The sequence below is a fragment of the Musca autumnalis genome, unplaced genomic scaffold (assembly GCF_047663935.1).
Source record: "Musca autumnalis isolate F117 unplaced genomic scaffold, ASM4766393v1 scaffold_3, whole genome shotgun sequence".
Lineage (NCBI taxonomy): Eukaryota > Metazoa > Arthropoda > Insecta > Diptera > Muscidae > Musca > Musca autumnalis.
Genome location: NW_027411866.1, coordinates 72,281,864 through 72,353,952, shown reverse-complemented (window position 1 = coordinate 72,353,952; position 72,089 = coordinate 72,281,864).

Here is a 72,089-nt window from a genome sequence, read left to right as displayed (position 1 = left end):
TAATTGGGTTGATGAGGATATATGTCAAAGCTTCTGAAATTGAAATAGAGGTCAAATAACCCATTTTTATTTTTATGCATTTTAAAATACGTGTAAATCGCGTAGTTATCCAAATCATTTTGTCCGCATGTGATTTTCATGTACAGCAAGACCATATCTGTTAATTTGTATATATTTTTCGAAATTTAATTTGGAGGCTAAGATGTAGCATCAGCTGCATCTTAGCATTACAATACCTATAAAATATCGCTAATTTGCGCGAAGTGCATACAATTTTTGTCCGCATCCGATTTCAATGTCCACCATGAAAATCTACATCGATATATATCTATTTCAAGGCGATCAATTAAGAACCGTGGATGTAGCATCACACACTATTTTTTTGGGATAAAATGAAGGTAGTTCCCTTATCAGTGAAGTTTTCAAAACTCTGTTTCCGCTAAAACGAAGATGCTGTATTAGTTGTTTCATTGCAGTGGAAACGAACCGCAGAAAACGCGATAAAATACGCGATATTTCAAACAACAATTTTAGGTGATTTTTCTACTTTCGACTTTCTTGTAACTCGCGTTTTAGTGGACGGATTTTCATGGGGAACGATTTATTAGATCCGGAACGTAAAATAAAATGTGCAATCAAGTACGAGGAAATCGAATGACAATTGTAAAAATTAGGCCCGAAAAATATGATTTTTAGAAAAATGTTCGCACAAAATTTCCGTATTTGGATGCAGATTTCTATGAAGCTGTGTAGACTACATTCACGGCACATATATCAAATAACTCAGAATCGCGAGTTCTACAATCCTATATACGATTTTTTGTAAAACCTGTTTGCGGAATGAAATTAGAAGAAAATGTCAAAAAACACTGTAAAACTGGCTTCAAAATGTCAGCATCATTTAATGGTAGAAGCAGTTTAAATTTTGAAAAGTTATATATTACTGAGATGATCCTTATTTAGTTTGCTTCTACTTTTACTTTGGCAGGAAAATCGAGAGAAGTGTGGTTTACTCACAAATCGAGAGAAAACAAAAAAAGACATGGTGGCTTCAACCCATTTTTACCCATTTTTTAACATAAATATAGCCACAGCGTCCACACAAATTATCTTTTAAGGCCAATATTTTTTGCCACGTCCAACAACTTTTTATCCAAAAATATTTAATTTGTTTAATATAGAACCACAAGTCGCGTATTCGTAAAGGTTAAACCTTGGCTTCAGCTATGTTAAATTTTCAAAAATATTGGTGATATACTTTATAGGATGAATATTTCGATGTGTTATAAACGGAATGACAAATTTAATTATACTCTCCATATTATGGTGGAGGGTATAAAAATAAATAGAAAGAAAGAGTACAACAACTATAGCTAAGTAAATAGTGTAAATCAAGACTAAGCGATAATTTCATAATTGCAGTGAACTTCTTACAGTTGTTGTTGCAAAAATAAATTGAGAATTGAAAGCATACAAGAAGGACAAAAAACATAGAAAAGTCGTGATTGAAATTCTATAGAATAATTGTTACAAAATGTTGCAAACATATATTTGTTTGCAACCAGCCCAAACATATATTTGTTTGGATCCAAGCATATTTCTACCATATATTTTTCTGCGTGTATTGATATAGCCCTCATAGAACTGTACCTTCCGATTTTCGGTATTTTGAAAAAATTTCAAATTTCCTTTACAATTCCATCGAAAAAAATTTTTTACATGCACATTCACGATTTTTGGTACATGGGTTAAGAAAAAAATGGTGGTTTCAAATCTGTTCGCGTTCACAAAATTGGATGCTGTGCCCAAAAGTTATGGGGAGTTTTATTCCCTTATAAAGAAAAAATAATTAAAAATTCCCTTTGTGTTGCAATACCAAAATGTATATATAAATCGGTAACAACATTTAATATCTATCCGTAGACGCCTAAATATTTGCTAAATTTATTTTCATTTTCGCGGAAAATCAAAAAATAATGAGAAATTTTGGAGTAAATTTTATTTATTTTGACTCAGAGTCCATAAAAATCTCTAAAAAATAAATTAATAATACATACAGAATCTAGACAATATCCAGAAAAATGTGAGACCAAAATTGTATAGATTAGGATTTTAAATTACATATTGCAGTTACAAAAAAAGACAAAAGTTTATTGTTGGAACATTATTTCAAGAATATATTTTTTGGTTTAATACGAAAAATTTGAGAACATTTTTTGGGAGTTATTCTACTATTTCGCTAAATTTCCAAACAAAACCTGAATTATTTTGCTAAAACCTCTTCAAGGAAAATAGTTTATCATCGTGAAAGTATATTTGCTTAGTGTGATAAGCAATAGAATTAGGAAATAAAGAGTGATATTGATATTACAATCAAAGAAAAAACCTAAAAAATTAAAAACCGTATAACGCGCGAAATAGTTAAAATCAGTTGAGGCGCATGTGCTTTTCGCATAGAGCGAGTGCATCTCTGTCAATATGTTTGCATTTTTCCATGTCTCATTCAGCGACCAAAGTGTGCCATCAGTTGCATCTTACTACACCAAAATGCTTCATGTGGGTAAAAATAACGCGATGTTCATATGATTATAAGGCGCATCCGATTTCAGTGACGCCTGTTAAAAATACGTCAATAAGACAAATTTTATACAGATTCGTCAAGAACCGCGGATGTGCTACCTGATTCTATTTTTGGTTAAATACGAATACTACTCCCGAATCTCCGTAATAGCGTATAAAGGATTCCATTTATGTAAAAAAATGTAAGGGAAATCGCGGTTTAGTATGCGGATTAGTCAAAATAAAATGTAGCTTATTTTCCTATTTTCAGGGTATTTAGTGGATGGATGCGATCGTGATAAGGCTCATTAAATCCGGCGCGGAAAAAAACTAAAATCACGCGGGGTTCAAGGGTACCTGGGCCACAGTTGTAAATTTTGAAGCAAAAAAATAGGTTTTTAAAGAAAATTTACGCACCAAAAATTCGACTTTGGATTCCTATTACTAGGGATCTGTACGGATATACATCAAACGACGTGGAATCACGAGTTCTACAATCCAATAAATAGTTTTTGTGCCCTTCAATTATACGACAAATTCAAAAAACCCCGATTTCAAAACTTCAAAATGTCAGCATCGATTTACATTAAATTTACATTCAATTCTTTCTTTCTTTTACATTCAATTCTTTCTTTGAGCTCAGGTCTGAATTTTCCCTGGTTTGACCAGAAATCAAGAAAAAACACAAAAAACTTGCTAACTTCAACACATTTTTACCCATTTTTTTATATTACCACCAACACAGCTTCCACGTAATTTATTTATTATGGTCTATATTATGAGGCCCCGGCTAAAAGACTTCAATTAATATAAATATATTCATATTATATAAAATATATTGACAGTTCGTGACTTATTAAATGGTGAACCTCAACTTCAACGATTGTAAAACATAGAAAGGCACCTCCCGATTTTCGGTATTTTGAAAGTTGTGGCCAAAATATCTCACCGAAATGGTAAAAATGTATTTTTTGGTCTGCGTTGGGGGCATAAATCTATCCACCTGAAATTTGTCGCTAGCCTCAGTAGAGTGGTACCTACCAATTGTCTGTAATTTGAATGTTGTGACCTTAATATGCCAACGATATAGCTGAAATTTGATATTCATACCTCGGTATTTTGAAGGTTGTGGCCAATATCAAACCGAAATTGCTGAAATTTTGTATTTAGTCTTTGTTCGGGGTATACAACTTGTCACCTAAAATTTGTCGGTATAAATCGACGCCTTCAAATAGCCTCCATAGAACGGTATCTCCCGATTTTCGGTATTTTGAAGGTTGTGACCTCAATATAACACTGAAATAACTGATATTTGGTATTTTGTATTCCATGTGTGTATTAAAATTACCAGAAGAAAATTATCAGTATAGGTACACGTCTTCATATAGCCTCAATAGAATCGTACCTCCCGATTTCGGTGTTTTAAAGATTGTACCCTCAATATCACATCGAAACGACTGATATTTGCTGTTTAGTCTTCGTTGGGGTATACAACTTTCCACCTGAAATTTGTCGGTATTGCTCCTCGTCTTCATATATCCCCCATAGAACGGTACCTCTCAAATTTCGGTATTTTGAACGTTTTAGCCACATTGTTTAACCGGAATGACTAAAATTTGGTATGTAATCATCGCTAGGGGTACAAAACATTTTTGTAGGTACAAAACACCCCATGCAAAAATCAGGTATACATATGTCCACATTTTCCTGCCGAGTCAGTTGTTAATTGCAACTTTGTGGTCCCAGAAGATAGAAAACTAACTTGCAAAAAACTATCCATGCATATCCGCCTTTAGTCTTGGCAGTATTTACAATTTTATGTGTTTCGAGTTTTTTTTTTTCAAAGAACAACGGTGACACCCCATATAAGCTTAGTGTTATCAGTTAAGATATTTTGCTGCTACAAGGAGTACGAGGAAGACCTTATAGTCCAGTCAAAATAGACATGCGTATGAGGGGGGAATAGAAAAAAAATTGTCACAATACTGAATTTTGGTGGAAAGCTAAGGTTTGCCAATTGAAGTAACGTCCTAAAAGTCCCCATCGATCCCATGTGTGCAAACAAAGTTATTCAGAGTCAAAGGTAATTTTTTGGTGGCCTTATTCAGTTTTTTTGAATTTTCTCAGAAACGGTAAGACCTATCAGAAATCGACTAAAGTAAAAGTTGTAGGCTTAAAAATTGTCTTCAAGGGTGATCTTCACGACTTTTCATTATAAGTCACCATTACTGAGATATCGTGATATAAGTGACAAATTACATATGTGAAGAAGTAAGCTGCGTAAGAACATCATGTGGTGGACCGATTAAAATAACAACATAAGCTTTCAAACCCATTTCAAACCCTTTCATACCCACATTGCAGTAATCCCTTTAGTAGAACCGGATCTAACCCGATTTTAAATCTGGCCTCTCGGGTCAAATAACGGGCGAACAGGATCTACCGCCCATGAAAATTATACATTTCCATAATCAGCGTAGCAAACCCTATCTTTTGAGACAAATTTAAAAAAATCGAAGAGTTTTCGTTGGGGTCGTTCCCTTTGGGCTTTCGATTACACATGTGGGTTAAATGGGCTATTTTTGCATAATATTATCCTAACACGCTGCGATTTTGTTGTATTTTTGTTAAATAGGTATCATTTCGCTCTTCAAGGAAACATATATATTTTTGGGGGACAGACACGGTTACTCCGGTTATTTGCGTATTTCCCGATATATCTCCAGAATGGTTCCTTCTAGGAAAAATTTATAAAGATCAAACTTGTAGAGATTTTTTCTGTCTACAATATGTGCTCTTTATGATTAGACCTACCGTTTTCAAGAAAAAATCTGAAAACATAAAAATCCCTAAATTTTGACCTTTGTCCCCGAATAATTTTTTTTGCACACATGGGATTGATAGGGACTTTAAGGACATTGCTTCTAATGGCAAGCTCTAGCTCTCCACCAAAATTCAGATTTGTGGGAATTTTTGCTATTTCAATGTCTAATTTGACTGGACTATTAGTACTTTCATAAACGATAGGATGCTAATTGTTCCTATACACTTCAATACAGTTCCTGGTGGAGGGTATAAAAAGTTCGGCCCGGCCATGGCCCAATTATAAAGGTCCTCTCTCAAAAACAAATGATTTTGATTTGAGCTGTCAAAATTCATATTTATCATTTGAATTCGCAGTGAGGTAGAGAAATGTCAAACTGTAGAGGAACAGGTAGATGTATATCGAAAAAAGAAAACAAATCAACTTTATGTTGTACATATAAAATGTCAACATTTGTTGTGTTTTGTATTAGAATTTAATTTACAATAACTTATTTTGGCAGTTAAAGATCGATCAGCTGGTATTTTCTGTTACGCCAAACAAAAATAACTGCGTCAAAAAATTTTTCTCGGAAAATGTTATGTATGCATCTACCTTAATTGAGAAAACAAATTTTTCGCATTTGTTTATGAAGTTTGACATTTCAAATCTTTGTTTTTGTTTGAATTCGCTTGAGAGAGGACCTGTATAATTGGGCCATTTAACGCCGTTCTTACGTCTTTTGTTTTGCCTTGTAATGTTTTAAAAACTATAAATAATATTCAGCCTAATGAAGAATGTACATAGCTTTTTACATTACTTTGTAATGATAATGTAATAATATTGTTCAGAAACCATTGCAATTAGTAGTATATAGGATTCAGAACCATAATTTCTTCTTCTGACTAATTTCTCATGGTTAATATGTACATATGTGTTTTGCAATCAGTGTTATGTTCTGCTTCATTGAAACGGATACATAACACATTGATAGCAACAAATGAGTAGACAAACATCGATCTGAAGTACATATTTGACAAATATACGTAGTCACTTGTATGGGGTGTTTGTGTACAATGTTGTTTCAGTGTCAAGTATTGTGAGACATACTCTTTTTTTCTATCCCCATCATCACACCATTTCATGTACACACTTTTGCAATTTGTCATTTTGCCCTTTATCTGGCTGCATTGCATTGTTATTACGTTTTCATATTGGACAGGGGGTGTAGGGGGGTGTTGTGGGTGGATAGATATTCATTTATTTGTACGAGTTCTTTTCTTATTGACATGTAGGACAGTGAAACCGGATTTGTGGTCATCGTAAATTAGCCTAAAAGTGTGCTTTAAATTAAATGAAACATTTTATTTGAAGGGGTTTGTTTTCTGAAGTTATCATTTTGTATTTGATTGTTGGTAGGATGAAGTGCTTTACTTGCTCATCGCTTTGTGTTCGATTGTTTAATACACGTGCCGGAATGAAAATTGTTGCTACTTTTGCTACTATGATATCATATTCCAATTGTCCGTATAATGTTTATAAAAGGGTTAATGTTTGCTAACATTTAATGTTCTATTTCCATTAAAAATATTTCCGGAATATAGTGATTTGTTGAACAAATTGCAATATTAATGTTATCGATATTCGGAAATCATCAGCAATCGTAAATAATAACAAATAATACGCAGTAAATATTATTTGAGAACTAGACCTTTTTATATTTTTAAGGGGGAACATTCTATTGAACCTTACGAATTGTGATTTGGGGTTTTTAACGACAAGTTTTGAATTATTAATTCACATTTTAATTCATATTATATACCAAAGACAAAGTGTCTGGAGCAAACACTGATACAAACCCCATACATATTCTTTTATGAAATCACTCACCCGAAGCAAGTAGCTATTAACTTATTATGGAATTATAATACTCAACAATTTTAAGTTCTCTTTGTTAAATGTTGAATATATCCCTATAATTTTGTAAAAGTCTCAATAAAATATATGTATCTTGAATCTTGAATACCAAATTCTTGGAATATTTTTATTTAGCGAATAAATATATTTGTTTTGCTTAGTTGAGTTAATTAAGATGCCGACTTAAGGACAACACCCATTGCCCAATTCTCGGCATGCCATAACCGGCTCACTTGATACCATAATTTTTTTATTCAACGATTTTTAGTAAGTATACCTTAGTATACTTTTTTAAATTTTTCTAAATTTTGTGGAATAAATCGACCTTTCCTTTGAAGTCTTTAAATACAACCTGATGGTTGCCGTGGAATAGGTTAAAGTAGAGACTAAGTTGTTCGATCCAGTAGTGGAAGATGTTTTTATAAACGATTATGTATGCCCTATTTTGACTCTAGCAAGGTGCATCGTGGTTACAAGGTCAATGGATGAGTTATCAACGGGATTCTTGGAACAATGCATAGTTAAAATCAGCGATCCCAAAGAGACGCAGTGCACCAACGTAGCCAGATCGTTCTCATAGCATATTAGCTTATGGGGTAAGTGCACCAGTAGTCGGCACTTTAAGGATTCTCGTATCTTCAGCCGTATGTCATTCCGAGTCTAAATATCCAATCAAATTAAATTTAAGTTGTTATGATTCGTTATTTTGTGTAGTTTTAGATTATATAAACAATTTTTTTGATTATTTCTGTTCAACATTCAAAAAATACAATTTTAGTGAAATAGTGCTTTTTCACCAGTAGTCGGCACCATTCCCCAATGGTCGGCATGATATGATCCAGTAGTCGGCATGTTATATTTAAATAAAGAAAAAAAGCATACTTTACATTTTTTCTTAAATATTTGAAAGAACTATAGCTTAAGCATTAGTTATTTATACATTTCTAGTTCATTTGTATACATTTCTATTGATTTTACTTCAAAAAAATAAGGGAATTTAAACATATTGTTTAAATAAATTAGTTCGTACCAGTAGTCGGCATCTATTACCCAGTTGTCGGCACCCCACAACGTACGTACTTCAAATCATGGCTAATATTGCTTAAAATCACTAAAGTTCCTTTCAAATTGAAACTATTTTTTTATTAATTAGCCTTTAAAGTATTTCTTTAGTATTTTTATAATTTTTAGCTAAAAGTAATCGATAAAAATCAATGTTTATAACCCCATGCCGACTTCAGGCAAATTTTATATTTTTTGTCCCTAAAGTCGGCATCAGCAAAAATTGCACAATTATAAATATTTTTTAAAAATTTCTTTTTCTGAAGTGTTCTTTTAACTGTTCTCTACCTATATAACAAAAATGTTGTGGAAAATTTCTTCATTTTAAAATAATTACAGAGCTTATAAGGTTAACATCTCCACAATTTTTTTCTTAAGAAACATGCATTTTCGGTTGTGTTGAAAAACACTCACTGACAAAAACTTAAATTTCGATATAATAATTGGTCCTAGCTCAATGAAATTTTATATAAAGTTAGCTGACAATATTGTTGAAGAATTTTTAAGATTATTTTCCTATTTTGTTTTCTTTATTTTTAGTTTTTTGAGTTCAAATTCAAAAGGTGCCGACTACTGGTACATGCCGACATTAGGTGCACTTACCCTGTTACATATTTTTTTAACGTTTGAGTAACATTTTAAACTGTTTTAAAATTTTCAAGAAATATGTAAAGTATTTGGAGGAAGTATTACAGAGAATTATTTTACTACATTGCACTATAGGCCCAATGGCAGGTTTCTGAGGCAAAAAGTCAATTTTTGAAGTCACATATTTGGATAAAATAGTAACGGGATTAGATTCTTAACACTTTGAGCCATTTAGATACAAAATCATTTCAACCTCGCAATGTTTCATGACCCCATACCGGGCTGTCAAAGATATTGCATCTTACATTCTACAATTTTATAAAAATCTATCAAACGGAGAACAAATTTGTTTCGCTCGACAATTAAAAACCGCTAACATAATAAACAGCATTTTTAACGATATTGCATGAAATGGAAAAGCAAAACACAAACTTTGAAAATTTAAAAAATATTTGTCACGATAAAGTAAGATGGAATTCTCTTGTAGGAGCCCTATGTTCCCAAGCGGAACAAATAAAGGAATAAAAAAAATACAATGCCATCCTCAGGTACGTTTTTGGTTTCAGGCGGCAAGATAGCCTAGTCTTGTATTCACATAAATTATATGGTGTAACATTTGATAACCTCCTAAAAATTAAAGTCCTGACATACCTGCACAAGATTATATACACAAAGGAACCAAAATATCTTTACGACAATTTACGTTTCGCCCAATCAAACAGAGGAAAAAAGCTCATCATCCAACGTCATCGAAGTAAATTTTCGGAATGGCACTTCTTTATATATGCAATCAAACTTTGGAACCAACTCCCATACAATAACCAACTCCAAGGCAATGCTAAAATATTCAAGTCTTCTCTTTTCCAAATGTTTGGGCAAATATAATCCATCGAGCTGCTACCATTGGATTCATTATATTTATATATTGTATTAATATTTGTGAATATCGTTTATACTATTTGTAGGATTAAACTCAATCTTCTGTCTCTATTTCTTTTCATTTTATTAATTATGTATTCCCAATCTAACTATATTGTACACATATAAAGATTATGTTTTTCATTATACGTTTTGTAATATCAATAACCCACACTCTCATTTATAACACTCAGTTGTTTTCGTGTGGGATATCAAATAAATAAATAAAAATAAATAAAATAAATAAAATAAATAAAATAAATAAAATAAATAAAATAAATAAAATAAATAAAATAAATAAAATAAATAAAATAAATAAATAAATAATCGAGTTATACCAAGCATTAAAATCTTTTATGTTCAAGATCTCTTAATTTAGAAATTGGGACTACAAAAACCTACTAAATTTAAAAATCTTGATCTGTAATTATAAAGTATTCAAAAATTGAACGCGATCGCGATATTCTACTTCCAAATCATCAATTAATGATGGAGATCACAATTACTATTGTATCCCAATACGTTAAATGATTTCTGAGATTTCGCGTTTGGCTAAAACCCGTTGTGGGGGAGGTCCCCCGCCCCCTCCGTTTTCGGTATAAAAACTACCTTACGATCTAATTGCATAATTTTCTATATACATGTAGATATACATATATACCTGAACCGATTAGAACCAAATTTTCTGGGCGTGATTCTTAATTGATCAGGATGTACCATAGCAAATTTTAAAGTCATCGGATGCAAATTGTGACCTTAGTGCGGCTTAAATATAAAATCGGATAAAATCGGTTGAAACATATATACGAAAGCTATATCTATATCTGAACCGATTCCTTCCAAATTTTGCAGATATATTTTATCCAGCACCTTCCAGTGACTTGTTGCCTCAAAAACCGTCATTGGGCCCATAGTGCATTAGTATACAGTATAGTCTCGATAATCCGGACACCACATGTTTCGGCCATGTCCGGATTATCGAATTGTCCGGATTACCGAGTAGTCATAAAAACGCATAATTTTGTAAGTTCAAATCATTAATATCGAACGTTTACCAGATAATAACCCGACACCTAAGGTAAACGAATTCATATTAAGCAAATATCACCGGTTGCGACCATTTTAAGCAGATTTCCTGGCTACCAAATTTACTCCTTATTATTACTCTCCAGCGTAATTTAGGTGACATTGTATTTTTATAGCCTGGTATATTTATTAATATTTTATTCAAGGATGTAAACATTGTTGTCCATGTACACATTAGGGTTATGACTTTTTGACATTTTTCCTCAAAAATGATTTCCTGTAGCAGGGATGAATGAACTTTTTCCTATTAATCACTATGCTATCGTTTATTCCATTGAATTATAAAAAAAGTTCACGCACAAATCGATTTTAAAAAAATATTTTTTTGAAAAAATATATGAAATGAAAAAAAAATTTTTTTTCAAAAAATTATTTTTTGTTGCACGAATGAATAAATATAAGCCTACTAATAACTATAATAACGTTTATTTCATTCAAATATTAAAAAAGTCGCGAAAAAAGTCACTTCGAAAAAATTTTAAATTTTTTGTTTTTTGTTAAAAAATTATATTTTTGAATAAAAGCGTTTACGACATTTTTACGATTCTCAGAATTGAAGAAAAATAGTGATAAATAAATTTTATGTCATTTTAATTATCTCATGTGGCTCTAAAGTTTATTTTCGATTATATATCTGTTTTCAGTGACTTCAAAAAATTGTCCATAATTTTGATAAATTCAAATTTTAAAATCATTTTGTGCGTGAGGTTTTTTCACCGAATCACCTTATAATTAAGATTTTATGTAATCTTATGGCAAAACTCATCACGCTATGATACAGGGATATGAGGTTGTAAAAAAGTCATAACCCTAGTACACATATTCATTTTCAGAGACCATGGGACCTGAGCCTCTTACGACTTGAGATATAACTTCAGAATAAAAATGCACTTATCTCATTATGGTGAATATATTTTAGCCATTTTGTATAAACATCAGCAACTGACTTTACCTTCTCGTAGAAACCAAAAAAAAGGTTTTATATAAATGTTATAGTCTTGGAATAAGACAATGGAATGTAGATCTATTGGCTGTATAACACTGTGTGCAATTTTTTGAGTCATGTTTTATTAAACATATTCTGACTCTACAGTGTGATAGAACACCAAAAAAGAGAAGACACGTGTCTCGCCGTGTTTCCCTATCTCATTAACTTTCGCGGCCAGAACCAGAGAAAACAGGATACAAATCACATTTGCTTTGCTATTTTGACCTTTAAGAACCGTCTATACAGAGTTCGTATATTCAAGAAAGCTGTTTATTGAGATCTGAGGTGCATTTTGATCGGTTTGATAGCTGTAGACCAAAACCGGAGAAAAAATTTTAAAAGAAATTTGAACTTGGCGATTTTGACCTTGATGATGGAGTTTGATGGATTATATGTGTTCACAATTTTTGTTCTATAAGACAAGAGCTACAACTTTGCCTCTAAGATAAATTCAAATGTCCTAAATGTCCCGGCTAAATGGCCCTTTTTACATCAAATCCTCAAACCTTTGGAGGCCTATAACCGCGAAAGTTGATGAGATAAGAAAAAAAAAAACGGCGAGACACGTGTCCTCTCTTTTTTGTTTTCAATCACGCTGCGGTGTCAGAATATGGTTAATAATTTTCGTGTTGCACAGTGTAATTACAAGAATACAATATAACAATCCGTAGTTGCCGGAGATTTGGTATATCAAAGAATGAAACTAAAAGGAGTCATATATTTCAAGTAATTTATTGGCATATCTAAATCCATACAAGAAGTACGATTCTCCAAATCACTTTTTTGCGTTGCCGAAAAATCGATAAACTTAAATTGCTTATAATTTCGGTAATTAACGATATTTTTCAGTGATCCCAACGCTTTAAATGTTTTAAAACTTTCTAGGTACAGTTCCAAGGGACATTCTCATTAATCGGAGCCTAACGAACTAATTACTGTAGAGGAAAGGAACACCGAACATCGATTTGGCTACCCGACACTGGGTTTAAAAAATTGTTTTTTTATCATAGTCTGCTGTCGATGGTTGAGGGGTAGAAACATCATTCGACAGATTCAAATTGTTAATTCCATATTGACTGTATAACTTAGTCAACAATGGCTAGCCAGAAAGGCGATATGTGGACCGAACACTTCGAAAAACTTATTTTTTCATATTTATACACCAGTTGTAATTGCTAATTTATACACCAGTTGAAATAAATAAGAATCTAATGCTCAAGATAGGAAAAAATATTGATGTCCGGACTATGGAGGTACGAAAAATGTGAGATGTCCGGATTACCGAGTCTACAATGTAAAAAATTCTAGTGTCCGGATTACCGCGTTGTCAGGATTAACGAGTGTCCGGATTATCGAGACTATACTGTACTTATTGTCCAACATATTTGAAAATGTAAAAATAATGAACAAGTTAGACTTTTTGAGCAATTGTCTGCATAGTTGTTGTTAAGCTTTAAGTTGTTTTTAAGCGTTTAATCGTAATTTTAGGCTAACTGTAAGTATTACTGTGAATAATACTTTTTTTTTGTATTTGTTGAACGTTTGTAGCATATTACGTCCAATACTTTGGCTTATAAACGACATCTAGAAAAAACATTCTTGCGATCTTTTGTTTTTAAAAATTTTTATAAGAGCTATTCAACAATAAAATATGAAATCGTTGCTTAATCTTTGTAGTTTTAAATTTTTGTATATTTTCTGTTATACGTTTTTGTAATGAATTATTTTGAACATCATTACAATTACAAATTCTTTATTATCCTTGAAATTTGCAACGGCAAAAAAACTATATCAACCATTTTTTACGATATAATTTCTGTTCCACCGCAGGGTCGTCCATTGAGAATATTTGAAACTGATCTCTTGCTGCAAATTAGTAAATATCTATGGGACAAAAAAAATTGTGTCGTATTTTAATTTTTTTCGACCTTTCGAATGTTAATAAAATCAAGATTATTGAGCTTGAGTTCAATGTTTACATTTTATTTATTGCATATTATTTCCAATATTTCGACATTACATTAAACTTCATCTTATGGGATTTCTCTGTCGATTACTCTTTGAATAAAACTAGAAGAAAATGTTATAGAAACCCACAACAATTGTATTTTGGGAAGTGCTTTTAATGCACTTTTCTAGGAATATTCCGTTTCCTTCTTCGGTCGGAAACAGATTCTTCTTCGTCAAAATCTCAACAATTTTAATCCTTTAACCCAAAAACTATGTATTATGAGTTTTTCAGAATTTTATATCCATTTTCGGACCAATGAACTTGCCAACCAAATATGGGTTTGTATCATTGATCACAAGTGTTCTAAGTAGATCTAATTTTGGGAGTCATTCCTTTTAGAAGATATTTCAGTTCGTCACAGTATAATTTTCAGATTTTGGATCATTATGTCAGGAAATATGGACTTGCAAACTTTGGGCCAAATCTGTCGCTCCGTTCAAGAAAAATCTCGCATACCGCTTTAGATAAAATTCTTGAAATTTGGGCGAAATACCAGAGGGAGCAGACCGAAAAACACCATCTTCGAACTTTATATAAGGCTCGCAGAAATATTGCGATATACAAAGTTTGGAGCAATGCAGTATACGGTTCGAAAGTTGTCGTGCGCATCAGCCACTACACATGGTGGCCGTAGGTGTTCTTTATAGCTTTCGGGCCATTTTCTCTGGAAGTATGTACTTGCCTCTGAAAAAACTTGTACTGTAGTAATAGGGGTCCGAAAACACTTTTTGCAAAAAAGCAAAGTGTTTCCAGAGGGTCTTTTTATTTATTAATTTATTTATTTCATAGTTTTACTTATAACTAAATTATTAGCATGAAGGAAGTGAAGCCATAACTATTAAGGTCATAAGCTTACACAGGTATAATTACTAATTATCCAGAGAGGTCTTAAACTGGACATCTCTAAAAATTTTCGAAATACTTTGTGGAAGGTTACAGAAAGTGTGGTATCACGAAGGCCAAATTTTGGACCAAATCGGTTGATCTGTTCGAGAGCTACCGTGCTCTACAGGCAGCCACCCAGACGAACGGACATAGCTTAATCGACTCCAAGTTTTCTGAAAGAGATTTATTCCAAACACACTTTGGTCCTTAAACCATTATTTCGATGAGGCACATTTTGGCTAAAGGCTGAAAGTATAAAAAATGTAGATTGGGAAAAATTGTGTTTATGGATTTTTGCTAAAAGAATTCATACATGTATAGTAGGGTGGGGCGATTTGTGTGGAAGCAAAAAAACCTTAATGAGCCCTTCGCGTTTCTGATTCCTGGGATTGAACTGCGCAAAAAAGTCCACTGGACCATATATCTACCGTGAAAATCGAGCCTCCCGATTTTGACTTTAAGTTTTTTATTGATGTTTTTTGAATATTTTGGCATATAACAGCCAAACCGTTGGGATTTTCGATCCAACACAAAGACAAACATTGTAGCCAAGACGGTAATTGAAAACTCTCTAATATATCGCAAAAGCATTGGAACGCTCCTTCAGGCAGTTTTAGCCTTAAGAATGTGCAAACTTTTCGGAAAATGTCGATAAATGACATTGTGCTACAAAATTTGACCCGAAAAATATTCAAGTGTTCTGATGCAAAATTATATCGTATTGGGATCCACGGACAACGACAATGCCTTTATTTCGTTTGGGTCACTTCGTTTTATTTATTTATAACGGTAAAAGTAGGGAAAATCGGGGTTTCTTAAGTTATAGTGGTTTATGTCTGAAAACCCCCACAAAAAACCTATAAAGGAATTTCTCATAATTTTCAAAATAAATATTGAACAAAACAAAAAAACATTATATTTTTGAAAATTATGAGAAATTCCTTTATAGGTTTTTTGTGGGGGTTTTCAGACATAAACCACTATAACTTAGCCATTTGTTAACAGATTTAAAACAATAATAGCTTATTCAAAAGACATTATTCACCCCTTTAAAAGGAAGAAGGATCAAAAGAAATCCGTTGTGGACAAAATAAGATATGCCCGTTTAAATTTGAAAATGTAAGAAACCCAGATTTTCACTACTTTTACCGTTATAAATAAATAAAACGAAGTGACCCAAACGAAATAAAGGCATTGTCGTTGTCCGTGGATCCCAATACGATATAATTTTGCATCAGAACACTTGAATATTTTTCGGGTCAAATTTTGTAGCACAATGTCATTTATCGACATTTTCCGAAAAGTTTGCACATTCTTAAGGCTAAAACTGCCTGAAGGAGCGTTCCAATGCTTTTGCGATATATTAGAGAGTTTTCAATTACTGTCTTGGCTACAATGTTTGTCTTTGTGTTGGATCGAAAATCCCAATGGTTTGGCTGTTATATGCCAAAATATTCAAAAAACGGCAATAAAAAACTTAAAGTCAAAATCGGGAGGCTCGATTTTCACGGTAGATATATGGTCCAGTGGACTTTTTTGCTCAGTTCAATCCCAGGAATCAGAAACGCGAAGGGCTCATTAAGGTTTTCAAATCGCCCCAGCCTAATGTATAGACCTTGGATTGAGCGCCAGAATTTCATTTTAAAAGAATTCAATACTGGTTGTCAGAGTTTTCCTTGTAGCTGATCAATTTATGAGAAGATTCACGATAGAAGACCAGATTTTCTATAAGAGAAGTCCGACGATTGGAAGCCAAAATTAGTCTATTGACAGATGGAGTCGCACAATCGACAGCATTTGTCTTTTATATACCCGCCATTGGGTGCTAGAATTTCATGATGGATAGACGCACTATTGCTCAGCATTAGTTCTCTATCAAGAAAACCACTATCGGCCTTTAGAAATTCTTTGTGATAAGATCCACGATTGGGCACCCAAATATATTCAGGGAAACAACTACAATTGGTTTCTTTATGATAATAACAATTTCCGAAAATGAAATATTGACCATTTTCTGACACCGTAGCGTGATAAAAGACAAAGAATAGACGTGTGTCGGCGTTTTTTTATTTATATAACTCCTAAATTCTACCAGTAAATATAAAAAATACAAACTTTCACTCCGCATAAATCAATTATCTACTAATACCATCTTCTTTGCATAAATTACTCAATAAAGTCGGAGTGAAAAATTGAAGCCGTGATTTTAAAACATGTAAAAAAATTAAATGTTAAGATATTTCTTAGGTTTTCCTATTGTATTCTCTTTCTTTTGGTCATACCGAAGTGATATCACTGAATTACATAACATTCACTGTAGTTGTGAGTTATTTTATAAATGATACGCCCAAAAATATGTGCGATTATTAATACAGTATTATCTCTGTCTATGGACAGATCGAATGTATTTAGGGTCTTTTCAGAATTTTGTGGCCCTTTTTGGATATTTGATTAGGATTAAAGGATTAAAGTTCAAAAGTGTTGCGGAGGAGGTTTAAAATAACTTATTATGTGTATCATATATTCATTCATTATACCCTACACCACTATGTGGGGAGGGTATTATAAGTTGGTTTTGGCCAAAATGTTTGTAACGCATCGAAATAATGGTCGTAGACCCATACTTATATATACCAAAATGAATGTCTCGACGAGCTGAGTCGATCTGGCTATGTGTGTCCGTCCGTCAGTCCGTCCGTCCGTCCGTCTGTCAGTCTGTCCATCTAAACCTTGTAATCACGCTACAGGTCGCAATTTTGTTAAGATTGTCACGAAATTTTGGATGTGGATGGGGGTCCCGGAGGGGAAGAAGCCTATTGATTTTGGTGATGGTCGGATAATATTTAGGGGTCGAAATGGGCAAAAAACTTATGTGGATAAAAAGACAACGTTTTTTCCAAAGCGAATATTTCAGCTTCTATACGGGGCATACCAAAAGCAAAGCCTGACAATAAAAGTAGAAAATATCACCTTTCTAATGATGTAAAGTAGGTTCTCGTAGGTGATCAAACAACGAAGATATCACAATAGTCGCAAATAAAACCCAAATTTTCATTTTTGCGATTTTAATTATAATGACGAATATCAAAGCTTTGGTTGGGGACTTTCCAAAAGCAAAGCAAAGCTATGAAAGTAGAAGATCCCATCTTTACAATGATGTAAAATTGGTCGGCGTAGGTGACCAAATAACGGAGATATCGCATTTTTGTGAATCACACTACGAAATTTTGATCGGATCCTCACGAAATTTTGGGGGTTGTTGGGGGTCTAACAGAGAAAGAAGCCTATTGATGGTTGGCATACATCCCAATTTTCCAGTTTTTATTTGGGTTGTACTGTCGATGCACTTAAATGCGTTTCAAAAAATTGACCTGTGTTAATGAAGACATTCAGAGCAAAGGCGCTAAGCTATCCCAATTTTAATATTTTGAATTTTATTAGTCAAAAGCTTATGAACATGGGTAGTGGTGTAGGGTATCACATAGTCGGCCCCGACCCGACTATAGCCTTGGCTCACTTGTTTTAAGTTTGTCATCGTTGTTTACCTATTTCTCTATGACTTTTCTTTCTGTCAGTTCAAATGTAACTTAATAAAAATTGGCCTCTTTTACTCACGGCCATCGAGGGAACCACATCTACTACTACCACAACTCTAATTAAAACTTACTTGGTGTCTCTTTATTTACCCCGCTAGGGCAATCATCAGCTATTTGGGCTTTTGTAGGAATTGTCCTATTTGGGGACATTGCGTGCCTACTCTCTTTACACCATGGTTTAAAGATTTTCCTACCAGAAAATGCCCTGTAACTTCAACTACATTTCCAAAGGATCTGCAAACAGACCCTAACCTGCACATAGACACAAATGTTGAACTTTTGTGGGGGAGGTACCGTAAGGAGAGGGCCGATATGAACCATTTTAGAAGTTAAACTAAATTTGGACAAAATATTAGGAGACATAAAGTTTGGTATTGCTCATCTTCGAACTGAAACTAAGTTTGGACAAAATATGACGAAGACCAAATTTTGCACCAAATCGGTTGACCAGTTCGACAGTTATCGTGCTCTCCAGCCACTACATATGGCGCCATAGGGGTTTTTTGTACATTTCGGGCTGTTTTCTCGAGAAGTATGGACTTGCCCCTGAAAAAAACGTTTACGTATGTAATTGAGGCAGCGAATGCAAGCTGCTTCAACAAAAAATCAAAGTGATTCGAGAGCAGGTAGTAAAGTGAAATTTTGTGTGGGAGGTACCCGAAGGAGTGGACAAATATAGTGCATATTTAAACTTGATGTATATCTGGTAGATATATTAGGATGTGTAAAGTATGGACCAAATGGGTCACTCCCTTCTAGAGCTATCGAACATTTTTGAACTTTTGTGGGGCAGGTACCTGAAGGAGTAGACCGATATAGCTTGGCTTGAACAAAATATTACGAAGGCCATATTTTGAACCGACTATGTGGACCACTACACACGGTGTCATGGGGTTTTTGGCACCTTTCAAGCTATTTTCTCATGAAGTATGGACTTCCCCCTGACGAAACTTGTACCGTCGTATAGGGGACAATGAATACAAGTTGTTACAACAAAAATCAAAGCGATTCGAGAGCAGTTCTTAACTGAACTATACCGAAAATTTGTGTGGGAGGTAAACGAAGGAGTGGACCGATTGAGTCCATATTGGAACCTCTTCTAAGTCTGGTAGAAATTTCACGATTTTCAAAGTATGGACTAAATCGGTTACACCCTTCAAGAGTTATCGTGCGCACAAATTTTGCGAACTTTTGTGGGGGGAGGTACCGGAAGGTGTTGACCGATATAAACCATCTTCGAACTTAAACTAAGTTTGGACAAAATATTACTAAAACCAGATTTTGGACCGAATCGGTTGATCCGTTCGAGAGTTATCGTGCGCTCCAGCCGGACAGACAGACAGACGGACGGACATGGCTTAATCAACTCTAAATTATCCGAAACGGATTTCGTCCAAACATACTTGTGGTCTAAAACCATTATTTCGATGAGGCACATTTTGCATAAATGCTGACGATATAATGATATAATTCATATGAAAAATGATATTTTACAAAATATTGAAGATTTTTACATGGAATTTGGATCAGTTGCATATGTTTTGATCATTAAATTTTAAGGCGTGTTATGTATATTCATATTTTTTTTTTTCAAAACTTTTGTTTTTGAAGCAATGAACTATAAATAACTGCAAAATATACTTAATTTTACGTTATAAAAAATACTTAAAATACAATTTACTAAAACGTGAAATTTTTTGCAAATGTATTGTCCACCTCTGTATGTCTATAAATTTTGGGACATAAGCATCGTGTCAAGTAGGAATCCTTAATGGCAAATTATAGCTAAATCCGTTTGAAAATTTAACTAAATCGTCACCAAACATGGACCTATGTATGTCCACAATTTTTGGTAGATAAGTTTCGTGGTCACTATGAACCCTAAATACCAAACTATAGCTACCAGAGTCTGAAAATGTGGCTAAAAACGCCAAACTACCAAAAAATCGGGCGGAACCGTTATATATGGGGGACTATACCAAAACATGGACCTATTTACATAATTTTTGGTAGATAAGTTTCGTGGCCACTAGGAACCCTAAATACCAAATTCAGTGTAAAACAAGTAAGAGAGGTCTATAGTAGGACGGGCCGACCATTTGATACTCCACGGTGATCTTGAATCAAATTTAAATGGAAGGTGCTTACACCTGGGAAGTTTTTGCGGATTCTGAAACTACAATGTTCATAGATGAGAAAAATCAAAAAACAAAAAAAAAATCGCCGGAGCGCTTTTTAAATAAATCGCGATTCAAGTTGACATTTTTAAGGGTTGTTTAGGTTTTTACGATTATGCTGCGAAACCGCAAGTCCTATCAAAATGAGACTGAAGAAAATGTTGTAGCTATAAAAATTCTCTACAGTATTTTCGTAGGTTTTACCATTTTTGAGATATTGAAGTTCAAATCGGGACAATGCACTGACTGTATCGCCCCCTTATAAAACAATGTCATGAAGGGAGCGCTTTAACCAACTTTTAATGAAAACCGCTTACACAGGGGAAGTTTTTGTGAATTCTGAAACAGCAATGTTCATAGATGAGAAAAATCCAAAAACAAGAAAAAATCGCTATAGGGATTTTTAAATAAATCACGGTCAAAATTCACATTTTTAGGTGTTTTTTAGGTTTTCACGATTTTGCTTGGAAACCGCAAGTCCAATCGAAATGGAGCTGAAGAAAATGTTGTAGCTGTGAAAATTCTCTACAGGATTGACGTTTATGATTTGTTCTCAGGCTGTACCATTTTTGAGATAAATAAGCTCAGTTTACATTTTTAGGTTTTTTTGTTAGGGTTTCGCGATCTTGCTTGAATACGGCAAGTCTTATCGGCATGGGACCTGAGATAACCTTATAGCTGTGAAAATTCGCTACAAGACTGGCTTATGTAATTTTTCCTAGGTTGTACCATTTTTTTAGATATATAAGTTTAAGTTGGGAAATTGCAGTCATGACATTGTTTTATAAGGAGAGAGATACAGAATTGAATTGAATTTGAATTGTCCCAATTTCAATTTCTATATCTCAAAAGTTGTAAAACCTACGAAAATATCATTGAGGTCAATCTTGTAGAGAATTTTGATAGCTACAACATTTTCTTTATTCCCCATTTGGTAGGACTTGCGGTTTCCAAGCAAAATCGCAAAAACCAAAACAACCCCTAAAAATGTCAACTTGAATCGCGATTTATTTAAAAAGCGCTCCGGCGATTTTTTTTGTTTTTTGATTTTTCTCATCTATGAACATTGTAGTTTCAGAATCCGCAAAAACTTCCCAGGTGTAAGCACCTTCCATTTAAATTTAATTCAAGAGCACCGTGACTCTACACTACTTCCTACAAGATTTCCTTTATGATATTTTGGTAGGTTTTACCATTTGTGAGATATAGAAATTAACATTTGGACAATGCATTGACAGTATCGTCTCCCTACAAAACAATGTCATGTACGGTGCGCCTTAACTAACTTTAAATAAAAAACCGCTTACACCTGGGAAGTTTTTGCAGATTCTAAAACAGCAATGTTTATAGATGAGAAAATCCAAAAAGAAGAAAAAAACCGGTGGAGGAATTTTTAAATAAATCGCGGTCAAAGTTCACATTTTTAGATTTATTTTAGGTTTTCGCGATTTAGCTTGGAAACTGAAACATCGAAATATTCATGAGACCCTATAAAGTATGTATATTCTTCATCAGTGTAAAATTCTAAGTCGACACAACCATGTCCGTCTGTATGTCCGTCTGTTGAAATCAAGATACAGCTCGCAATTTTTAGATAGAGCTATGTAATTTGGTATAGAAGTTTATATTACTCCCAGGATGTTTGGTATTGCAAATGGGCTATATCGGTCCATGTTTTGGTATAGCCCTAGAACGGTACCACTCGACTTTTGAAGGTTTTAGCTTCATTATCACACCGAAATCGCTGAAATTTGGTACTTAGTCTTCGTTGGGGGTATTAAACTTTGCCCCAGAATTTTGTCGGTATAGGTCGACGGCTTCATAAAACGGAACCTCCCGATTTTCGGTATTTTGAAAGTTTTGGTCCCAATATTCCTCCGAAATGGCTGAAATTTGGTATTCTTCGTTTGGGGTATACAAGGTTGTGGCCACAATAATCCACCGAAATGCGTAAAATTTGGTATTTAGTCTTCGTTGGGGGTATATACCTTTCCATATGAATTTTGTCGGTATAGGTCGTTCTATAGGTCGACGGCCCCATAGAACGGTGCCTCCGGATTTCCTGTATATTGAAGTTTGTGGCATCAATGTTCCACCGAACTTGTTGAAATTTGGTACTTAGTCTTCATTTGGGGTACAAAGCTTTCCATATGAAATTTCGATATAAATCCACGTCTTCATATAGCCCCCACAGAACAATACCTGCCGATTTTCGGTATTTTGCAAGCTGTGTCCTCAATATTAATCCGAAATGGCTGAAATTTGATATTTAGTCCTAGTAAAAAACTTTCCTAAATATTAATCAGAAATGGCTGAAATTTGATATTTAGTCTTCGTAAAAAATTTTCCCCCAGAAATTTTTCGGTACCGGTTCAAGCCTTAATATTACCACCATAAATCGGTACCTCCCGATTTTCGGTATTTAGAAGGTTGGGACCACAATAATCAATCGAAATGGCTGAAATTTGGTATTTAGTCTTCGTTGGGGGTTATCAACTTTCCCCGCTAAAGTTATCGGTAAAGGTCCACACTTTTATATAGCCCCATAGAACGGTACAATTTTCAATGTTTTGAAGGTTGTGGCCTCAATATTCCAACGAAGTGGCTGAAATTTGGTATTATGTCTTCGTTGGGGGTACAAAACTTTCCACCTCATTTTTTAGGTATAGGTCCACGCCTTCATATTGTCCTTATAGAACGGTACATCCCGATTTTCGGTATGGTTGAAATTTGGTATGTAGTCTACGTAGGAAGTAAAAAAACCTTTCCGACTGATATTCTTCGGAGTAGGTCCACGTTTCGATATAGCCCCCATAGAAAGGCACTTTCCGATTTTCGTAAATCTGAAGGTTGTGACGTCAATATCCCACCGAAATAACCGAAATTTGTCATTTAGTCTTCCATGGGGTTATAAAATATTCCAGTAGTTAATTATCAGTATAGCTCTACGTCTTCCTATATCCGCCTTAAAAGCATACCTCTTCATTTTCTGTATTTTGAAGGTTTTAGCCACATTATCTTACCGAAATATCAAAAATTTGGTATTTAGCCTTCTTTGAGTCTAAAAACTTTCCGTCAGAAATTTGTCGGTATAGATCGACGTACCGAATTTCAGTATTTTGAAGATTAGCCACATTGTTTTACCGAAATTTCTGAAATTTGGTATTTAGTATCCGCTACAAAATCGGATAAAAAATTTGTTTTTGGTCCACTAAGTATTCCACGATCACCACCTAAATCTAATCGTTTCTATTCTGGTGGGAACACGACCACCATACAAAATTTCATACAATTGGTCAATAACTGCGGCCTGAAGTTTGATTACAGTTTTCAATGGACGGACACATATCTCGACATCGCTTTAACTCGCATGGGACTCTACGACGAATATTTCGGATAAACAAATTAATAATACCCTTTCCACATTGTGTTGTAGGGTATAAATATGGTTAAACACGCCAAAATACCTCGAATCGGCCGGTACCGTCATATGGGGGCTATACCAAAACAGTTTGGTGGATAAATTTGGTGGACACTAAGAATCCTAAATACACAACTATAGGTAATTCAGTCTGAAAATGTGGCTAAAACGTCAAACTCAAGTCAGGCGGTACCAATATATGGGAGCTATACCAAAACGTGAACCGATATAGCTCGTTATCGCAGACGTGTCTTTATACATTGTCGTAAATATCGAAAACTTCTTTTCAACTGATGTCAATAATCGACCCTGAGACACCCAAGCAACATTTGCCATTTGCTACATAGCCCACTCGAGAGAAACACGATCAAGTGAGGTCTGGAGTACCACGAGGGCAATTCATTCTCATCATTAGCTTGCCAACGCAAGACATACCTTGTGGGGCAGTACTTAAACGAGTTACAGATGTGAGTCGGTCTTAGATTTCATAAATACCAACAGTCTTACTATATGCAATAGAGGTACATAATTTAATTTTTAAAATCATTTTTTTAACATTTTACTTACAAAAATTTAATTTTTGAAATAATCCAGCAAACTAATTTTAGTAATGTCGAACAATGTTTATAATTTTAAGCGAAATAATGGTGGTGTCCAGCAGTGTTCAGCATCTCAATGTCATTTGTCATTGAAGCTGGGAACGTGAAAAAATTGAAGTGCAGATTTAGTGGCAACACTCGTTTACACGTGCAAACACTCAACGAGTTGTGATGACACTAAATATGAGAATATTAATTTGTAACATAAATCTGGCTGACCAGTAATTCCCTTCAAGATAGACCACCATGAAATTTGGCAAAGGTATATGAGACAGTTCAAAAAACCTTTCTTCAAAAGCTCCTATATATCTCCACTCAACAATACATCGCTCATTTAAATGGATTAACAGTAATGACGTTTTTTAATTGTTTGCAGTTTAAAGCAATTAGCCTGGTTGACGCCTTTTGGCTAAATTGTGTTTAAATTGCCAGTTAGACTACGAAACCAATCAATCTTCAAACTTAACTAGAACTTAACTTCCAAAGAAAAATACAGGCTGTTGCTGCGGCATGAATATCAATTCACCAAATACAACAACAGAGAAGTGTCACTCTTTTTGTGTGTTGCGGCGCTGAACTTCATCAACAAACTTACACTGACAACAGAGTTTAGAAGTGAAGACGAGGACCTTAAGGTTTGCATTTAACGGAGAAGAACAAGAAGTTAAAACAATCGTCTTCGTTATAAGGAGGCTATGTTCTTTAACAAATTATCAACAAATTAGGCTTTTCGTCGAACTTTTAAGCATACGTTGCGTGTTCCATCATCATTTGTATGAGATATGAAATGATACCTACACACATACATGTATGTGTCTAGGTGTCTTTCCTCGGTCAGTTAGATATAATGGTTGATGGCAAAGTTCTACACGTCCATTCAATTCTGCTCGCTGCCTTCTGATTCTTCTTACTTACTAAACATTTTGGTTAGTAGTCATGACCATGAATGCCATTATATTTGTGGATCTCTGTATGATATGATGACTTGATGTCATTCATTTATTTTGGTGATAGGGTCTTATAAGGAAGCTTTACAGATATGAAGTTAGGTTATGGTCGGCAAAACTGACCCTCTGTCGACTATACGGCTTTAAAAATGTAAGACGGTTATTTCTGAGTGCTACACTACAATTTGTTTTTCTGAAGTCTCCTGAGAAAAACGAACAAGAGACAGTGCGAGCTCTCACACATCGATTCAAACCTGCGCCTGTTTGACCGGACAAAACGTGGAATTGATGGGTCATGCGCCGTAAAGCCCTGACTGGGGATCCAATGACTTCATTTGATTCCAGTACATCAATAAGGCGTGGTCAACGATTTTAGTCGCCAGAAGAAGCTTAAAAGCGTTCAAAACCCATGTTTTGGAGGTGTCTCAATCAAGCCAATCAAGATGCTCTTGAATCAAATTTAAATGGAAGGTGCTTACACCTGGGAAGTTTTTGCGGATTCTGAAACTACAATGTTCATAGATGAGAAAAATCAAAAAACAAAAAAAAAACCACCGGAGCGCTTCTTAAATAAATCGCGATTCAAGTTGACATTTTTAGGGGTTGTTTAGGTTTTTGCGATTTTGCTTGGAAACCACAAGTCTTATCATAATGGGAGTAAGGAAAATGTTGTAGCTATCAAACTTCTCTACAAGATTGACCTTAATGATATTTTCGTAGGTTTTACAACTTTTGAGATATAGATCGTGAAAACCTAAAAAACACCGAAAATGTGAATTTTGACCGCGATTTATTTAAAAATTCCTACAGCGATTTTTTCTTGTTTTTGGATTTTTCTCATCTATGAACATTGCTGTTTCAGAATTCACAAAAACTTCCCATGTGTAATCGGTTTTCATTAAAAGTTAGTTAAGGCGCATCCTTCATGACATTGTTTTATAAGGGGGCGATACAGTCAGTGCATTGTCCCAATTTGAACTTCAATATCTCAGAAATGGTAAAACCTACGAAAATACCGTAAAGGTCACTCTTGTAGAGAATTTTCATAGCTACAACGTTTTTTTCAGCCTCATTTTGATAGGACTTGCGGTTTCTAAGCAAAATCGTGAAAACCTAAACAACCCCTAAAAATGTCAACTTGAATCGCATCTATGAACATTGTAGTTTCAGAATCCGCAAAAACTTCCCAGGTGTAAGCACCTCCCATTTAAATTTGATTCAAGAGCACCGTGTAATGTAAACAACCCACATGGCTGTATGTCCAACTGTTATGAGTACGCTTAGGATAAAAACAGTCATACTTTCAAAAAAAAAGTCAAATGACTCCTGTCGAACTGCGTGCTGCGTAGGTCAGAAAGTTATCTAGTGCCCCTCGTATACCTTACTATATCTCAAAGCTTAATATGGTTTTGATTGTTACAAAAGTAGGGGAAGGAGAAAGATTTTAGTCAAGCAAGGATCTGTTATATGGATAATGAGGGTATGTACGCTTTTATATCATAAATTACTTTTAGAAGTTCCTTTGGTCCAATTCGTCAAACCCCATCTGACAGTTATCTAAAGGAAAAGCTGTATTTTGAAAACATAAGGAAGAAAAACGAAAACCCCCTAACAGCCTCTTTATTTATGTCGCATAAAAACCAATACGAAAGATTAACAGCCAATCCCACGGCGGCGGGTTCTTCGATACCACATTGACCCGTAACCGCACAACACCCTAGTTCGGGCCAGAGGTTGCCACCTTAGTATACTCATGTTTCATGTTTTTCTGCGTTGGGAGCAGCATACCCCGAAATGCCTGCTCCCGATTCTTCTGGTCTGTTCCAATACCCGATAATGCATCCTTTCTGCAATAGACTCCGAGGTAAAATCGAGGAAATACTTTATTTCATGAGTCGGAAGAATATCAGGAAACCAAGCTCGACAAAAACTGCAGCTTTCAGCGTTGTGGTGTTTACAACGTACTGTAGAAGGATCACACCAGAAGTGGAAGTCAGGGATAAGCTTTCATTGCACCAGTCTTTTCAATGCAGACCTATCTGGCTTGAGTCTGGCTCTAATGTATGGGGCAGCAGTCAGGTGAAGAACTAGCGAGGTAGCGTTGCTTAACGTATACATCCTGCCGATAAATAGCTGTACTCTAGGCTATAGGGCCAACATTAGCCCGTGTTTGAAAGGTCATCATGAGTTATGGTACTCAGTCCAACAGTCAATGAGGACGCACCTACCTGAATTAGCGGAGAGTCTCACAGATTGCCAAATATAACCATCGTGTCCCCAGGTCTGACAAATGACGTCACCTGGTAACCTGTCGTTTCTCTTGGTTCAGACCATATTCATACACGCCACACTTGCATCAATCATGGGAAAGCTAATTGGCCTTGTTTCAGATAACTCACTAATCACAGCTTCAAAGATCTGCCCAATCCTTCTGATGTTCGGCGTGCGAATCCCAGTGACCCCAGAGTCAGTGAGCTAACACTGGAAGTTAACAAGTTGTTTAGGATTGTTAACAGATGAGCATAAGTGGAATGCGTGGTTAAATCACCTGAAAAGTTGCAACATTGGAACCAGAATAAGTGAATTGTCGGAAACGAACCCTGGAAAGAATGAAGATATGAGCTCAGTCACGTTTAGCGACGTTACCCTGACTGATCCGAACAGGTGCGCAAGCTATTTTAATCGACAGTTTGTCGAGCACCCCGCTACACGCAGAGAAAAAATATTTTTCGCTTTTGTTCGAAAAACAATATCTATTTTTGTTCCAACAATTCATTTGTTTTGTTTAAGCATTGCAATTGCAAATCCAAAAATTCCATCGTTTGCTTCAAAGATACAAAACAAAAACAACTTGCGTTATAATTAGTAGTTACCTGTGTAAGCCTAAGACCTCTGCAGTCATGGCTTGCCCTCCTTTTTATACTTAATTTAAAAATGTAATAAATAAATAAATAAAATAAATAAAATAAATAAAACAACTTGCAAAATTTCTCAATATTGTAAAAATCATTGACAATACCTATGGTAGGAACTATCATAATCTAGAATTTTTACAAAAACTATTGTCAGCCCAGAAAACCTGTTACTGTTACAAACACTACATATGGCCAGGTTTTGCCAGGCCGAACCCAAAATAAGGAATTCCATAAAACCACAACAAATATGAAAAGAAAACACAAATTACGACCAAAAACACTTCTCAGATTGGGATGTAACTCAACTGTCAAAACACAAAGAAAAAGAAGAAAGAAAAAAACCAAGAATCTCGTGTACATGCACAAAAATAGATCAAAGATAAAATAAAAAACAAAGATTTTTTCGCCACGGCATCGAATACCGAGAGAAGAGAATAATATTGTCCAGTAGACAAAAAATTATTGTTGGATATGAACAACAACACAGTTGTTGGATATGACAAAAAAAATTACAACAATTGTAATTAACTCACAATACTACATGCGCAATCTAACAATATCTTTACAATACATATTTTGCTCTTCGAATTTGTTGGAACAAACATATTTTTTTTGCGTGCAGTTGCACTACACGAGAAAAGTACTACATTCCATTATATATCTTCCTGTTGAGAATGAACCACCATAATATACAATGGAATATGTTGCGAATATCATCAGGAACGCTAAATCATCTAAAGCGTTGGGCTCTGATGGAATCTCCATGGTAATGTTGAAATAGGCAGATGAGCTGGGAGTTGAGTATCTCACCAAAGTTCTCAACCTGTCGCAGTGTGAGATTGCCGACCAGATTGTTTTCGATATTTTTAACCATGTACGTTTTTCCAAATTCTTACGATTTTATTTGCGTGGTGGTTTGACACAGTTCTCCTCCCGAAGGTTCGAGGACTGGGAGTTTCGCCTTTCCATTTCGTCAATTATCTCATATCCTTCGTTAGTACCCTATGGAATCTAACCACGTCTTTTACTCCCTCTATCGAATTACTAAAGCAGATCTATGATTCACTGCATTATCAGCCTCTGTGGCGGTTGTAGAACAGCTTTAAGTGTGTTAATTCAGCGAAATTGTTCCAGTCAATTTTCCGTAGACTCCTATGTGGTGGTTGCCGAATGCCTTCGGAAAGGTATCTTCCGGTGCGCTGTGGGCAAAATCCAAACCTTGTGGGGAAAAATAATAACTCCTAAACTAATTAAGATAACGCGGCTAGAATTTGGTAGAGATGATACTTATATGTATAGGTATTATTACACTGAATAAGGCGAATATGGTACAACAGTATATCCTCCTAATAACGGTACTTCTGTATATAAGATATTTGGTTCTTAAGGCCACATTTTACTGTCAATTTTGCTTTAGTTTGGTATTTAGGGTCTTCGGGGAGTAGAAATCATTATTTCCAAACATGGGTCCCATAGGTCTACGTTTTGGTCTAGCCCCCAGATTTTAGGCATTTTGAAGGTATTCGTCACATTTTTCAACCATATTGGCTATACTTTTGTATTTTTTCTTTTGATTTATAACAATTTGTATGGTAGTTTTTACAAAATGTTAACTTTTGCCTCTACCGATCACTTTCCAAAAATTCACTTGTTTTGTTTAAGCATTGCAATTGCAAATCCAAAAATACCATCGTTTGCTTCAAAAATACAAAACAAAAACAACTTGCGAAATTTCTCAATATTGTAAAAAATCATTGACAATACCTATGGTAGGAACTATCATAATCTAGAATTTTTACAAAAACTATTGTCAGCCCAGAAAACCTGTTACTGTTACAAACACTACACATGGCCAGGTTTTGCCAGGCCTAACACAAAATATGGAATTCCATAAAACCATAACAAATATGAAAAGAAAACACAAATTACGACCAAAAACACTTCTCAGATTGGGGTGTAACTCAACTGTCAAAACACAAAGAAAAAGAAGAAAGAAGAAAAAAAATAAATCCAAGAATCTCATGGTGTACATACACAAAAATAGAACAAAGATAAAATAAAAAAAGATTTTTATCACCACGGCATCGAATACCGAGAGAAAAGAATAATATTGTCCAGTAGACAAAAACTATTGTTGGATATGAACAACAACACATTTGTTGGATATGACAAAAACAATTGTTGTAATTAACAAAAAGGATTGTTGGACTCACAATACTACATGCGGAATCTAACAATATATTTACAATACATATTTTGATCTTCGAATTTGTTGGATCAATCATATTTTTTCTTCGTGTAGTTACAGTGCGAAGAGAAGAGTACAACATCCCATTATATATCTTCCTGTCGAGGATGAACCACCGTAATTTATAATTGGAATATGCTGCGAATATCATCAGGATGTCTTTTGAAATGTTGTTGTTGAAATATGTATGTAGATGAGCTGGGAGTTGAGTATCTCACCAAAGTCCAGTGTGTGATTGCCATTTGGATTGATTTCGATATTTTTAACCAGGTACGTTTTGCCAAATTCTTACGGTTTTCTTTGCGTATGGTTTACCAAATTTGCTGAGAAAGAAGCAAAGCGGTGGTTTGACACAGTTCTCCTCCCGAAGGTCCGAGGACTGGGAGCTTCGCCTTTCCATTTCATCAACTATCTCATATCCTTCGATAGTGCCCTGCGGAATCTAACCACGTCTAACCACGAATTACTAAAGCAGATCTAAGATTCACTGCATTGTCAACCTCTGTGGCTTTTGTAGAACAGCTTTAAGTGTGTTAATTCAGCGAAATTGTTCCAGTCAATTTTCCGTGGATTCCTATGTGGTGGTTGCCGAATGTATTCGGAAAAGTATCTTCCGGTGCACTGTGGGAAAAATCCAAACCTTGTGGGGAAAAATAATAACTCCTAAACTAATTGAGATAACGCGGCTAGAATTTGGTAAAGATGATACTTATATGTATAGGTATTATAACACTGAATAAGGCGAATATGGCAACAGCATATCCTCCTAATAATGGTACTTACGTATATAAGATTTTTGGTTATTAAGATCACATTTTACTGTCAATTTTGCTTAAGTTTAGTATTTAGAGTCTTCAGGGAGTAAAAATCATTATTTCCAAACATGGGTCCCATAGGTCCACGTTTTGGTCTAGCCCCCAGATTTTAGATATTTTGAAGATATTCGTCACATTTTCCAACCATATTGGCTATACTTTGATATCTTTTATTTTGATTTATAACAATTTGTATGGTAGGTTTTACAAAATGTCAACTTTTGCCTCTATCTACCACTTTCATCTGACTTTGACATTTATTTTCATGTTAAAAATTACTTTTACAAGTAAACAATTATTTGGGTATATAATTATTTGATCATTTATTGTACGGGTACTAATAAAATTGTTTGAATTGAATGCTAAAATTATGAGAAAGATAGGATTTTTCATCACTTCAATAACACTCATGAAAATTCGATGAAAAAGATCGGATCTTTCACCACTTCAATTGCACTCATGAAAATTCGATGAAAAAGATCGGATCTTTCATGACTTAATTTTAGCTCATGTATAAGAACCAGTGAAATCATGATTTCACATGGAACCACTTTTATTTAATTTTGCTGGGATCTTGGCTACAGGCAGGCTTTCATCCTATATGGATGAGAAGATGATGGCCTTGCGAAAGCTGTGTTCCCTCTTTACTGCCATCAATCTTCTCTGCTGAAATTGTAGATATACAATAATTTCTATACAAGATGGCAAAGTTGTCCGACAGAATCTCTTAAGAAGATTAAAAAGTCTCCCTCCACTTTCTCGGAAGAGAGGACGAGTATAAGATCTCTCGAAGAGCAGAACACTGCTAAACTACCAAAGAAGAAATGGAGCTTCGCACCTTCAAAAAATAAACCTCGTCAAGGCTTTTCTTTTCCATTTGACAAACATCTTCCATCCTTCAGCTCAACTCCAACGAGAAATGAATAGAAATTGTATACTTTTAAGAAGAGGTACAGGAAAGGAGTCGCCATCAACTTTCGCCAAAATATGCAAAAGCAATATACGAACGAACTATTTTATGCGGTGATAGACACCAGATGGTCTGGCAGGCTACATAAGGACCATCAGAAAACCATTGAGAAAATGCTAAACGACAAACTTTTGGACCGCATCCTACATGGCAGAAATGTCAAAATCAACTTATGAGCCAAGCATAAGTCATCAAACCTGTTGCTAGTTTGTGCTCTGTGAACAATTGTTAAAGAATGCAAGATTTGCTAGTTTTTTGAGTAAAGGACGCTTTATTGCAAAAAGTAGCAAAACCTGCAACATAAGGGGGTTCCTGCTGGTTCTATAACTTAGATAAAATGTGTGCTTTCAATAACTCAAAACGAAAAGAGTTATTTTGTATATACATAGATCCCAGATTAACATTGGTCCTTCAGTAACCGTCAGCATAGTGGGGTGCAATTTCGTTATATTTCCTCAATAGAAAAGAGCAATCAGTTGGGAAGAACCTACAGTGGCAGAGTCATTGCAATTGATGCCCGAAACTGAAAAATATCCGATGGTTATGAATCACAAACTAATCATTTGAGTGGCTATCAAAATTGAAAATAGCGATGTTTAAGAATATATTTTTAAATTAAATTTCTTTCCATCATTCCCAAATCCCGTACCATATTGTAGATAACGTATTTGTCTTTCTAGAGGCATCGTTTAACTGCTGTCAGAGTACAACGCTGTCCGGTTGGTTGTTTTTTAGACGCCGCTGGTAAAGTGATTTCTTCAACGCTTTGTTAACGCAAAGGATTAATGAGGGTGTCATTAGTTACGAATTTTTCTACACTCTACCTCAGGTCTCTGGCTCGTACTTTCCTTCTGCCCTCTTAATGGTGAAACGAGCAAACTACTTAAATGTTTGTGAACAGCATCTGCGCGTTGTAGTACTCCCTTTTGGCAAAAACAAAAAAAAAAAAACACCAACATTTTGCTGCTTGAAGTCGTATTTCGTATTTACGTTAAAAGCCAAACAACAGCAAATGATATTTTAACGTGGTTTTAATTGTAAGACCAAAAAAAGGAGTAAGCTTTTGCACTAGTATGGGAGTTTGATATGTGTTCGCCTTGAGTTAGTTTATGTTAAGGACTTGACTTGCCAGGATATTACGAAATAAATGTTGTTGAAAGCCATATTTCCTCTCATTATAAAATGTAAACGAAAATAAAACTGGACACGCAAAGGACTCATTTTGTTAAGTTAAAGCTCACTTTTCACTGTACGTTGATTAGCGGAAATAAAGAAAATTTCCAATTGAGTTCAAAAATTACATTTTAATGTGGTCCAATGTGATTTCAAATTACCAATATTATTTTTGCAATCATTCCGCCATTTAATTCTTTGATTATTTCTTGGAATCAATGAAATGCCATAAATTTGGTAAAAATGAGAACGTTTTGGTTTGGACAAGCGAATATTTATACAGATCTTATTTGTGTTTATTTTTTTTTTTTTTTTCATATAAGAGAAAAAATTCTAAAAGAGAATGATGAGTTTTCAACTTTGGAGAGGTTGTCCTTTTTGCGGCAGGAGTTGTTGGTTGCTGCGGGTAATGCTGTTTGGAGAATCATCTTTTTCCAGTGGGTCTTCAAGCATTTAAGAGTTTTTGTGTAATCATTAAGAGCTACAGATTGTTCATTAATTGACTACTGAACCAGTGATCAGTAGTGGGATTCTGTAACTCATTTTGCTGTTACCGACAAAAATCGGCAAAATTAAATCGCAAAATTATGACTAAAAACATAAAGAAAAGTTGGCATCACTATTTGTGTCGGTAGAGGCTAGCGACTACTTTTTATTCATCGTTAACTTACCGAAAAATTTCGTTAATTATCGAAATTATAAGCATTTTAATTTTACCGACAATTATCGATAACAGCAAAAACGAGTTACAGAATCCCACTACAGCTTATGGCTAATAAATGAATGAACATATATTACGAAACCTATTGCGGGTTTCAGGCATCAGAATAAACGTAAGAAGAGCTATAATGGCAAGAGAGTTCCAAAGTGCGTTGCAGATGTTTAAGATTTTTTTAAACTTTACAAAAGGGAACTGACTACAGTTAGTGAAGCGACGGAAGAGAAACTTCATGTCGTCTATGCAGCCGCCTGTTTCCTTAATATCAGATTTACTGTTGACGATGGCTGCTTTCAATTGATTATGCCCATCAAATCCTGCACAAAGAAGTACTCCATGCTTGGTGATTTAGTTGTATCGGCAACAATCATCACAATTGATCCATCGTTCAATTTGAGCGCAGCCAATTTAATTTATATAGATTCATTTCTGAAGACTTCTGTCTGTTATTTAAATTTCTCAAAGTGTTTGTCGTCAAAGTGCATGCTCCACTTTGGGATTTCAATGGCCTCAGCGGTAGCACAGCGTTGGTGCTTTGTGGGAGAATATAACAAACGTCTTGCAAGGCCCGTTGGGTTATGGTTCTGTTTGCTCGGGAGGTGGATGGTCATAATACTCTGCTCTTAACGCTGGAAATCATTTTGTGATATGACCAGTCTGGGGTAGAGTGGTATTATCACATACCTTTCACCTAAACCAAAAAAAACAAATATAGAAGAAGGAAAAATTAAAAAATATGGTACAAGGCCTAAGTAACCAGTAAGTGCCTTGATATTTGTGGTCGAAGGTACTGCTACAAGCAAACAACCTACGGGCAACAGGAGGGAGGAGGATATAGAGAAGCTTGGGGAGAAATTAAACTTGACCCACCCATTTGCGACTGGGAGCAACTCTAACTCAGAATCCTACAGCAACAGAAAAATTAACACCACCGTTGTGGAAAACTCAAATAAAGAGGATATCAACAAGATGGTAGATGAAGTAAGCTAGAGTATCGCAAAACTTACAACGGAAAGTGCCTAGTGGTCAGGGGTTCAACTACAAAAGTTAAAATGAACCAGGCGGGACTAAATAAAACACAGCGGGATGCTCCATAAGAGATCAATAATACTTCCTATACTTCTGCAGAAGCAGCGAAAAGGATAAGAACTCCTGAGGGACAGAACACCGCTAAACATTTCAAAAAGTAAAAAACCTTCCCACATAAAATGTCCCGACAAACCTCGTCAAGGTCCATACAGAGGAGACTGTCCAGAGTATCATATGGCAGCGAGCGACTAAGTGCGATCGTACATGAATCCCGACCACAAAATCTTAAGGAACTACTAGAGACGCCGTGAAGACAGGGGTGGAGTCACCATCATCCGCCACGATAGTCAAAAAGCATTACAGGACGAGCTGTGTTATGCTCGTCACCAGTAGAGGTTCCGGTAGGCTTCACAAAGATCATCAGGAGAGAATATTTCAAACGACAAATGGCTGGATTCAATCCTTCAAGGGCGTGGACAAATAAAAATAATCCGCAGTAAGTTCAAAAGGCACCTTCTAATGCAGCATCCGGCAAAAAGGGGCACACGTGCCCTTGATGAGAATAAAAACAGAACAACCACCACTTAGTCTTCGTTCAGAAGTCAATGAAGAAGGTTCTACACAGCAAAAATCCTCATTGCAAACCTCCTTTCCTACCCATTATTTTAACAAGGGCATGTCGCGCGAAATATCTGGTTATTTTGTAACCGCTGAAATAAGAAGATACTGAGTAGATTCTGACTACTTATTTCTGTGGTTACAAAATAACCAGATACTTCGCGCGACATGCCCTTGTTAAAATAATGGGTGGGAAAGGAGGTTTGTAATGAGGATTTTTGCTGGGTATTGTCGCTTGTTTGATTTTTAATTTTAGCAATGTATTAACACACTCGCTGTTTGTGGAGAGAGCGAGAGAGAGTCGTATGCGTGAGACCGCAAACAATGCGTTTGTATTAGTGCCGATACCTGTTCTAATGTACCAATTGAGCCAACACGGGAACTCTCCAGCTCTCGGGAAAGTAGTAATTCATGAGAAGGTGGAAAATTAAAGTTGGTGAGAAAGGACGAATTGCCTCACCTTGACTTAAGCGGCGTTATACGTCAAGGGATATGGCTGCAAGCTCGAGACGTAACGCATGCTCGTTGTCTTTGGAAAACAAAATTAAACTTTGGAAGTGAGAGATGGGAAGTCTTTCACAGGGAGGAGAAATAGGATGTCACTATCCTTATGGTGGTACTTGACGATATTTCACTGGTCTGACAAAGACAAATGGCATGGCGTACTACGTACGAAGGAAGTAGACTATATTTCGCCCAAGCTTGTCGGAATTTTCAATAGTTGCTTGAAATGTGCGTGTACTCCCATAGCCTGACAAGAGGCAATGATAATATTTATTCTCAAACCCGATAAGGCAAGTTACGCAATACCTTATCCCCCAATAAGGTTAAAGAGTGTCATTCCCAACGATCGGTGGAACCCGCATTACACGAAGTGGTACATCACATAGATCGACCCTTTCGTATGTCACCTCAACTGTAATTAATGAGAATAATTAAGTTAAGGTTATTTTTAGCAACTATGTGCTTATTGGATGTAAGAAATAAGCGCGGTCAACCAAAGGACAACTTTCTGGTAGTAGCTAAATTGCACCTCCGAACCGCTGCTATACCGAATGAACACTAACTCGGTAAAAAACAATTTTATTTGCCAACTGCGGGAAATAACATCGAGATCAAATGTTCAACGTGAATCGACGGCTGCAGAAAAATGGAATAAAACCAGAGACATACATATTTATGAAATGCGCAAAAAATACTTAGAGTCCTCTGACTAAAGGCAGACAAATATGGATGACGGACGAAACATGGAACATTATTCAAAATCGATTGGAGCTAAAGGAGAAAATCCACTCAGGAGAAAACATGAGTCCCGCAATATTAGCCCAGTAAGAGCTGCACAGCAAAAATTCGGATCCGTTATTCATTACGTAACCCATTACAAAGTATTGTAAACAAGCTTCTTTTCGCATTACAAGTAATCTGAAAAGTAATGGGTTACTTCTTACAACATTTACAAGGCAAACCTACTTACTTTACTCCTCACTAAGTAATGATGACGGTGGCACAGTGTGTGTGTGTGTGTGTCCGACTATAAATGCTAGGGTTGTGTGTTCAACGCTCACCGTCGGCACGCGAGTTTTTGTTAATTAAAAAATAACAGTTGGTGGTGCACATGTGCATTGCACATTTAAGTTCTTAAGCAACCCTTAATGTTCGTGTGCGTGGCACAGAGTGTAGTGTCTTTGGCTAGAATTCAGAGGGTTCGTGTGTTCAACTCGGACAGAGAGCGAAATAAAATAAAGTAAAAGAAAAGTAAGAAGTGTGATGAAATTAAAAACAAAATCTCTACATCAACTGTTCTAAAAATATAATTTTTTTCACCTTACTTTTCAACTTCTAGTGGCCACAGAATAACTAGTTATTTGAGTGGTCATAAAATAACGAGAAACTGAGTGCGACATGTCCTTGTAAAAATAATGGGAAAGAAAGGGGGTTTGTGAGTAGTTACGGCTGCCAAAAGTCCCTTACAGAACCCATGATTTTGGGAGGACTTTTTTTGCTGGGTGGAATATCTATCCCTCCATAAAGTTGTGCACCACTCAGTCAGAAGAGACAAACGCAGTCATATTTATAAATTGGGGAATGAAGGTGAAAAGGCAGTATATATTGGTGACTCCCGTACAGTATTTAGGGTCACCAAAGAATTGGTATACCGCAATATACAGGAAATCTTCTCAACATCGAGGAAGGGCAACTATCTCGCTGGAGGCGATATTTTTTAAGCCTTTTAAATGTGGAAATTAATTCTGAACAACATTATATCGGTTTTGATCCCATCATCTATGATGTAAATTCTAGGATACAAGCAAAAACACCAGGATTAAGTCAAGTCTCCGATGCCATCAAGCAACTACCCTATGGAAAAGCAGCCCGTATTGATGGTGTACCCGCCGAATTATACAAAGCCGATATAAATCTTAGTGCTGAAATCCCTCCCCTTTAATATCTGAAGTCTGGCATAATAGTAAAAATTGCTAAAAAGGGAGATTTTAAGGAACGTGAAAATTAGCAAAACAATTATCAAAGTTATCCCCAACTGTATTAACGATCACCTGGAGGATTCCATAAACTCAGCCCAAGCAGGATTCTGAAGTGGATGCTCATGCGCGGACCATATAAATACCACCGGTTAATTATTGAGCAAAGTGTTGAATTCAATTCAGAGCTGCATCTACTTTTCATCGATTTTGAAAAGGCTTTCGAATGCCGTGCCTGCATTTGGAATCCACAGCAGAAAAGAGGTATCCCGCCTAAGCTTATAAACCTTATAAAAGAAAGCTACAATCGCCATGTTATATACCGTGATATAGACACATCCTTGGGCACTTTTTCCACCTGGCCGCAAAAATGGATTTTTCTAGTTAAATCCAGCAAAATTGGACAATCGCTCAAAAAGAGGCTCTTGTGGATTGGTGCAAAGAAATTGTGAATAAGAACGATCGTTGTGCTTTAAACAGCGTTTATAAGATCGTCACAGACGACGAGTCTTGGATATATGGATGGGTCATGCGCCGAACAGCCCTGATTGCGGATTCAATGACTTTATTTGATTCCAGTATATCAAGAAAAAATACGTGATCAACGATTTTCGTAGCAAGAAGATGCTGTAAAAGCGTTTAAAAACATGTTTTGGAAGTGTCAAAATCGGAGTGGAAAAAAGGATTCAACAATTCGTTTGTGCGCATGATAAAGCGTATAAATCATGCTGGAGACTACTTAAGAAAACAATAAAACTATTTTTATATTCGCGTTTTCATTGTTAGGCCAGATAGTTATCGTTAAAAAAAGTCCCGACCACGTCTACTCTTTAGGGCAGGGACGCGCTTCTTTGCATAACAGTACAGTGAGGGCGCCCACTGAGTTGTTTTTGCATTTGCGTTTAAAAACATGTTTTGGAAGTGTCAAAATCGGAGTGGAAAAAAGGATTCAACAATTCGTTTGTGCGCATGATAAAGCGTATAAATCATGCTGGAGACTACTTAAGAAAACAATAAAACTATTTTTATATTCGCGTTTTCATTGTTAGGCCAGATAGTTATCGTTAAAAAAAGTCCCGACCACGTCTACTCTTTAGGGCAGGGACGCGCTTCTTTGCATAACAGTACAGTGAGGGCGCCCACTGAGTTGTTTTTGCATTTGCTTCTCTCTCTCACGTACAGTATACGTGTAAATTAGGGCTGAGCAAAATTGAGAGAGAGGGAAATTTAAGAGAGAATTAATATTTTATTTTTCTTGATGTTTTATTACTTATTTCAACATTTTTCAAACATTAATGCTGTCTAAAATCGTCCACAATGCAAATTATTAAAAAATATAAATAAAAAAATTGCATAAATGTTTAATTATTCATGGTTCACAAAAATTAAGAGTACGTTTTCACAATTTCCCTGTGTGCTAGCACACATGCCAGCTCAGCCCTGGTGTAAATAAACAAACGATGAACATCATGTGGTTGTTGTTTTTTTCACTCATGCATACACACATGCTTTAGTATTGATGGAAATATTATGGGCGACACTGCTTTAGGCCCAAAAGATGTACATACGTAGATTCTAGATTAATTCGTATAATTTAAAAGCGGTACATTCGTTATTATTGCAAATGTAGCGTTTTTTAAATATCAAACAAATTTTGCAGCATATTTTCACCGAGGGCCATCCCTGTACATCCCTGAAAATTTCAGTAAAATCGTTTCAGTAGTTTTTTTAGATGTAACATATTTAAAAAATGAGCGTTGTCAAGTCTTTGGGTCCTAAATAAGCACGTAAGTTTGGAGAACCAACCACAACTGTGCCGCAAATTAATTTCCAAATCGATGCATTCGTAATTATTGTAAATATAGCATTTTTGAAGAAAATTCAACAAAAAATATAACCTCTTTTTACCGGGGGCCATCCCTGCACATTCCCTGACAATTTCAGGAAAATCAGTTCAGTAGTTTTTGTGGAAAAGATTAAAATTGAAAAAAGTGGGCGTGGTCATATTTTCTTTGCATAAAAACCTAAGTTGGGTTATGACGAACATTTCAAAACAAAGAATTATCCAAATCGGTCCAGCCGTTCTCAACTGATGTCATTACCAACGAACGACATTTGATTTTTATTTATATAAATTTTGGCCTCTGCCAGAATTAAACGAGCGAAATTATGATTAAGGTTTGTTCAAACACATTCACGTACATCAACAATATTTCGGATTGTTGTTATAAAAACGACGGTAGCATTAAACTCCAAACTCTCGGTTTTGTAATTAGTAATGAGTGAAATATGTAGTTTTGCCTTGTAAAATTTCAAGGAAATAACCTATTATTTTTAAAGATATCTTGTAATTGGTTATCAGGATCATGTGGATCCCAAATTTTTGTTGGGTATAAATAATTGGAGCCTAATTCACGTTCATAAATTACTTCATTTTTTGTTTGTTAATATTATCTTTAGTTACGATGCCATTAAAGTAATTAACCAATATGTTAATTACCAATAACTTACTTTCTCCTATTCTATACTAATTTCAATAAAATATTCCTCCTTCTTCTATTTCATCCTGGCACATTGCGTGTGGCATTACTTTATGGCCCATCGTTGACTTCCGAAACAATTGATTTTTAATAAATATCTATCATAACTTTCACCCCCCAAATTGAAAAAAAAACCTATCCACCAACATCCCCAGCAAATAACCTCGAAGAAATCCTACTTACGCCCAATTGTGTTATTTTTCCCGTTAATTATTGGGTTATAATAACAGCTAAAATTTTATAAATATGCCATTCATGTTTGTGGTGTAGCCCTAATTGGGTACGAATAGGTTGTTATCCTTTCCCACTCAACGTTAACAATAACAAGGACTAGGTATACCACTTTCATCGAACCATTCGGTATGACAATAATTTGTCAACAACTTAGGTTGGGGGTAGATAATAGCTGTATATGTCGCCCAATTCGTCGAACTGAGGGGCGTTGAAATCAAACCACAAAAAGGATTCAAATTCCAATTGGAATATGAAATTGAATAGTCATGTGTGAACTTAAATAATATGAAAACAATGTCGAACCGTATGTTATAATAATTCGAAATGTGTGTGGTACTGGAAAATGTGTGTCCATTTGAAGGCGAATCATTCATTGCCACTTGAATTGTATCGTTACCCCGTTCGCTGCTCCTTCAGTGCGTGTCCATTGTCAATTATGTGGTTGAGTACTGGTTGGTGGTGGCATTGAACTGTAGTAGTTGTAATATCCTCCCCTCCTAGTGACATGGTGTCAACAATACGGCACATGTAAGCGCTCAACGTACATAGTACAGTAATATTTTTATAAACGCAAATGTTATGAACAATTAAAGAAATTTAATAATTTAGCTATGATACCAAGCGACCAGCCAGGTGTAAGTGAGAGAGGTGAGGAAATAGAAGGATGTTTGTAATTGTCATTTCATATTTATATTTTAAAGAAAATAGTGCCCAAAGTATTTTATGAACGGATGAAGTTACTTGCACTTCAAAAATCAGTTTGCCGGCAATTATATATACTTTTTGTTTAGAAAGAAATAAGAATTTTAGTATATGTGTAAAACATTTACCAAATCGAATTGTTGCCTTAGTGTGAGATATACATACTAGAAACAAGTAAAAACGGCGTTAAGTTCTGCCGCGCCGAACCTTTTGTACCCTCGTCGAGATGAGTTGTATTGAAGTAAAATGGAAAATTAGTTTTATTTCGTTTATGAAGAAAACTAAATATTAAATTTCAAATATTTCAGTAAGATAATGTCGCTGAAACCTTCAATATACTGAAAATAGGGAGGAACGCTTCTATTGGGGCTATATGAAGACGTTGATCTATACTAATCATAATATTCTGGAATATTTCATAACCCACTAAAGACTAAATACCGAATTTCAGCCAATGCGAACGAATATTGAGTCCACATCCTTCAAAATACAGAAAATCGGGAGGTACCGTTGTATGGGGACTATGTGAAGATGAATTTTAGATGAAATGTTGTATACCCCCAACGAAGATTAAATACCAAATTGCTGTCATTTCCTTGGGATAATGAGGCCACAACTTTCGGGAGGTACAGTTCTCTGGGGACTATATGATGAAGTGGACCTTTACCGACAAATTTCTGGTGGAAAGTTTTGTACCACCAATTGATACTTAATACCAAATTGCAGCTATTTCGGTGTGGTAATGAGGCTAAAATCATCGAAATACCTAAAATCGCGGGGTACCGTTATATGGGGCTATATCAAAATGTAACGGAAAGCTGTGTGCTTACTAGAGTCAAGCTGTGCGCTTAGAATTAAAGTCGGTTGTGATTAAGAGTAATAAAGTAAATAAAGTAGGCACCTAAAACGAACCCTGTTTTATTTGGTACAAATCGTATCGGGGAATAAAACAACGTCTACACAGAGATTAGATTCCGTAAGAAATGGCGTCAGGAAGTGAGATTACGACAATCATACAATGAAGTTTAATTACCTAAGGAATTGGGAGCAAAGGGAAAAGGAACGTGATCGCGACAGAGATCGAGAAGATAAAAACGCCAAAGGTATAGAGTATGATAAGGAAAAGAAGAAAGCCCGAGAAAATAAGGAGCATAATCAAGAGCATCTGAAGAATACCAGCAGGAAGCTGGACGATAAAAGCGATGCAGTTAAGTACTAACAGGGAAGAGAACTAAAACGGCATGTTGCTAAAAGTGTACAAGAGGCAAACCTTTATGTCAAAGATCGCTACCAGAGATCCGCAAAATGCATATAAAAGGCACACTCTATTGCCTTTTCCCAAAAGCGAATAGTGCAATGCCTTGCATATAAAAAATATGAATGTGCAAAAAGCAGATTCACCCCAAAAAATGATTCACTGCTTTAGTGCATGCTTGCTTGCTTTTACATTTGTATTCACACGATTCGCAAATGCAGTATGCAGAATACTGCATACCACCATAAAGTATCGTACCATCTTCTGTTTGAATAAATAAATACATTTGCCAAATTTCGCTTTTTCTTTGAGTTTCTTTAATAATAGGATAAACTAAACTAGTAATTGTTTTTATTGTCTCAACATTATTTTTTTATGTTTATAAACATGTAAATTTGACCAGAAATATCTACTGCTTTTTGTAATGCAACGTGCTTTTTCGAAGGCAGCGTGCAAAAAAAAAGCAACGAGCTCTTGTAGTGTGTTGTGTGTGTGCAATTGGCACACACTCATGAAAGTAAAGGCAAAGCAAGCAATAGCATTAAACAGAGATGGCAATAGCAAGCAATGAAAAAAGCACGAAATCGCGAATATGCATTAAAAGCGAGTGGCATTTTGCGGACCTCTGATCGCTACATAGAAAGAGAAGAAATGAAAAAAGCGAGGTGGACTAAATACAGGGTCGAATGTTATCATGGCTATAAAGGAGATGGTACAGCTAGAGCTGTTGACAACTTATCGAACGGAGGAACGGTCCTAAGCTGGAGGCAACGGAACGAGAAGTATGCCTAGTCACGAGGAACATGCCTAAGCGGGAAGCAGTATTACCAATGCCAAACCCATCGAGAGGGACTGTGCCTATTCGGGTCGAACAGGCTTAAACAGGAGACAATGTTACGAATGTAACTGATAGGTTTAAGCTAGTTTAGACGTCAAACTGAACAGTCGGTAATAGAAGAAGCGAAGGCAAGCTGTGTGCTTACTAGAGTCAAGCTGTGTGTATTAAAAGCATTGTAGAACCATAATCTAAAACGAACCCTGTTTTATTTGGTACAAATCGTATCGGGGAATAAAAAAACGTCTACGCATAGATTATTTAAATTAATTCCGTAACAATATTATGGTGGATGGTATAAAAAGAATAGAATATAGTTCCTTTGGAAATTTTTACTGAAGGTACTCCTTGTGGTCCTGTTTAATGGTCCAAAAGCTCTAAAGTATAGGTAAATGCGATCCATTCCTGTCTGTTTTTTCGTTTATAACGCATTGTAATAATCATTTGCGACTCTATAAATAACACATTCTTTTATCAGGATAAAATTCTGGATCGATATAGCATTGTCCGCCTGTCTGTCTGTTGTAATCACTCTAGCGTCCGCAGAAAATGAGCTAGGTTCGTGTTTAGATATAGCCCGACATATAACGTTACTTCGAGATTGACTGAATTTCACGAAACTTCTCCACCAAAAATGTCAACATAGGTTCATGTTTCTGTATAGCACCCATACAACGGTAACTTCCGATTTTAGGTAGTTTCAGTATTTTAGGTACATTTTTTATCCGAACTACCTGTAATTTGACATTTGAGTTTCCCAGTGATCACAAAACTTCTCCAAAAGAAATTGTCACCATAGGGCAAACTTGAGGCGAAAATGTGCCTCATTGTAATAATAGTTTTAGACCGCTGCTTTGTTTTGACAAAATCCGTTTCAGACAATTTGTGTTTTTAGTCTTTTTATTAGGCATACTAGCAAAGTGCTCGCTTCTTCGTATGCGGAAAGCATATAAAAGACATACAAACAATATTTAATATGGAAAAAGCAAACACTGAATTTTAATTAAGGGCTTTCTGTCCTCAGAAGGCAGAACATTCTTAAAAATAATAAACCCAAAACCAATTTTAGTACCATTTAGTACTTTTCGTCGACCTCAGCGATCCTTATATATTATCGATCACTAAAATGGTACGAAATGTATTACTTTTCGTACCATAAGTACCAATTTCCAAAACTTCGTCAATACTAGACCCCAATAGTAATCTTAATTTCAAATATCAGGATTCCTTAATCCGTTCATCCAAATATCTCCATATTTCAACCCTACACACTGGGTGAAGTACCCTACACTCTAACTGTATCCAGAATTCTAAAATTTAAGGATTCCAGCTCTATCCATTCACCCAAATCCAAATTGTACCAAATTTAGTACTTTTCATATACATGGGTACACATTTTCAAACCCTCATCTTTATATACACCCTACTTCTCAAACTTGTTTCTCATTTCAAATTTCAAGCTAATAGCTCTATCCGTTCACATAATATCAAATGGTACCAAATATAGTACATGTTAGTAGTTTCGGTACACTTACGGTTCGAATTTCTAAAACCCTTTCGTACGTCTATCCTACATTCCTTCAGTGACTCCCATTTCAAATTTCAGAATTCTAGCTCTACCGGTTCGCCATATACAAATGGTACCATGGTTTTTCGTACCGTTCTAGTTCGAAATTCGTCTCGGTGTTGATTATTAGTCGGTCAGCCACACAAATGGTAAATTTTTTCGAGGGGAAGTTCATACTACCTGAGGTAATGGAATAAAAGCTGTAAAATAGTCAGCACGAATTAAATTGACTGATTAGTACGATGAATACAAAATGATTATCCCATTTGACCGAAACTTTGCGCATCGTCAGTAAAGTGTTTTCCAAATGTACGTCAACATCCCAGAGGGTCTATATCGAAAAACATCTTCAGATACCTCCCTCACAAAAGTTCAATATTTCGGTTAAGTACAGTTTAAAGGCTGACTGTTTTAGCGATATTATGTTTGGCAACTCCATGCGTCCTGACATAATGATCCAATACCGTTAAATAAGAAGGGAATGAAAACCAAAATAGGATCCACTTATATATAATATGTTTGCCCATCGCGCAAAAGTTCAACACTTTTGTTTTTAATCAAAATCAAATTTGTTAGCAAAAGGTAAGCATGTATTTATTTGGAAAGTCCACAATCGTTAAGATAAATACCCAAAAAATTTCAATATTTTTGTCAACGGGTTCATACGTCCAAATTAGGACACAAAATTCGGGAAACCTCCCTAAATAAATCATTTTTGGGGGAAAGGATTGTTTGTTTAAGTTAGAATTGATCGTATCATTTTAAATTGACCCTATGAATTGCATAGGTGTACTCGTTGAAATCTCCTCATACCCATTTATTACACCCCTGTAATAGTATGAGAGATTTCAACGAATATTCCCTTGACAACCGCCCTTTTGAAGCATCAATGCAGATGTCAAAACATAAACATAAATAAATAAAAAACAGAAGATCGATCGACAGCTTGACTTGCAAGCAACACCCGCGCTTTATCGTAAGCATTGTACATATCGTTGTACATTAATTAGAAAAGGTAATATTGTTTACCATAAATAAACACCGGCAGTTGAGCCAAACCATTTACTAAAAACTATTGTGTTTTATTTTATTTATTTCTTTTCATTGTTATTGACGGCCACTCGTACGCATTGGGCGTACTGGCTCTATTGGGAGAGCCTACATACACTTGTTCCCCCCAAGTCCCTATAGTGCGGACTAAACATTTGGTCCTTCGAGCCGGATAAACATTTGATCCAATCGAGCCGGATAGTCCAGTTGGCATAATTTTGGAATTAAAATACAGTCCACAACATAATTGCAGCTTTCAACTACCATCGGTACGTATAGTGCAAAGTGAGCAATAAATAAAAAGAAAAACAAGTGTTCGTTTGTTTGTGCGGTCGTTTTACAACGTCATAGATTCCCTCTTTTTTGTTAATCGGTCCAAATCGTGGACAGACATACGGGAATAAAAATATCAAAACAAAAATAATACATAGGTATTTGCTTCTAAATATTTCGCTTTAATTTTTGTTTATTTTCCTCTAAATTGTCGTTTACCTGCTTCTTATTGTTGTTGCAAAAGGTGTAGAAAATATTCCCTAAAATATTTCTAATTTGCATTGATTTCGTTTCGCTTTAGCAGTGTAAATATACAAACATATTTTCATAAATACATCGGTTACATATTTACACTGCACGGCCTATTCGTGGTCCCTTCTGTGTTGATACACACACGCTTGTATAGCTACATACTACAGCATCGTCGCTCTGTCGTACCGTCTAGTCGGTCAGTAAGTGGCTTGCATCAGAGATCATCAATGAGTTACTTGCCCCCGTAAGCCAATTGAGCACGCACAAGTTTTTTGGGCCTTTTGCTATTTTAACGCATGTGTTTTCTCGCACTCGGTATTTTTTCCACCACCACCAAAAATACTTGCGACGCATCAAGACCGTTACTTGTGCGTAATAAGTAAAACAAGTATTCATCATATTTTGCACTGTTACAAAACTCGCAATCGTAGATAGTTTGCCAAGTGACTTATCAAGTGGAAGAACACACACAACACTACAAAAAATAAACAATTGTAATTTTATTTGTTGTTGTTTCGTTTGTGTATGCTTTTCTTTATTTGCCTATTCGGGTCGAACAGGCTTAAACAGGAGACAATGTTACGAATGTAACTGATAGGTTTAAGCTAGTTTAGACGTCAAACTGAACAGTCGGTAATAGAAGAAGCGAAGGCAAGCTGTGTGCTTACTAGAGTCAAGCTGTGTGTATTAAAAGCATTGTAGAACCATAATCTAAAACGAACCCTGTTTTATTTGGTACAAATCGTATCGGGGAATAAAAAAACGTCTACGCATAGATTATTTAAATTAATTCCGTAACAATATTATGGTGGATGGTATAAAAAGAATAGAATATAGTTCCTTTGGAAATTTTTACTGAAGGTACTCCTTGTGGTCCTGTTTAATGGTCCAAAAGCTCTAAAGTATAGGTAAATGCGATCCATTCCTGTCTGTTTTTTCGTTTATAACGCATTGTAATAATCATTTGCGACTCTATAAATAACACATTCTTTTATCAGGATAAAATTCTGGATCGATATAGCATTGTCCGCCTGTCTGTCTGTTGTAATCACTCTAGCGTCCGCAGAAAATGAGCTAGGTTCGTGTTTAGATATAGCCCGACATATAACGTTACTTCGAGATTGACTGAATTTCACGAAACTTCTCCACCAAAAATGTCAACATAGGTTCATGTTTCTGTATAGCACCCATACAACGGTAACTTCCGATTTTAGGTAGTTTCAGTATTTTAGGTACATTTTTTATCCGAACTACCTGTAATTTGACATTTGAGTTTCCCAGTGATCACAAAACTTCTCCAAAAGAAATTGTCACCATAGGGCAAACTTGAGGCGAAAATGTGCCTCATTGTAATAATAGTTTTAGACCGCTGCTTTGTTTTGACAAAATCCGTTTCAGACAATTTGTGTTTTTAGTCTTTTTATTAGGCATACTAGCAAAGTGCTCGCTTCTTCGTATGCGGAAAGCATATAAAAGACATACAAACAATATTTAATATGGAAAAAGCAAACACTGAATTTTAATTAAGGGCTTTCTGTCCTCAGAAGGCAGAACATTCTTAAAAATAATAAACCCAAAACCAATTTTAGTACCATTTAGTACTTTTCGTCGACCTCAGCGATCCTTATATATTATCGATCACTAAAATGGTACGAAATGTATTACTTTTCGTACCATAAGTACCAATTTCCAAAACTTCGTCAATACTAGACCCCAATAGTAATCTTAATTTCAAATATCAGGATTCCTTAATCCGTTCATCCAAATATCTCCATATTTCAACCCTACACACTGGGTGAAGTACCCTACACTCTAACTGTATCCAGAATTCTAAAATTTAAGGATTCCAGCTCTATCCATTCACCCAAATCCAAATTGTACCAAATTTAGTACTTTTCATATACATGGGTACACATTTTCAAACCCTCATCTTTATATACACCCTACTTCTCAAACTTGTTTCTCATTTCAAATTTCAAGCTAATAGCTCTATCCGTTCACATAATATCAAATGGTACCAAATATAGTACATGTTAGTAGTTTCGGTACACTTACGGTTCGAATTTCTAAAACCCTTTCGTACGTCTATCCTACATTCCTTCAGTGACTCCCATTTCAAATTTCAGAATTCTAGCTCTACCGGTTCGCCATATACAAATGGTACCATGGTTTTAGTACTTTTCGTACCGTTCTAGTTCGAAATTCGTCTCGGTGTTGATTATTAGTCGGTCAGCCACACAAATGGTAAATTTTTTCGAGGGGAAGTTCATACTACCTGAGGTAATGGAATAAAAGCTGTAAAATAGTCAGCACGAATTAAATTGACTGATTAGTACGATGAATACAAAATGATTATCCCATTTGACCGAAACTTTGCGCATCGTCAGTAAAGTGTTTTCCAAATGTACGTCAACATCCCAGAGGGTCTATATCGAAAAACATCTTCAGATACCTCCCTCACAAAAGTTCAATATTTCGGTTAAGTACAGTTTAAAGGCTGACTGTTTTAGCGATATTATGTTTGGCAACTCCATGCGTCCTGACATAACGATCCAATACCGTTAAATAAGAAGGGAATGAAAACCAAAATAGGATCCACTTATATATAATATGTTTGCCCATCGCGCAAAAGTTCAACACTTTTGTTTTTAATCAAAATCAAATTTGTTAGCAAAAGGTAAGCATGTATTTATTTGGAAAGTCCACAATCGTTAAGATAAATACCCAAAAAATTTCAATATTTTTGTCAACGGGTTCATACGTCCAAATTAGGACACAAAATTCGGGAAACCTCCCTAAATAAATCATTTTTGGGGGAAAGGATTGTTTGTTTAAGTTAGAATTGATCGTATCATTTTAAATTGACCCTATGAATTGCATAGGTGTACTCGTTGAAATCTCCTCATACCCATTTATTACACCCCTGTAATAGTATGAGAGATTTCAACGAATATTCCCTTGACAACCGCCCTTTTGAAGCATCAATGCAGATGTCAAAACATAAACATAAATAAATAAAAAACAGAAGATCGATCGACAGCTTGACTTGCAAGCAACACCCGCGCTTTATCGTAAGCATTGTACATATCGTTGTACATTAATTAGAAAAGGTAATATTGTTTACCATAAATAAACACCGGCAGTTGAGCCAAACCATTTACTAAAAACTATTGTGTTTTATTTTATTTATTTCTTTTCATTGTTATTGACGGCCACTCGTACGCATTGGGCGTACTGGCTCTATTGGGAGAGCCTACATACACTTGTTCCCCCCAAGTCCCTATAGTGCGGACTAAACATTTGGTCCTTCGAGCCGGATAAACATTTGATCCAATCGAGCCGGATAGTCCAGTTGGCATAATTTTGGAATTAAAATACAGTCCACAACATAATTGCAGCTTTCAACTACCATCGGTACGTATAGTGCAAAGTGAGCAATAAATAAAAAGAAAAACAAGTGTTCGTTTGTTTGTGCGGTCGTTTTACAACGTCATAGATTCCCTCTTTTTTGTTAATCGGTCCAAATCGTGGACAGACATACGGGAATAAAAATATCAAAACAAAAATAATACATAGGTATTTGCTTCTAAATATTTCGCTTTAATTTTTGTTTATTTTCCTCTAAATTGTCGTTTACCTGCTTCTTATTGTTGTTGCAAAAGGTGTAGAAAATATTCCCTAAAATATTTCTAATTTGCATTGATTTCGTTTCGCTTTAGCAGTGTAAATATACAAACATATTTTCATAAATACATCGGTTACATATTTACACTGCACGGCCTATTCGTGGTCCCTTCTGTGTTGATACACACACGCTTGTATAGCTACATACTACAGCATCGTCGCTCTGTCGTACCGTCTAGTCGGTCAGTAAGTGGCTTGCATCAGAGATCATCAATGAGTTACTTGCCCCCGTAAGCCAATTGAGCACGCACAAGTTTTTTGGGCCTTTTGCTATTTTAACGCATGTGTTTTCTCGCACTCGGTATTTTTTCCACCACCACCAAAAATACTTGCGACGCATCAAGACCGTTACTTGTGCGTAATAAGTAAAACAAGTATTCATCATATTTTGCACTGTTACAAAACTCGCAATCGTAGATAGTTTGCCAAGTGACTTATCAAGTGGAAGAACACACACAACACTACAAAAAATAAACAATTGTAATTTTATTTGTTGTTGTTTCGTTTGTGTATGCTTTTCTTTATTTGCATGGAATGTTATGTGTGTTTTTGCATGTTCTTTTAACGTTTGAAAATCAGTGATCTTAGCTCTCATTCTCTCGGAGAGCACGAGACAATCGGTTGAATTACAAGAGGTGAAAACAATACTTGATGTGCAATGAGCAAAAAAGTAAGACAGAAATTGTTATTGCGTATTTAAAACTACTTGGCAAAGCATACGCAAGTGTCAAAAAATATCCATTTTTAAACAACTTATTTTTTGAGTGGCTAGCCACACTCGTACATATTTTGAGAATGGCAAGCAACACTTGCATTTATTTTTTAGAGTAGCAAGCCGCACATACGCTTGTTTTTCAGCATGTGGCTTATGAGTGTCAAAATCAGCTACTTTCGCACTTCTCTGGCTTGCATGCAAATATATACGCACACGCATGTACGCATAAATATTGGATTTTTGGAGATTCCTCTTTCTGTCGTGTCCGTGTTTATTGCACAGTAACCCGCCGGTGTATTATTACACAGTACTCGGTCAGTAAATTAGTACTGTGACACACTTTATTATATTTTATGGTAAATATAATAAATCGGTGTCAGGGAACATTTTAATAATATTTTATTTAAAAATATTTATAGCGATTTGTATATATTTTGGAATTTCAATATAGTTTGAAATTTTTGTTGCATTATTGGACACAAGTACACTACATTCGGTGGTTATTTGTATAAATTTAATATTGCATGCACCCTACAACCGGTCAATTGGACTTTTTCTTGTGTAGAGTGTATTTTAGAAATTATTTGTGCTAATTTTGTAAATATATTTTTCTGGAATTTTGATATCGTTCGAATTTCCCCTTGCATTTTTGGACAAATATACACTACGTTCGGTAGTTATTTTGGTCGATAGTTGGATATTATTTGTTGGTTTTTACACATATTTTTGCGAATTTTATAATTTTTTGGAATTAGAACATTGGTGGCGTTTATTTAATTGGGATAGCTGTTACAATTTTGATTTTTCAAAATAGTCTGGCTTAATCCCTTTTGTTGTTTTAATATTTAAAACAACAAGTTTATTAGTGGAGAAGGTTTGGCATTGTTCGCCAAGGGGTAAGGCAAGGAAGACTAGTTTCGATCCACGCCACTGGATCTCATCAGTTCCCTTTGTTTCTTATTTGTGGATATTCTCCACCGAAGTTATTTTTCAATAACTTCTTCAACAAGAAACTTTTTATACCAAACATCAATCGTCAGCTCGAAGTATAAACGTTAACAAAGAAAAGCATTCAATGAGAAGTTTTTCTTTGGTAACCTAACACAACTCCGACGAAAGTGTTTACGAAACAAAGCAAACCTTCTTCCACTCGTATGTGTCGTTGATTTTTCAACAAATGCACATACCCAAATGCTGTTTGGTAGCTTATATACCAACAACACACAAAACCGTGCCAGTGTTTCTCAAATAGAACATTGGTGGCGTTTATTTTGATTTTTCAAAATAGTCTGGCTTAATCCCTTTTGTTGTTTTAATATTTAAAACAACAAGTTTATTAGTGGAGAAGGTTTGGCATTGTTCGCCAAGGGGTAAGGCAAGGAAGACTAGTTTCGATCCACGCCACTGGATCTCATCAGTTCCCTTTGTTTCTTATTTGTGGATATTCTCCACCGAAGTTATTTTTCAATAACTTCTTCAACAAGAAACTTTTTATACCAAACATCAATCGTCAGCTCGAAGTATAAACGTTAACAAAGAAAAGCATTCAATGAGAAGTTTTTCTTTGGTAACCTAACACAACTCCGACGAAAGTGTTTACGAAACAAAGCAAACCTTCTTCCACTCGTATGTGTCGTTGATTTTTCAACAAATGCACATACCCAAATGCTGTTTGGTAGCTTATATACCAACAACACACAAAACCGTGCCAGTGTTTCTCAAATAGAACATTGGTGGCGTTTATTTAATTGTAACAGCTATCCCAATTAAATAAACGCCACCAATGTTCTATTTGAGAAACACTGGCACGGTTTTGTGTGTTGTTGGTATATAAGCTACCAAACAGCATTTGGGTATGTGCATTTGTTGAAAAATCAACGACACATACGAGTGGAAGAAGGTTTGCTTTGTTTCGTAAACACTTTCGTCGGAGTTGTGTTAGGTTACCAAAGAAAAACTTCTCATTGAATGCCTTTCTTTGTTAACGTTTATACTTCGAGCTGACGATTGATGTTTGGTATAAAAAGTTTCTTGTTGAAGAAGTTATTGAAAAATAACTTCGGTGGAGAATATCCACAAATAAGAAACAAAGGGAACTGATGAGATCCAGTGGCGTGGATCGAAACTAGTCTTCCTTGCCTTACCCCTTGGCGAACAATGCCAAACCTTCTCCACTAATAAACTTGTTGTTTTAAATATTAAAACAACAAAAGGGATTAAGCCAGACTATTTTGAAAAATCAAAATTGTAACAGCTATCCCAATTAAATAAACGCCACCAATGTTCTATTTGAGAAACACTGGCACGGTTTTGTGTGTTGTTGGTATATAAGCTACCAAACAGCATTTGGGTATGTGCATTTGTTGAAAAATCAACGACACATACGAGTGGAAGAAGGTTTGCTTTGTTTCGTAAACACTTTCGTCGGAGTTGTGTTAGGTTACCAAAGAAAAACTTCTCATTGAATGCTTTTCTTTGTTAACGTTTATACTTCGAGCTGACGATTGATGTTTGGTATAAAAAGTTTCTTGTTGAAGAAGTTATTGAAAAATAACTTCGGTGGAGAATATCCACAAATAAGAAACAAAGGGAACTGATGAGATCCAGTGGCGTGGATCGAAACTAGTCTTCCTTGCCTTACCCCTTGGCGAACAATGCCAAACCTTCTCCACTAATAAACTTGTTGTTTTAAATATTAAAACAACAAAAGGGATTAAGCCAGACTATTTTGAAAAATCAAAATTTTTTGGAATTCTGATATTGTTCGAATTTCCAGTTATATTTTTTGGCAAATACACTACAATAGGTAGTTAGTTCGTGTCATTTTGGTCGAAAGCAGATATTTATTATTGGCTTTTAATGCAAATTCATATCGCCTCGTACCGTTTTTGGTAATAATCTCGTAAATTAAATGGTAATTTACAAATTATACATCATTTTTGGATCTAACTATTAATTTTAAATTTCCCATTGTTGTTCTTAGACAAATTTGTTGTTCTTAGACCCTTAGAGTTGTCAATTCTATTTTTAGTTGCTTTTCGCTTGCAAAATTTAGAGACTTTTTGGAATTTTGAATACTGTTTTAAAATTTCTCATTGCAATTTTTAGATAGACGCTACAATTGGTAGTTTGAGAATTTATCCTTTTGTTGAAAATAATATATTTTAGTGTACATTTTACCGATTTAAATATAGTTTAAAATATTCTTTCTGAAAGTTTCGCTACAAAAGGTAGCTTGAACATTTCTGGTTTTGTGAAAAATAATATATTTTATTTTCATTCTTCTTTGTGGCTTTATATTTTTGTACTTTTGTGTCATTCGCCATTTTGTTGGTTTGTTTTTCCTAGATTTGACTAATATGGCTTTCACTCATCCACATTTATTAATTCGTGCTTCCAAGTCTATCGTGACATTCACTGAACACTTCAGTACAGTAAAGGAAGACGAACTTGACTTTTATGGCCTCGAAGTTTATTGTGAGGAAATTGAAAAATTGTGGAAAACCTTTCAGGAAACTTTTCAAAAATGCCTCTCTCGTATAGAAAGTCCCGAGAAACTTCAGTCCATTTATGAGGAGTCATATCAAACATATGTTAATTGTTCTTCAATAATAAATTGTTTGTTGTCAAAGTTTAGTAGATCATCTAAATTGTCCCTGAACTCATTGAAAAATAGTTCGGTCGATAGTTGGATATTATTTGTTGGTTTTTACACATATTTTTGCGAATTTTATAATTTTTTGGAATTCTGATATTGTTCGAATTTCCAGTTATATTTTTTGGCAAATACACTACAATAGGTAGTTAGTTCGTGTCATTTTGGTCGAAAGCAGATATTTATTATTGGCTTTTAATGCAAATTCATATCGCCTCGTACCGTTTTTGGTAATAATCTCGTAAATTAAATGGTAATTTACAAATTATACATCATTTTTGGATCTAACTATTAATTTTAAATTTCCCATTGTTGTTCTTAGACAAATTTGTTGTTCTTAGACCCTTAGAGTTGTCAATTCTATTTTTAGTTGCTTTTCGCTTGCAAAATTTAGAGACTTTTTGGAATTTTGAATACTGTTTTAAAATTTCTCATTGCAATTTTTAGATAGACGCTACAATTGGTAGTTTGAGAATTTATCCTTTTGTTGAAAATAATATATTTTAGTGTACATTTTACCGATTTAAATATAGTTTAAAATATTCTTTCTGAAAGTTTCGCTACAAAAGGTAGCTTGAACATTTCTGGTTTTGTGAAAAATAATATATTTTATTTTCATTCTTCTTTGTGGCTTTATATTTTTGTACTTTTGTGTCATTCGACATTTTGTTGGTTTGTTTTTCCTAGATTTGACTAATATGGCTTTCACTCATCCACATTTATTAATTCGTGCTTCCAAGTCTATCGTGACATTCACTGAACACTTCAGTACAGTAAAGGAAGACGAACTTGACTTTTATGGCCTCGAAGTTTATTGTGAGGAAATTGAAAAATTGTGGAAAACCTTTCAGGAAACTTTTCAAAAATGCCTCTCTCGTATAGAAAGTCCCGAGAAACTTCAGTCCATTTATGAGGAGTCATATCAAACATATGTTAATTGTTCTTCAATAATAAATTGTTTGTTGTCAAAGTTTAGTAGATCATCTAAATTGTCCCTGAACTCATTGAAAAATAGTTCGGTAGATTCCTTAACGGAACATCCAGGCGATATTTCTTCGGAAAAACAGTCTTGTGATATAATTGTTAAAAACAAGAGTTCGCCGCATCACACCTCTCAAGATGTGGGCACGCAAGCGACTAGTTCCACAATATTTGGTATTGGGAATCCTAGATTAGGCTCGAGCTTTGTTGTTGACTCTCCAAATTTTGATAACATTCACAATCTTGCGTTACCTCCTTTGGATATTGAAGTTTTCGATGGAAACATTCTTAATTGGCCCACTTTTAGAGACTTTTTTAGTGTGGTTTATATAAATAACTCCCAGGTGACAGATATTGAACGCTTGTGTCATCTGGTGAGTAAAACTAGTGGTGAGGCTCGAGAAATCGTCTCGAAGTATCCTTTGACTCATCGGAGTTTTAATCTTGCGTGGAATGAATTGAATTCCACCTATAATAATCCACGGTTGCTCGTCCACAATCAATTAAAATCTTTGTTTTCGCTTCCTGTGTTGGATCAGGAAACTAGTTTGGGACTTAAGTCCATTCAACGCGGGATCAATAGTTGCCTTTCGGCTATGACAATTTATGAAATACCTACGGATAATTGGGATCCGATTGTGGTTTTCATTTGTTTGCAAAAATTGCCTCAGATCACTTATGCTTTATGGGAGCAGAGTGTGAAAAATAAATCTCGTCTTTCAACTTGGAAAGAATTAGATGCATTCTTGACAGAGAGAATTCGTACTCTTCTGTGTTTGCATGAGATGAGAAGTGTTGGCACTTTGTATAATTCGACTTGTAAAGTGTCTCCTAAATCTTGTACTTCTTCTCCTCAGTCTTCTCCCAGTCCAAAACTATTCTCGACACCTCTTCCATCGTCGCCCAAGACTTGTTGCGTTCTTTGTGCAGAGCAACAACACAAATTAAATGTTTGCCAGCGGTTCGTAAATTCTACGCCGTTGGAAAGATATAAATTGGTCAAAAGGCATCGTTTGTGTGTGAATTGCCTTCGGAAGGGACACTAAGTCAAAAATTGTGCTAGTCGTTGTTGTCGAAAGTGCAACCAGAGACATCACACTCTGTTGCACAGAGATCGCTCTATGGTGAGCAGTCCGAGTCAAATTGTGACTCACAGAAGTTCGAAGTTGTCTGCTTCAGCTTCCACTTTTCGGCCTAGAACTCTAACTGGTAGTTGTACTTCTTCCTCAGCTTTTAGCACTCCTTCGACATCGGAAGATTATGTATTACGACAATCCTTCCACGTCAGGCAGAAAAGAAAAGTTATATTGGGAACATCACTGGTGAATATCGTTCATCAGGGAGCTTCTTTTCCTGCTAGGGCGCTGATCGACCCGGCTTCTGAGTCGTCTTTAATTTCGGAACGACTTCAGAAGGATCTGGGACTCCAGGTCCACTCCAATAAGTCGTCCATATCTGGAGTAAATAATACTGTCGCAGCTACATGTCGTAAAAGTTGTACATTGAAACTTCGTAGTTGTGGTGACAGGTCGTCTATTTATGAAATTTCGGCGTTAGTTGTAGATTCGATATCGGGAAATCTTCCCATATTTTCGGACCTTAAGTCGGATTTGTCGAATATAGTTTTGGCAGATCCTCAATTCGGCGAATCGCGCCCAGTGGATATTTTGATAGGAGCAGATTTGTACCCGAAGATAATTAAAAATCATACTCTTCGACTTTCGTCCGGTTCGCTGCTCGCTCAAAATACATCATTTGGATGGATTGTTACGGGTCCTGTCACTTAAATTTGGTTTTTCGTAAATCGTACGGAAAAATAGTTGTAAAGCGGCCCCAACCAAACAAGGCGAACATTAGCTCACGTTGCACTATCGTTCGCAGGGTCCCTAATGGCCCTTTCGTTAGCCAGGTCTATAGTGATCTGCACAACAGCTGGGTCCCTAATGGCCCAGTCGCTTGAATGGTCCCTTATGACCATATTTACCGCGGGGTCCCTAATGGCCCGGGGTCCCTAATGGCCCAATCGTTTAGTTTGTAAGCCTATCACATGGTCCCTAATGGCCATATTTACCGCGGGGTCCCTAATGGCCCGGGTCCCTCATGGCCCATCGTTTAGCATGTAAGAATGTTTTTGAAAAAATGAAATGCTAAAAACAAAAAAAAAAAAAAATCAAAATTGTTTGAAAGAAAAGATGTAAAAGGTCAATGCTCACGCCTGCACTGTACTAATACTTAATTACATACATCTAATATACCATTGCACTATCCATTTGTATATCGAATCTGTTAAAACATTTGGATGTTTCAAGGGAGGCGGCAAATGTTTAAGTTAGAATTGATCGTATCATTTTAAATTGACCCTATGAATTGCATAGGTGTACTCGTTGAAATCTCCTCATACCCATTTATTACACCCCTGTAATAGTATGAGAGATTTCAACGAATATTCCCTTGACAACCGCCCTTTTGAAGCATCAATGCAGATGTCAAAACATAAACATAAATAAATAAAAAACAGAAGATCGATCGACAGCTTGACTTGCAAGCAACACCCGCGCTTTATCGTAAGCATTGTACATATCGTTGTACATTAATTAGAAAAGGTAATATTGTTTACCATAAATAAACACCGGCAGTTGAGCCAAACCATTTACTAAAAACTATTGTGTTTTATTTTATTTATTTCTTTTCATTGTTATTGACGGCCACTCGTACGCATTGGGCGTACTGGCTCTATTGGGAGAGCCTACATACACTTGTTCCCCCCAAGTCCCTATAGTGCGGACTAAACATTGTTCATTATAAAATAAGGAAAAAACACCTTCCGTTTCTGAAATGACGATGTATGTACGTATGTATGTATGTACGTATGTATGTATATCTTTGGTATATTATATGTATATCAACTTACATATATGTATGAATGGTCGGACGACTAAAATATGTCGCAATCATTAACAGAAATTCCGTGGGAAACTAGTGCCTAGGGGTAATGGAGCAGGCTACCACATGATCAGCCTCCGACTATAGACCTCTCTTACATGTTAGGCCTGTCATTAAATGCTTATTTTGGTAGGGGGCTCTGATATGGGAACTTGAACCACTTACTTGTATTCAGATATTCAGCCCAATATAATCTCTCGTTACGTTTTGCTATTGCAGTTGTACACCTACATATTTTAAATATATATTTGTTATGTTTTATCTTTACCACATCTTATTATATTGGTATTTCTACATCTAGCCACATACCCTTAAGTCCCTTGGGTTTATTTTCAATGTCGAGAAGGGTTGTTTAAACCTTCGTCGTCCTCATTGTTGAGGGTGAGCGATTTAATTTCAATGCTTTTTCTTTCTTGCTTGTAGTGGCACAAATTATGAACACATTAGAGGAAATTAAAATCATCGCTTCGCATTGCCAGCGAGGGTGTTCTCGTTAAATTAACCACTTGAAAATAGCAATAAAATAACAATTTGTTGAAAGTCACTACAACTAAGAACAAATAGGGTGGGGGAGAGAGTATATAAATTTTGACAGGTGTTGTGACAAATGTAATGCAATTTAATTGAATACACAAGAGCGGAAAGGGGAAACTAAATTTAGGAAATTTAATTTGAACCAAATGTTTATTAAAGAGGGGATAGGACTTTTAGGATAGTGGTTCGTTCCAATGATTGAATAGTGATATATTCCAATGTAGTGAAATATCTCTAAATAATATATCAAAATTAATTTACGACCTAACTAGTGATTCCGATGCGTAACAATCAATAGCTAAAAATATGGCGCAACGCCACGTCTAAGCTGTGCTTCAATCTAACTCGGATGGAAAATATTAGACGCCAAAATCAGTATGATATCGAACTGCTCAGATTTAGTGTAAGTACGACTGCGAACAACATGGGAAGAGTGTATTGAAGATGATCTTAAAATATCCCAGCAAAATTTGACGGAAGGGGTTCTTTGCGATGACGTGATTTCATGTCATCTTTTGCATTGGTTCAAAGGAAGTCGTGAAAGATCCGATCTTTTCATTAGGATTTGAACCAATGCCAAGGAAGTCGTGAAAGATCCGATCTTTTCATCAGCATTTGTACCCATTCCATCGATCCAATAGAGATGATGTTTGTGTTTTTATTTACACACCTGTTTATTTTCATTTTGGTATGTTCCAGTACTGCAAAAATCTACTAATTTTTACTACCCAGCAAAATTTGACGGAAGGGGTTCTTTGCGATGACGTGATTTCATGTCATCTTTTGCATTGGTTCAAAGGAAGTCGTGAAAGATCCGATCTTTTCATTAGGATTTGAACCAATGCCAAGGAAGTCGTGAAAGATCCGATCTTTTCATCAGCATTTGTACCCATTCCATCGATCCAATAGAGATGATGTTTGTGTTTTTATTTACACACCTGTTTATTTTCATTTTGGTATGTTCCAGTACTGCAAAAATCTACTAATTTTTACTATTTTTTCCGATAACATAAAGGAAAAATTGTTTTCGTAGTAAAAATAAGTAGATTCTTGCAGTTTCTGGAACAGACCAAAGTTGTTAGAACTGTCGTCGTGATGTTGTCTTACATTTCCTGCATATCAAACAACTAAAACTTCTAAACAATTGGTATTATATGAAGTCCCAACCATCGAGCTAAAAATAGAATCGGATTGCACACATTGCTATTTTAAAAGTTCCCTTGTCTGTTCTAAATCTGACATAGAATGAAATCAATCAAAACTCGCTTCTTGGAATTTGAAAAAAAGTCCGAAACGAAAAGGAACAAGAATCTCAAAATAAAGAAGAAACTACTTCTGGAAAGAAACAATTAAAAATAAATTAATTAAGCATAAATGGTATTTTCCATAAAAAGTCTCTCCTCCCCGTTCGTTACATTTTGTTCTTAGAGATCCCTAAAGCAAGCCGGGTTGTAGATCCCTACATATTTCCGTCACTAAACAAAAGAGTATAAAATGTTGTTATAAAATAACAAAATTATAAAATAAAAGTAATTTACGAAATAAAAATACTTAAAGGAGTGCATTTGGAGTCCATGTTGAAATCTGAACTGATGATGGGAAGATAATTGAAAAAACCTTTTGTAAGATGAAAGAATATCAGCGGAGAACGGAGGAAGTAATCTTTTGCGTTGCAGCGGTGGTGATTACATTGCAATTTTGGATGTAAACTTTTGAAAAACTAAACTGATAAATTAATTGTAGTTATTTCATGAATTCGTTTGAATTAATAAAGAGTTTTGTTTTTCATGAAAACCATATTTCAATACAGCATTTCCATTTTCCAAACAATATGAAAATTTCATGCCAAGGGGTTGGTGAAAATGACATGTCAAAGCATGGGTGAAAATGACGTGTCAAAGCATGGGTGAAAATGACGTGTCAAAGCATTGGTGAAAATGACATGTCAAATCATTGGTGGAAATGATATGCCAAAGCATTGGTGGAAATGACATGTCAACGCATTGGTTAAAATGACATGCTTAGGATCCAGAAAAGAACGTCATCTTTTGGGGTCCACGCTCATATAAAATTCATCGATGAAGATGCTAAAAAGATGACATGCTAGATCACTTGCACCCATGATTGAATGTCATCTTTGGCATCGAACATTTTGCTGGGATTGGGCATTCACAAATGATAGAGAAAAGATAGATATGGAGTAAAATGGAAGAGAATAGCTCATACAGCTATGGATCATCCTGATGTGTTATTGTAAGATAATGAGGACGGTGTTATAAAAACATAATCAGTGTAAAATATGTTTTTTTTGTAATCTCCTGACAACATCTGTGTTAAATTAGGACATATGAAAATTAAAATATTCGAATTAGCTAAATTGGTTTGTATCTTGAAATGCAAATAGATTCTTTACTATAAGAGCGTATATCCGATTCGAACGCGAATCAAATCGACAGCAGGATGAAAAATTCCAGCAAAAATTGGGAGCCAAATGAGACTAATACGAGGGCTGAACGATAACTATTTGGCCAAACAATGAAATCGCGAGTATTTACCATCAATGATAGTTTTATTGTTTTCTTAAGTAGCCTCCAGCATAATTTATACGTTTTTCATGCGCTCAAACCAATTGTTGAATGCCTTTTTCCACTTCAGGAGACTTCTGGTAAACAAATTGTGAGGTACCACTCAGATATAAGCGTCCTACATTTCTCAAGCCGTATAGTCGCCATAACGTCAGTTTTGCAATAAAAAGGCGACAATTTGCTTCGAAATGTAGTTTACATGAACAACTTTCGTTGGATTTGGGTCGCTTTCGAAGACCTAAACTGTCGATTCCTGTTTTTTTTTCAGGTTCCAAAGCAAAGATCCAAGATTCGTCTATGACGATTTTATAAATGTCGTTTGAAGCACAACGATTGTTTTTATTCACATTTTTTTTTACCAATCCAAAGAGCGATTGTCCAATTTTGCTGGATCTAACGAGAAAAATCCATTTTTGCGGCCAGGTGTTCAAGCAATATTAAATGTTAGTTGGTGGAAATGCCCAAGAGTGCCTCTATCTCACGGTATATAACATGGCGATCTTGCATTATCCGTTCACGCACGGCTTAATTTTTTTGGCACAACGGCTGATTTTGGGCAACCCTCACGATCTTAGGTTTTTAGCGAGTGTCGGCCACGATTGAATTCATTAAGCCAGTTTTTCATAGTGCTGTAGAAAGGCCTTTTACCGACATACAAAGATTTAATCTGATCGATGCACTCCTGCCATGATTACCCACGTCGAAAATTATGAAAAATGATCCGATGAAATTGTTCACAATGTCCTGAGTACGTATAAGCTAAAAACTGTCAAAATAAAAAAAAAAAATCAAATGGGGCTTGGTAATACGCTGTTGCCTAGGCCAGATAATTTTCGTGCAGCCCTCGTACCATCATTTCAAAATGATGTGAACAAATTTGTATGACTTATTTTACTCATTACTAAGTAAAATTACTTATTTCACTCATTACTAAGTAATGAGTACGGTGGTATAATAGCTATAGTTGTGGCTTCAACGTTCACCGTCCGCATGCATGCATTCAAACAGCGCTTAATTTTCGTAAGCGTGGTATTGTGTTAAGCTATAAATTAGAATTTCGCATGATCAGTTCCGCAAAAAAATGTGGAGTGTTGTGAAATTTAACATAAATTCAATACAAAAAATAGAGCAGCTTATTTGTCGGCCTTTAGTGGTCATATATGAACTGTTTATTTAGGGGGACATGCTCTTGTTAAAATAATTGGCTAGTTAGTTTATTTGTAAGTAGTTATGACTACCAAAATGTCTATAAAACCCCGTTATTTGTTAATATAAGTGCAACGCAATGAAAACGCATTCAAACTGGTCTGAATATCGCCCTGAGAACTTCAAAAGACGATGATTTTTCCAATATGGATACACAACGGTAGGCTCTCGTTGAACTGCTTGTTCGGTTGTCATCCTATTCACCATTTGGTGAAGAGGACGGACCCCCATTCGGGCATATCAGGACAGATGTTTATGATCTAGAGAGATGTCAAACGGTGCAAGAAATAACCCGTAGATCACTCAGATGCAGTAGCAGATGCAAGTAACAATTATCGTGTGAATACGGTCATCGGAATACATTCACCATATGTTTTATACCCACAGCCCTTATGGTAATACAATAAAAATATGTCTCATCGAAATAATGGTTTTAGACCCAATTATTTTCGGAAAACCTCAGTTTCAGACAATTTGGATCGATTTAGCCACGTCCGTTCATCTGTCTGAATGGAGCGCACGGAAACTCTCGATCGGATTAACCGATTTGGTCCAAAATTTGGCTTTCTTAATATTTTGTCCAAACTTAGTTTAAGTTCGAAGATGGGTCACTATCGGTCCACTACTTCGGGGGCCTCCCACCCAATATTTCGGAAAAAACAGTTGAAGGCCTGCTCTCGAATTCACGGGCAAGTCCATACTTCCTGAGGAAATGGCCCAAATGTTGTTAAAACCCCCTATGCTACCCTATGTTGTGGATGGAGTGCACGAAACTTTAGAACGGATGAACCGATTAGGCCCAAAATTTGGCCTTCGTAATTGTTTGGCATAACTTAGTTAAAGTTCTAAAATGCGTCATATCGGCACATTCCTTCGGTTACCTCCCCCACGAAAGTTCAAAACTTTTAGCTAAAATTGGGTGCACGATAACTCTCGAATGCAGTGACCGAATTCGTCCATACTTTGCACATCGTAATATTTCTGCGAGGCGTAGATTTGGTTTAAATATAGACTATATCGATCAACTACTTCGGGCACCTCCCACACAAAATTTGGCAAAAGTGTAGTTTAAGAGTTGCTGACAAATCGCTTTGATTTCTATTGTAGCAACTTGCATTCGCTGCCCCCATTACGACGATACAAGTTTCTTCAGGGGCAAGTCCATACATCCTGAAAAAATTGCCCGAAAGGTGTAAAAGTATTTTGTCCATATGGGTATGTAGTTTAACTTCGAAAATTGTCCATATAGGTCTTCCCCTTTGTTTTCATTTTAGTGCATTTTAGGATCCGTTCGAAGGGGCCAAATCCGCTAATTCATAATTATCGGGGGAAAGGGGAAAAGTTGCTTAGCCGGTATTCGGTTCTGTATCGTCCATAGATGAAAGTTTGAACTCGCACAGGCTGAGGGTATATCTCTGTCGGCAAAGCCGACTGATACTTTTTCCCTTGTTTTTACAGAATTCGACTTTTTCAAGGCGCGATATCTCTGAACCCGTCAGTCAAAAAAATCTGAAAATATACTGAAATGTTTTGCTGATGAGCAGCATCAACACAGCAAAAAATAAAGGAAATCAAAAATCTCATTTTGAAAAAGTGTCCGATTTCACTCAGAAAAAATTTAGTCTAGAAAAAATTTCGCCAATTTATATTGAAATAATTTACCGTGTAGGGTATAAACGAATAAAAAGAATCTACATACATCCAGTATGTCGAGCGTTTCGCTGTTTTTCATCGCCCAGTTTCTGCCACATGTTTAATAGCATACTTGCATTGGACGACTGTGAACATTGGCTGTAAAAAGGAAGTGGTCCAGGCCGATATTCGATGGAAGTTTCTTTACTCCCGTTTCTCTTTCGTGATTTGTTTCTCATCCTCTAGTTTCTTAATTCTTGATTCTTTTCTCGAATGTTAGCCTTCTGTTCAATATCTTCTTGGAAGCATTTTGTATTGTTTCCAAGTTGTTTTTTGTTCAGTTTATGTTCAGCTTTTTCCGTTGACTTTACAGTGCTTTCGATCAAATCGTTTATTCAAATCCTTTGCCAAAATTTTCTGCAATATCAGGCTACATCTTCCCTTAATTCAAATATATAAAGTTATTTAAAAAAGATTAAGGCGATTCCGCTCTTTAACACCAACCAAACTTTACATTTACCTATCACCACGATAGTGAAGCGACAAGTCTTGTGTAAATTAGACTCTTATTGTATCTGATTTATTCTAAAAATATCCCTCGAGTACAATTCAAACAAGACAAGAACATCTGTTTCAATTGTTTAGCTGAAGGCTAAATAAATATTTTTTGGTTAACAAGAAAATAAACACGTAATTACATGATTTGATAATGGCATGAAAACAACAACAACAACAAAAAAGCGGAGCATAGTAATAACAACCTCAGCACCGCAACTACAAAAATAAATCCAATAAACACCAATAATGCACACACAGCAGGATATAACACAAAGCAAGGACGATAACATTAAAATGTAATTTTAATGCGATTCAAGTTTAATACAATAATTTAAGTCAATAAAATGATTCAACTGCTGCAAACACGCACCAACAGACAGACAGACGGACAGATACAACTGTCATAAAAATCACAAAAGCGGAAATTATTTTGTCACCATTTATAATTGCATTGTCACATAGACGACAAGCGGTGAATGGACGAATGAACGAACTAGTGAATAAATAAATGTATGCTAGACACTTGGTGTGGTTGAGACCCCACAATAAGCTCGCCGCAAACAAGGATACTAAACCACAAGCAAATATACAAACAATCAACTATACAAATGTACATGTGTACACAAATAGTATTTTGAACTAGGAAAACATACAAATAGCACAAATTGTAAGAAATTCAAAGTAAGTCACCCGCAAAACAAGAGTAGTGTGGCTATATACAGGCAATGGGCTTTGAATTGAGCTGGGGAAAGCTTTGAAGGGGAAACAGTTATAATAAGTATGTAATGTTTCCATTTATGGTTCCAAAAACAACGGAAGATATGTCAACATACATAAGCTCTGTTCCTTTATGTGCAAGAAACTTCAATTTTTACCACTTTTTACTCGAAATTCGTTCCTTTACTTCATATGGGTGCAGTTTTCAACTTTTACTACTTTTGCCGGTTTTACCATTTTCAAAAGTAGAGGAACAGACCAATATATTAACGAGTGTCTTGTGATACCGTACGCTGTAAAGTAACAATAAATGCATCAACGACGACAACTACAACAAAGTTGTTAACATTTTTACGACAAGTTCGAAATATACATAAACCCATAAACACTATATGTCAGTAGTCTGTATATCTATGCCTGCTAGACAATTCAGGCGAGACATGTCCTGTCATATCCTTAAAGTATTTACTTGATCAAAAGCAATTTTCTACACATACAGACGGACCCAATGACTTGCCTGTCGTTAGGGGTGTGAAAAATAACACCCTTCATGTTTAAACATGGACAGAGATTTTGTGGTTGTCACTGTTACCAAATAGATACTGTAAACAACAAGGAGAAGAATTAGAAGGACTTCCTTCTTAGTTTTAAAATGAAACTTTGGAAATGTTTGTGGTTACTCTCCTGTCCCCATAAATAGGCAAAAGAAAACAGTGGGTGGTATCACACTTGTCTTGTGGTCTGTTGGTCTTATAATTTTGGGGAGCCACAGTAAACGTGTCTTGTGGTCTGTTGTTGTTATATTTTGGGGGGCCACAGTAATTGAAATTGCAATCAATTGAGCAAATACTCATTGTAGTTGGTAATAGGTAGCTGTCTTCTTCAAATCAATTTACCAAATTGTGGTTACCAGAAACCATAATCGTATACTAAAATTACATCTGGATGCCTAACAAATGTTATGTGGGTGGGGTAGTTTTGCATTAGAAAATGGAGTTTGCCAAAGGGGTGTTTACAGTAAAGATAAATAAGAATTTATTCGACAGTGTAATTTTTTTTCAAATATTTCACAAATTAATGAAAGTAAAGACGGCGTTAAGTTCACCATGAAATATTCAGAACTTATATGAAATAATAAATTTTCGAATTTATCTAAGAGGTATATTGAAAAATTAGGAACCCACCGAAGTCCCACACATTCAACCATTATGCTACGTTTCACGGGTGATTAACTGCCTGTTTTTGTAAAAAGTTTTTTCCCATTTGTTCGTCGATTTCATGAACGAAGGCACAATTTGGTTTTCATAGCGGTTGACGTTTGTATTCGTGTGACAAACAAATGAAAGCTTTTTATTTTCGTAATTTTTTTTTTGGTTTTCGTAACAAAATCCGACGAACGAATACGTCAAAAATAAACGAATGGAAAAGACCCACCGTTTTGAATGAAAAATAAATAATTTGAGTAATAAATGGCACAAAACACACGAGGCATCTGCACGTAAAATGTGTTACTTGATGGCAACCCCGATAAACAGATGAAAAACAAAAAATAAGAAAAAAATGTAATCAAATTTGTCCAAAAATAATTGTGATAATATGAAGAAACGGATGTACATATACGCGTGTGCTTCTATATATTATATATCTAATATATAAAAGGCAATGTGTGTATGTTAGTATGTTTGTTTGTTTGTATGTTTGTATGTTTGTATGTTCCGAATAGACTCAAAAACGGCTGAATAGATTTTCTTGAAATTTTCAGATAATGTACTGGGAACACCGGTGGTGAAAATAGGCTATATATTTTTTTGAATGGTCGTCGCGGAAGTGAAATATCGCGGTCATCCCAAATTATTCAAAAATTTATTATTTCAGATAATATACCTAATTTTAGTAAGCGTGACTACAAAACCGCTATAACACTGGCTTCAATATGTGGGATAACGCGGTCAACGCCATAGTTTGGAATACAGTAAAATCCCGATAACATGAGATGTCACTATATAGAAATTCCGAAAAATCGATTGGGAAATCTTATGAAATTTTGTATGTGGAGTTTTTAGGTCTGAGAATAGGTCGTAATCTATTTTTTTATCCCGCTAAGTGTAGTGACCTGTGGTCCTCCCCACTAATTGTTTAAGAAAACCGCGAAATTCAAGATACTTTTTAATATATTGTTTACAAATTGTTTGCATTGCTATGGTAATACTGTCTTGACCCTGAATGGTCGTTGCGGAAGTGAAATATCGCGTTCATCCCAAAATTTTCAAAAATGTATTATTTCAATTAATTAGAACGGTCGTATGCTGTTTTTTACTGCTACGAATAGTGACCGGTGGTCCTCCCCACAATGTTTTTAAGAAAATCAGAAATCTTTGATATTTTTGAACGTATTGTTTACAGATTGTTTTCCCTGAATGATCGCGGTCATCACAAAGTTTTCAAAAATGTATTATTTCAATTAAGTAAGCGTGACACAAAAATGATATGGACACTAGCTTGAACAAGTGGGATAGCGCGGTCGTGAGCTATTTTAATATGGCTAAGTGTAGTGACCGGAGGTTCTTCTTAAATTTTTTTAAAGTCCATGATATTTTTGAACGTATTGTTTACAGTACTACTGTAATTACCGTCTAGACCCTGAATGGTCTTCGCGGAAGTGAAATATCGCGGTCATCACAAAATGTTCAAACATTTATTATTTCAGATAATATACATAATTTTGCGTGCCTAAAAAATGCTATAAACGCTGAACACTAAAAAATAAGTGGGATAGCGCGATCAACTCCACATGTTGGAATACAGTAAAATCCCGATAACTTGAGATGTCACTATCCAGAGGTTAAATCCACCAAAAATAGCGAAAATCAGGCGCCACCCTTCTATGGGAGCTATATCAAAACGAGGACGTATACTGAAAATTCTCTGCAAGACTGTTTACGACCCCCAAAAGTGACTATATCTCCAAACTATCAAAAATCGGGAGGTACTGCTTTATGGGAGCTATATCAAAACGTGAACCTATAACTGTTGCATACCGAGCGCAAATAAAAAGGTGTGTCTTTCGGTCGATACGAATATGTATGCTCTCCTCTTTAAATTACATTAAAACCAAATTTTAGCCATTTCGATGTGATAATGATGTTAAATCCTCAAAAATAGCGAAAATCAGCCGGTACCGTTCTATGGGAGCTATATCAAAACGTGGACCTATACTAACAATTCTCTGCAGTAATAATTACGACCCCAACCGAGACCAACAATCCAATATATAGCAATGTTAATTGACGTGCACCGATCATTATATGTGGGTCACAAAGTGCTTTAAACTGTCAATTTATGGTGAAGGGTATAATAAAAGAGATTTTATATCTTAAATTTGGGGGATACCATTACATGGAATTTATGTCAAAACATTGATTTAAATTATGAAGTTTCTAGAGGGATGCCTAATTATGGCTGTATCAATGCTGGATAGATAACTAAAGTTTACACGGAGAACCCAAACAACGGGCCAGCAACGCGGACCGGGTCAGCTAGTATATTATATATATATTATATATGGTAACATGGGGCGCCTTCGCCACTGGGGCGGGTACGCCATCGCCGATTTTCTCGCAAAATACAAGTGCTAGAAAAAATCCGTTAAAGGCAAAATTGTGAGTTTAATGAAGATCTATCATCTCCCAAAAGTTGGCAGTTGTGTCATAAGTATGATAGCGGACGCTCGCGGTTTTGTGTTTTTAGGGTATAGGGAAAAATAATTATGGTAGATGTTTTTTGTGATATCTTCTTTACCTTTTGTGATATCAAAAACATATTTTATACCGTTAGAAGACAACTACTGAAGAATAGAAATCCCAATATTTTGCATGAAAAAAACAATAACAAATTTCAATATATTAATATTACGAGATATGTTGGGGGTGGGGCGCCTACGCCATGGTGGGTGGATTAATGCCAGAAATTTGTCATGTTTAACTTCAATTCTTTTTGCCATAGATATAACACGCTATAATGTGAAGTTAAAATCAAATATTATCATAAACGTATCTTGTTTTGGTTATATTATGATTTTTGTACCTATATTCAAGGAACCTATTTCAATTAACCGCTAGAATCGGTTACTATTTGTGAATTTTGGAATCATTTTTGATTATTCAATAGAAAACATGTTCCTTTTTCGCATAATGTTGATATTTAAGGAAAAAATATGGTAAATTACAGTTTTAGAGTCCGTTGGAAAATGTTCAATATCGATGGCGAAGCTGCCCCATGGGTGGGGAGGCTTCGCCACTTTTTAGACATTTTGTAAATTCTCAAAAATAATATTTTAAAAACAAAATTATAACCACTTATATATCAAAACTTATAGTCAAGATACGCTAATATTTGTACCAAAAATAATATTTGAAAAAACTTTAACGGTGTCGGTATTAGAACATTTTGAACAAAAACGTGGCGAAGGCGCCCCATGTTACCATTTTTTATTTAATTTTCATTCAAAACGATGGGTCTTTTCCATTCGTTTATTTTTGACGTATTCGTTCGTCTGATTTTGTTACGAAAACTAAAAAAATTACGAAAATAAAAAGCTTTCATTTGTTTGTCACACGAATACAAACGTCAACCGCTATGAAAACCAAATTGTGTCTTCGTTCATGAAATCGACGAACGAATGGGCAAAAACTTTTTACAAAAACACGCTGTTATTATGTTTGGGGCATAGTCATTGGAGAATTGAGTAATAACTTGCACCAAATCACTATCAATAATTTGTTAAATCGATTCGAGGGCTTGAGGTAAAATTTCCTGATCACATGCTGAAATAATAGCATCGGTGTTTTCCAGATTTTGCTGTGCTTTTTCTACTGACGGTTTGATATGTTACAATAACGCAAGTGCAATATTGTCATCGCTATCAGAAACAGTGGAATTAAGATTTCGAAAAAAACTCAGTTTCGACATTTAATAATGGAAGAGATAAATTTTTAAATTTATTTATTATTATTATATACAAAAGTGTAATAAAACAAATAATTATACCGTAGAATTCGGTTATAGCGATCATTGGTTATAAGAAACTCGTTTATAATGAACAAAGTTTTTTGTTCCCATAGAATTTTCCTTTAGATTTGCACACACACCCTACTTCTTAAAACCACCACGAACAAATAAAGAACAAAAATTTCACCCCGCTAGTAGAATATCTTTCAATTTGTTAGTATTTACAGGTTTGCTTCCGAGCACAAGCCGATAGCGACGAATTTGACCACTGTTTAAAATATTTTAATCTTCTTATATAAAAGACAATGTGTGTATGTTTGTATGTTCCGTATAGACTCAAAAACGGCTAAACCGATGTTCTTGGAAATTTCAGAGAATGTACAGGGAACACCCGTGGTGAAAATAGGCTATATATTTTTTTGAATTTCCCCTATGCCTTACTTCTTTTAAAAATACGATTTTAGCACGTCCACTTTTTTAAATATATTACATATCCAAAACTACTGAACCGATTTTCCTGAAAATTTCAGAAAATGTACAGGTAGGACCCGTATTGAAAATGAATTGAATTTCGCTAGTGCGGGGTAACTCCTCTATGCCCCATTTTTTAAAAATGCTTTTTTAAAACTGGCGAACGTATC